We start from the raw sequence: 72089 nt of genomic DNA on the forward strand, positions 1-72089 counted from the left end.
TCTTGTTCCATTCCCGGACTAAAATGGTTCTTTTTGAGGATATGCCTTCGTCTCTTAAAGCTTGGAAATCTCGCTTCTTCTTCATAAAGTTTCCAGGACCCATTCCTTGGTCTCATGCTTGGAAACCTTCCTTACCCCCTTTGTCCGATGTTAGGGAGTTTCATCTCCATCCTTCTTTTCCTATTTATTGTGAAAAGTTGTTGAATCGTCGACTTTCTATTCCCAAGTGGCTAAAAGTCGATCTTCTATACTTGTTCGACCTAAGCCCCGTCAAGCCTGATACACAAGGCTCTTTAGGTAAAACCCCGTTTCTTTCTCGTTGATTTTAACTAACTAAATTATTTTTCTTTTCTATATAGTGGAGAGCTTTTATTCTGCTTTGATCGACGAAGAACTGTGTTTGGCGGAGGACGAAATTCACGCCAAAGAAAAAGAGCTTCTGGTTGCTATTACTCCGCCGCCTCCAATCGAAGAGCTGGCTCCTTTAGCTGAGGTACCCAGCTCTTCGGCAGTTCTTGAGGCTCCCGAAGGTCTTTCCACAGAAATTCCTGTTGCTTCTTTACCCGCTGTTGCTTCACCAGTGGCTGCTGCTATCTCATCATCCGCCCCTCTTCCTATCATTGAACTCACGTCTCCTGGTAGCTCAAGTAAATCGATAGCTGAAATTGCTACCGGCAAGCGTCCGGGGCGCAAACTTACTAGGGTTCCTCCATCAAAAAGGAGGCTTATCCTTCCTGCTGACGAACTGGTTTCAGAAGGTTTTGTTCCCGCTGACCTTCCTTTTGATGAGCCTACGTTCGCTAAACTTTACCCTTCTCTTAGTTTTCGTGCCTCACCTTTCTCCAATGCTAGTGCTTCTGGTGATGTTTCTTTCACCTTTCCATTGTTTATTCCAGCATCCAGATCTTTACCCTCCTCACCTTCTTCTTATTTAGTCTTTGCTCCTCCATCTATTCCTACTTCCTCCTTCTCTGCTGGTTCTTCTACTATTCCCGTCCTCCCCATATTGCTAGGGGGTTCCTTTGCTAACACTTGGGATAAGGTTCGTTCCATTTTTGAAGTACTTACAACTTCTGAAATAATTGATCGTTTTTCCCATAGTGAGAATCAGGTATGTTTATTAATGTCTATTTATTATTCATTGATAACTATGTCATAATCCATTATTATATCTCTAGCGATGGATAGAAAATATGGGCTTGTCTCGGCTAATGCATCTTTTACACAACGAGAACAAGTAGCTGAGATCTGAGAATGACAAGCTGAAACAACAAGTTACTGAGTTATCTTCTGCCACATTTTCCGGTGCTTCCAAGAAACAACTTGAAGTTCAAATTGAAAGTCTTCAAGCATAGTTCAAATCAGCTATGGATCTTAACCAAGAATTAATTTCCAAACTTGGCGAATTAAAAGCTAATTATGAAGTGGAATGTAACGACCCAATTTTCCCTATTTTGAGTTCCAAATGTTCATAAAAATATTTGGAAATGCTTTTAAAATATTCTATAGATTTTTAGGAATTTTTAGAGTATTTTTACGTAATTTTTGGAGGTCGTTTAGTAGGGTTACAAAAAGAAAGAAGTTTTGACAAAAAACGTTGAAGGTGAGACTCGAACCTAAGACCTCGACCCGAGCCGAACCTCAGCCGAGCCCAGCCCAACCAACCGGTCTACAGTTCTTTTGTGAATATATATGGAATGAAATATATATATATGCAGTAGTTGGAACATTTAAAATAAATCAAATAAAAAGGGGGTGGCTGGGGGATTGAAGCCGAGACCCTGGACTCTGTTAAAACACAACCAACCAACTGTGCTAGCGGACGTTTCTTATTAATGAAGGAGAAATATTCTAGTTAAGCAGTAATTAATGATTAGGGAATAAATAGGAAGAAAAATGGTTGCAGCCGAGACTCGAACCCGTGAGCGGCGCCTTAAGCAAAACGCAACCAACCAACTGTGCCAGCGGCTGTTGTTAATTAAGGAAAGAACGAATTATATTTAAGGTATAGTTAGTAGTCGAATATCCTAGTTATAAAGGGAGTTTTATTTTCTCCCGTGACCTAACTTTCTTCTCCTCTCCTCTCTCGCGTCGGCGCCGGCTCTCTCGGGCGGAAACAGAGCCGAATCTAGGGCTCGTCTCCAGCGGCCGGCGAGGACTTTTTCCGACGAGATCTCCACACCTTCGTGATCCCCTCGTCGAGAAGAACAAGTAGATACCAAGAGATCGTTGAGGAAACAACTTCTCCGAACCCTAGCAGCCCTTTCTCTTCGGTTGTAAGTCCAAGAACCCAAAGTAAGTGCTTCTCACCTGCGGTAGGAGTAGCTTTCGGGGTTTTGTTGCATTTTTGTTGTTGTGTAATGAACAAGAGCAGCCCTTCATCCTAGCATATTGTCTAGATTTCAACCTTTGCTCTAGCAATTCGGTTTGAGCTTTGGTTCAAGCCCTTTTGTTGTTTTTTTTAAGAGCACGGACAGAATTTTTGATGGTTTTCCTTGATTGTTACAGCATGCTTATTTAGATGTATTTACCTTACATTTCAAGCATGTCTAAGTAGTTATGTTTCCTTCAAGTCACGGCATGATTAAAGGATTGTTAAGATTCAAAAATAAATTAGTTTTACAAGCTTGCTATTTGGAATCTGTTGCTGCCGTGGGCCTGACCAAACTTATTTCCTATGACCATGTAGTCTTTAAATTACTGTTGAGTTTGTTTTGAATATATACAGATATATATATCAGTGGCATGTGGTTTTAGAATCTCTTGCATAATATATATATCAGAGCCGAATCTAGGGCTCGTCTCCAGCGGCCGGCGAGGACTTTTTCCGACGAGATCTCCACACCTTCGTGATCCCCTCGTCGAGAAGAACAAGTAGATACCAAGAGATCGTTGAGGAAACAACTTCTCCGAACCCTAGCAGCCCTTTCTCTTCGGTTGTAAGTCCAAGAACCCAAAGTAAGTGCTTCTCACCTGCGGTAGGAGTAGCTTTCGGGGTTTTGTTGCATTTTTGTTGTTGTGTAATGAACAAGAGCAGCCCTTCATCCTAGCATATTGTCTAGATTTCAACCTTTGCTCTAGAAATTCGGTTTGAGCTTTGGTTCAAGCCCTTTTGTTGTTTTTTTTAAGAGCACGGACAGAATTTTTGATGGTTTTCCTTGATTGTTACAGCATGCTTATTTAGATGTATTTACCTTACATTTCAAGCATGTCTAAGTAGTTATGTTTCCTTCAAGTCACGGCATGATTAAAGGATTGTTAAGATTCAAAAATAAATTAGTTTTACAAGCTTGCTATTTGGAATCTGTTGCTGCCGTGGGCCTGACCAAACTTATTTCCTATGACCATGTAGTCTTTAAATTATTGTTGAGTTTGTTTTGAATATATACAGATATATATATCAGTGGCATGTGGTTTTAGAATCTCTTGCATAATATATATATGTGAGAAGTACAAGCAAAACAAGACCAAGGTCACAAATTGATCCTGAATTCCAGAATTTAGAATCAAAGCACACTAAGTGCTTAAATAAATGCCAAGGCATTTTATTATAAGAAGTATTTAAAGATAAAAAGTATTTTACTTTTAAAGGGCATGTACCGGACACAAGGTCCAAGGGATGGGCTCCAAGATGCCCCTAGGCACAAGGCCTAGAAGTATCTTAGTAGTTTCGGGATTAGCTACCTCGATTCTTATTAAGAATGCGGGCAAAGTGGTACAATGTCGGGCCCAAGAGAAGTTGATTATTATTTTAAAGTATAAGAGTATAAGTTGGGGAACAAATGGAACAGTTTCTTTCATCTAAGTTGCAATTTTGGCAAGTTAAATCTATTGTTTCCTTTTAGAGATGCATGATTTAGTGTTAGTTGCTACTTTCATGTGGAATATGCATTTCCTGCTTTCTTTTATGCACATGCATTTCTTATCAAGTTTTTGTGAGTAGATAGCACTTACTAAGCTTTTAGCTTATAGATACTGCTTTCCTCCTACTGCAGATATAGGTAAAGATAAAGGAAAAGCTCAGGTATAAAAGAAAGGCGACAAGGTGGTGATGGTGAAGGTGTGTGATGGCTGAACTATGGAAGACTTGGGACGTTGTTGAGACTCATTTAGATTCTTTTATCTGCTAGGAAAATAAAGGAGTGTACATGTTATTTTGTTACTGCTAGATTGGAGTTATTTTGCATTGTTAAGGGTTAATTTAGATTGGTATTCTAAAAGTGTTGGAGCAGTTGGTTAGAGGTTGCTAGAGATTAGTTTTCCTTACATTACTAGTTTTGTTTTCTTCTTATCATTTAGCTGGATTAACTGTTACTGCTAAAACTGTTTCGGTTTGGAAGTACTGTGACTGTTTTTCTTTGATATCATTGAAAGTTTAATTAGATTCGTTATTCAAAATATTAGAAAAATTAGAGATTTGTTATCAGCTTGATTGCATTGCTTGATTCTGAAAATGCCTCTTAGTACTGCCGAAATGATTACCTGTCTTTGTGATTTATGTTGCTTGCTGGAACTCTTGGAATTCGGCTGGAGTTGTATTTTTTTTTCTTCTTCTCTGGGCTGCTGGAAAAGGGGACTTGGGTTGCTGTAGTGGAGGATATAAACATGCAAGAGCGGATACTTTATGTTGCCTGCTTAGTGTTAGATTGCATGCTCAATTCCAATTCTAATATGCTGTAGTAGCTATAAGTTTCATGTTGTAGGTAGCTGAATTTATTTTAGTTGCTACGAAATTTCAGTGAGATGTTTTAATTGGTGGTAGAATAATTACTACTTTCTTGCATGTATGCTAGCTGTTGACAAGTAGAGGCATTAATCTTCTATAATTCTTCTTGATAGCAATTGCCATGTATGCTTGCTATAAAGTGTAGTAAGAACTAAAATAAATGATGGAGTTTTATGCTCAGATTATTTTTCTGTAGATTTTAAATATTTCTGATATTAGAGTAAGTAACATCAGTTAAGTAGAGTTTAAGTAAGTAATAGTCACCCTCAGAGTAGAGTTATAAGAAGGGTGGTTGTTACACGGAATTGGCTGAAAAACTTAAAGTCTTGCAGCTGAAGGATGATGAAATAACTTCCTTGAACACCTCCCTCAATTCAGTTGAAACCGAGGTTTCTATCAAAGAAAACGAACTGAAGACTTCCCAAACGGCTCTGGTGGTCTACAAGGCGAACGAAGATACTTGCTACAAGGAACGAGCCACCGTCATGATTGAATCCACTGAATTCAATAGGCCGATCATGAAGTCAATCTTAGCAGCCTTTACTGCGGGAGCTAAGGGGGCGGTTCAACAATTGCGAAAGGAAAACTACTTATCTCGTGATCCCCCTCCCAACTTCCTAAATCGTCGCAAACTTATTGAGGATAGGCCTCCTGATCTATTCCCTCAGTTGACCTTAGTATGACTTTCTTTTCTTACTTAAATTCGAATCCCTGTAAAGGGGGACTGGGACTTTGTGATGACAATCTAGTGAACTTATGTAAAGTGGATCCTCTCTTTTTCATTGTTAAATCTGTCTTTCCTCATGATGATTGTTTGTTTTGTTTAAATGTATTGAACGTCACTTGACTAGCTATCATAAAATTCCAACCAACCTCTTATAATATTTTCTATTTCGACCGCTCTTATCATGACCGGATGGTATATACCAATGCTGACAAATATAGTCCGATATTTTACAGCTAATTGTATCTCGTTTGACTTAGTGCAACCCTATTGTAGTATTTTCGATATTGGTAGATTTGTTATATTCGACCAATTTATACTTATATCATCTTATGTATTATATTTTGATCAAATTTCATATGGTGGATGTTACCCGGCTTACCATTACAAACCTTTGGTCGACATATCTGAATAGCATTTATCTCGGTCGATCTACTATGACCGACCGATTCATATTCACATTTATGAATCTCGTCCGGTATCCTCTAACCAAGTCCTGTTTATCAACTAATGCCTCATACCTAACTTTTGCCCGGTCTATTATGCTCCTTTAGGCTTGTTGTTTTACGAAACAAATAATCCAAACTTACAGTACCTGACCGATTTTTCTTATATTCGTCAGACTCTCTTAAGAATTAAAATTATGTCTAGGGAAACTTTTCGCATTTTTCGAGAAAGATTACTTAACTCAACCTCTTTTTTTTGGGATTCATTCCCCTTTTTGAAATCACTCATTTATGACGATTGAAATTTCGAGTACTTTTTCTTTTCTTGTTTCTTCTACTATCTTTATTTGGGGGTTTTAGCACAAGACCGGAAGGAAAACAAGGGTTTTAAGTTCTTTTCCGCCTTTCAACTTTTCTCTTCATCTTCCTTGATTCATCTTCATTCTACTGTTCCACCATGGCTAATTCCCCTCCCGCATGCTTCCTTGCGTGTGTTTCTGATCTGACGGAGACGGAAGGGGTGGATTTGAAGGCGACTTATGGCTTTCCTTCTTATATAGGTCGTCCTACTCTGCTAGATAGTCCCCATCTTCCTCCTTTAGGGTGTATATTTATCTTCCGGGACCAAGTCTTACAAGGTTTCTGATTCCCTCTTCATCCCTTTTTTTTCTGATGTTAGTGTATACTTCAACATTCCCCTCAATCAGCCTATCCCTCAGTGTTTTTCTATTCTCATGGGTTTCATTGGAGTATCTAAGTTGCTAGACTTTCCTTTATCTCCTCGTCTTTTTCATCATTTCTTCATTCTGCGTCAGATAGATATAGGTGTTTTCAAGTTTCAATCTCGCCCTAAAGCTATTTTGTTTAACCGCATTCCCCCTCAAGGGGAATGGCGCCATAAATTTTTCTGTATACGTCTTCCTTCTCCCCCTCCCTTTCATATCCAATGGATATAAGATCTACCTCCGGTTCCTAGTACCCATAATCTCCTCAATGATCCCTCTGTTGCCTTTTCTTTATCTAAGTTGAGGGGAGCAAAATTTAGCTTGCCGCATTTAATTGTGGAGGGTTTGATGTTTCCTTTTGGTATATGCAACATTGACACTCCCTTGGATGACTCTTTTGGTATATACAGTCATTTTGCCCTATATTTATCGATTGATATATCTCCTTTATAATGGTACTTAATTCTTGTGTTTCAGCTGATGCTCTTCTTCCATCTTTCATGTACAAGAACCCTACTATGACTAAGTCCTTTGTGAATAATCTTGGAGAAGAGTGGTTGCGAGCTCGCCGGGCTAATCCTAATTCCTCTACCCTGGGCTTGCTATCTGAGGAAGAGCAACAAGCAGAAGCCATCGTAGCCATAGAAGAGGAAGAAGAACAGCCTTTCATTACCTTAATCAAAAAGCCAAGGCTTACTGAGGATGCTTCCTTTGGTGATCTTTTTGGTACTTTTGTGCAAGCTCCTCTTGTTCCAGCGCCTATTTCTCTTGAGAGAGGTAAGACACCAATGACTCCCACCCATATTATCTCTAATCCTACTCTTAGGATGATGAGACCTAGTCTATTCATCCCCTCTTCTTGTGCTATTATTTCAGCTCCCTCTGCTTCTGCTTCTGCTTCTGAGATGACCATTATCCCTTCTATATCTTCTCCACCTCTTGCATTAGCCTTGCCTCCTTTGGCTTCTGGGCTACGGGCAAAGCGAACACCCTGTCGGAGATCTTCTCCTAATGTCAGGCCCTCAGCGATTCGCGTTCCCGCGAGTGCGTCAGTATCCCTTGCATTGCCACCTTCTATTCCATTTAGTTCTTCTTCTGCTGCTCTTGTTTCTACTACTTCTTTCCCTTCCATTGCATCTTCTTCTTCCTTGCCTCCTTCCTCCGTTCCCCTGTCTTTATTTAAACAAGCTGTGGGCCTACCTTCCCAAATGGGACAAACCTCTGATCCGCCTAGTTATGGCTCCCTACAACTACAAGGCCTATTGGCCGAATTTTGGCTACAAGGCCAAGAACAACTAAGGGGCATTAGTCTTTCAAATCGTGTTGACCACCACAGTCGTCAGGCAGTCGCTGTAAGTACTCTTGATTATATGTTGTTAACTTCTTATCACTATCTTTGACTGTATCATTATTTCGTTTAGTTTCTTGCATCGAGTCTTCACATAGATCAGCTACTTATGGCTCGGAACCTGGAGAACAATAAGCTAAAAGCTTAAATAGAGATATTGAAAGCTGCTCTACCTCCCTCTCCTGATGACCTGACTCAGTTGCAAGAGAAAGTGGTTTTGCAAGATCAACAACTAATGGTATTGAGGCAGGAGTTGCAGGAATCACAACAATTATTGAAAGACAAAGAGCTGGCAAGGAGAACTTTAGAGCTACAAGTGGACCACTTACATTCTGGTCTTCGACTGGAAATTGCTTTAAAGGAGAAAGCTCTCTTAGACGCTTCTCATAAAAGCCTTGTTCTAGAGAAAGTAGAGAAGCTTCATAATGTCTGTCTTTCTGAACAAGCTCAAGACCTAGCTTCTCATGATTTCACTATCCTATAGGAACAAGAGCAAAGAAAGGCTCAAGATGTCGAGCTATCACTGCTCCAGAAGGATTGGAACAACTCAAATTGGAGAAAGATACTTTAAAATATCAAAACACTAAAATACAAGCTGATTTTCAGAGTTATAAGGAGCAAGAGAAGAACCGATGGGAAGAGTGGCGCCTGGCTTATCTAAAGTCTCTGACATTTGCTCAAGAATTTGTCCGTCGAATGGTGGGTGCTCTAAATCATTCTGTGTCAGGAATTCTCCAACAATTGAGAGAGGGCGGTTATCTACCTAAGGAACCTCCCTATTCTTTCATAAGCTGTCGCAGACTTAACAAAAAACTACCCGCAGATCTAACAGGTCCTTTTAATTAATCATGTCTATGCATCCAAAAAGATTGACAATGAAAAAACTTGCAGTGGAAAAACTGGTAATGAAAGGAACTGTAATAAAAAACTTTGTAATTAAGTGATCATGATATATGGGAAAGTTTTGATACTTACCTGTTTCTCTTTAGTGTTAATTTGAGAATGCCTCCTTTGAAATGCTTTCGGGTATTGAGCATAAGTTTTGTTCAAGAATTCCTTGCTTACTTCTTGAAGTTAAATCTTGTCTTAGCAAACTCCCTCGGAGATAATATCTTTCATGACCACATAGCTTCAATCAGTAGACTTTTCCGTAATCTCTCTATGCTTCACTCAGATAGGAATGTGCCTAGTATGCTTCACATTTCGAAAGAATGAGTAATCCCAAGTGATTTTGTATAAGGAACTGTATAAAACTCCTGAGTTCCAAGCTGGTTATAATACTCCAGGTAATTTTAAATAAAGATCTCCATGTGAACGGGCTTCCAGATAGAAAATGTGACATATGCATAGAATCCCCCCTGAATTCTGACTTCTGATTCAGTGTAAAATGTCAACCGAATTTTGTGAATAAATCCGTATAGCTTTGCATTTACCATGCCCATATAATCCTAATCGATTGGGCTTTGTGATAATTTAAAGTCTTCGGTTCCTCCCATGAAGATCCATCCGAATTACTTCATGATATTTCCCCATCGACTATATTCTGTGATAGTTTAAAGTCTCCGGTTCCTCCCATGGAGACCCGTCCGAGTTACTTCATGAAATTTCCCGATCGACTATGTCTTATGATAGTTTAAAGTCTCCGATTCCTCCCATGAAGACCCGTCCGAGTTACTTCATGAGATTTCCCGATCGACTATGTCTTATGATAGTTTAAAGTCTCCGATTCCTCCCATGAAGACCCGTCCGAGTTACTTCATGAGATTTCCCGATCGACTATGTCTTATGATAATTTAAAGTTTTCGGTTCCTCCCATGAAGACCTGTCCGAGTTACTTCATGAGATTTCCCGATCGACTATGTTCTGTGATAGTTTAAAGTCTCTGATTTCTCCCATGAAGACCCGTCCGAGTTACTTCATGAGATTTCCCGATCGACTATGTCTTATGATAGTTTAAAGTCTCCGGTTCCTCCCATGAAGACTCGTCCGAGTTACTTCATGAGATTTCCGGATCGACTATGTTTTGTGATAGTTTAAAGTCTCCGGTTTCTTCCATGAAGACCCGTCCGAGTTACTTCATGAGATTTCCCGATCGACTATGTTCTGTGATAGTTTAAAGTCTCTGGTTCCTCCCATGAAGACCCGTCCAAGTTACTTCATGAGATTTCCCGATCGACTATGTTCTATGATAGTTTAAAGTCTCCGGTTCCTCCCATGAAGACCCGTCCGAGTTACTTCATGAGATTTCCCAATCGATTATGTTCTTATACAAAATTATAATGTTTTCATTGACCTTGTAATGGTTTTAAAACTTCTAGGTTTTTCTTAGGGGAGTTGAATAGGTCTTTAGGATTCCCCACTGTTGATCGTTCGAATAGATTATAAAGGTTCTGCTGATACTTGTCAATCTGTGTGAACCACACTTATTTCTCTGGCGGTGTTTGTCTTTGCATTGCATTTGTTAAAATAGAGTACATAAACTGTAAGCATACTTGTCCTCAGTTTGCCAGGAACTTGCTTCAAATAATTACAATTTGTTTCTTCAGATGTACTATTGAGTGGTATGATCTTGTCAAGTTCGGTAAGGTTGTAAATGATTTGTACTCCAGGGATGTTCAAGAATTCTTCCCTCAGTATCCTGGAGATAATATAAACCTGATGCGAGCTTTGCCACCACTTTGTAAGGTCCTCCCTATTGTGGTGCCAACTTACTGACATCCCCGACAGGTTTAATACGCTTCCATACTAGATCTCCTACTTGGAAAAATCTGGGGATGACTCTTTTGTTATAATTTTGTCTCATGCGTTATCGATATTAGGCGAGATGAGTTGCAGTTTTATCTCTAATTTCCTCTATCAGGTCCAGCTCCATGAGTTGTCGACCTTCATTGTCTGCATCATATAATTATTTCCTATCAGATTCTACTCCCACTTCAATGGGAATTATTGCTTCTCCTCCATAAACTAATTGAAATGGAGTAATTCCTGTAGCTTCTCGAGGTGTAGTACGGTATGCCCAAAGAACGCTGGGTAACTCATCTACCCAGCTACCTCCGATATGATCCAGTTTGGTTTTTAAACCCCTTATGATTTCCCTATTGGTTACTTCTGCTTGGCCATTACTTTGTAGATAGGCTACAGAGGTGAAGGCCTGAAGAATACCATAACTTTTGTACCAGTCCAAGATTCTGCTCCCTTGAAATTGTCTTCCATTATCAGAGACTAATTTATGAGGAATGCGGAATCTACATATGACATTTTTCCACAGAAATTTAATAACTGCATCTTCGGTAATCCGGGCAAGCGGTTCTGCTTCTACCCATTTAGAAAAATAATCCACCGCTACTAATAAAAACCTTCTTTGTGCAGCTGCCATAGGAAACGGGCCAACTATGTCCATACCCCATTGATCGAAGGGACATGAGACTATAGAGGTCCTCAATAACTGTGTAGGATGATGCAAAAGATTTTGATGTTTCTGACAAGAAATACAAGTTCTTACCAACTTGTTAGCATCCTCGTGTAGAGTAGGCCAGAAATATCCTGCTAGTAAAATTTTGCGAGCCAAGGATCTTCCTCCTATATGACTACCACATGAGCCTTGATGAACCTCCTGTAAAATAAATTCTGTATCTTCTGTGCCAATACACTTGAGCAGAGGTCTAGAGAAAGCTCTTTTATATAACTGTTCTCTTACCATAGTGTATTGAACAACTCTTTTCTTAAATATCCTTGCTTGTTCTGCATTACTTGGAAGAATACCCTGCTGTAGATACAATATGATTTGAGCCCTCCAGTCGCCTTGTATTTCTGCATCAGCTTATCTTTCGATACAAGATATTAACAGAGTTTGTTCTACTGGCCGATCTAGGTTCCAAGGTACTATAGCAGAGGCCAGCTTAGCTAATTCATCTGCTACCTGATTCTCAGATCGAGGGACTTTTTGTATATTTACTTCTTGAAACTGGAACATCAACTTATCAAATGCCTCAGCATATAATTTGAGCCTGTCATTATTAATTTCAAAATTACCTGATAGTTGTTGGGCTGCTAATTGAGAGTCAGAATAGATGAGGACCCGAGCTGCTTCTATATGCCGAACAGCTTGTAATCCCGCTATCAATGCTTCATATTCTGCCTCATTGTTAGTAGCTCTATAATTCAACCTGATAGAAAGTTGGAGTCTGTCTTCCCTTGGAGATATGAGAAGAACACCAATTCCGCTACCTTGTCTGGTTGAGGAGCCATCCACATAAACCTTCCAGATATTTTCTTCCTCAGGGCCCTGAACTTCTATAATGAAATCTGCCAGAGCTTGTGCCTTGATGGCCGAGCGGGGTTGATATTGTATGTCATATTCACCAAGTTCAGTTGTCCATTTAATCAGCCTACCTGATGCCTCTGGGTTAAGTAGCACCCGTCCGAGGGTACTATTGGTAAACACAACAATTTCATGTGCTAAGAAATATGGGTGCAACCTCCGAGCAGTCAACACTAATGCATAAGCCAATTTTTCTAGTGTAGCATATCTACACTCAGCTCCTTTCAATAAATGACTAGAGAAATATACAGGTTGTTGTTCCTTTCCTTCTTGTCTAACTAATACAGAGCCTACAGCGTTTTCATTAGCTGACAAATATACCCAGAGGGTCTCTCCTACTATAGGTTTAGGGTTAGCTAATACAGGAAGAGTAGGCAAGTAATCTTTTAACTCTTGGAAGGCCTTATCACATTCCTCGTTCCACTGAAATTTGTTTGCCTTCCGGAGTATTTTAAAGAAATGGAAACTGCGATCGACCGACCTGGAAATGAACCGAGACAAGGCTGTAATCCGGCCAGTAAGTCTTTGAGCCTCCCTCATGTTACGAGGGGGATCCATGTTCTTAAGCGCCTTGACTTTGCTCGGGTTGGCTTCTATTCCTCACTCGAACACCATATATCCCAAGAATTTTCCCCCTTTTGCTCCAAATAAACATTTGCTCGGGTTCAGCTTGAGCCCATATTGACTCAATGTCTTGCAAGTCTCCTCTACATCCCTGCACAGATCAACAGCTTGAAGAGACTTAATTAAAATATCATCAACATATACTTCCATATTTCTTCTAATCTGCTTCTGGAAGACCTTATTCATATGCCTTTGATAAGTTGCTCCTGTATTTTTCAGTCTGAAGGGCATAACATTATAATAATAAGTACCCTCAGATGTTATAAAACTGACCTTTTCTTGATCCTCTTTAGCTAGGGGGACCTGATGATAGCCTTGATAAGCGTCTAGCATAGAGATGTACTCACACCAGCAGTGGAATCTACCAGTTGATCGATCCTGGGTAATGGATAATAATCTTTTGGGTAAGCCTTGTTGAGATCCCGGAAATCAATGCATACTCACCATTTGTTTCCTGGCTTAGAGACTAAAACTACATTGGCTAACCAGCTAGGAAATTGTACCTCCTTGATGTAACCAGCCTCCATGAGTCTAGTTATTTCTTCTTTGATGATTTGGTTCTGCTCCGCGCTAAAATTTCTCTTCCTTTGCATGACCGGGTGAGCATCTGGGAAGACATGTAAGGAATGCTCCATGACTGCAGTAGAAACGCCCGAGACCTCTTTGGGCGTCCAGGCAAACACATCACTATTCTTCTTCAAGCATTGCACCAATTTAGCTTTCAGAATAAGCTCAAGATCAGCCGCAATATATGTAGTAGCTTCAGGTCGACCGGTCTAAATCTGAACTTCTTCCTTTTCTTCATAAACCAGAACAGGCTGCTTCTCCTGAATGACATTGACTTCCATTCTTTGAATCTTTCGGGCAGCGTTAGCTTCAGCCTGAACGATCTCTACATAACATTTTCGGGTTGTCTTCTGATCACCCCGCACCTCCCCGACTTGGTCATCAACAGGAAATTTAATTTTCTGGCAAAAAGTAGAAACGACCGCCCTGAACTCGTTTAGGGTCGGTCGACCCAGTATCACATTATAAGAGGACGGGGCGTCTACCACCATGAAATAAGATCTCATCGTTCTCATCATAGGCTCCTCTCCTAGAGATATAGCCAACTTTATTTGACCCAGCGGTTGTACTTCGTTGCCCGTGAATCCATATAGAGGAGTGACCATCTGTTGAAGTTCACTCGGGTCGATCTGTAATTGATCAAAGGCCTTCTTGAAGATAATATTGACAGAACTACCAGTGTCAATAAAGGTACGAGAAACAGTATAATTGGCTATCATGGCCTTGATTATCAATGCATCATCATGGGGTATTTCTACCCCCTCCAGGTCTCTAGGTCCGAAACTTATCTCTGGACCAGCTGCTCGTTCCCTGCTGCATCCTATAGCATGAATCTCCAGTCTTCGTGCATGTGCTTTTCTGGCTCTGTTAGAATCTCCATCGGTGGGCCCTCCCGCGATCATATTGATATTACCCCGGGCGGCATTACTCCTATTTTCTTCTTGTCGGGTTGTCATGGCTTCAGAAGGAGCCTTTTCCGACACCTGGCTTGTACCGGTCCGGGTAGGCAATGTCTCCTGCCGAGGTTCGACCGGGCGATACTCCAATTTAAGCGGGCTCTGTTGCCTGGGGTATTGCTGCCGATAATAGTTTTGCCTCTGGTAGCGCTCCCTGTTTGCTCTTTTAATTTATTTCTTAAAACATAGCAATCTTCAGTATGGTGACTGCTAGTTTTGTGATAAGTGCACCACCTTCTTGGTGCTTCTGGCTGTATCTCCACATGTTGTACTGCTTGCGGGCGATATTTTGGATGGCGATGAGGTGGGTGAACTGCTCGAGGTCCTCTGGGTGGAGGAACAGGAGTAGGAACCTTTTCCTTAATTGGAGTAGGAGAAGAAGTAGTGCCCTCTTTTCTGCGAGCGACTTGAGCTTTCTCAAGATTAATAAACTCAGTGGCTTGTTCAATTAAGGAGTCAAAATTGGCAGGAGGATTTCTTACCAGATCTTTAAAGAAATCATTATCATTTAAACCCTGAGAGAAAGCGCTCACTAAGATTTCAGTAGTAGCATTAGGTACATCGATAGCTACCTGATTGAACCTTTTGATGTAGGCTCGGATGGACTCTTTGGATGCTTGCTTAATTGAAAACAGCCTCCAAGGAGTCTTATGATACCTTTTGTTGCTAGAAAAGTGATGTAGAAAAACTTTCTTGAAGTCCTTGAATTTTCGGATAGACTTTTCTGGCAGCCTCTTAAACCAGCGTTGTGCGGCTCCTCCGAGGGTAGTAGGAAACATCCGATATTTCACCCCATCAGAGAATTGTTGTAATAATGCTACATTCTCAAATTTCAATAGATAATCCTCTGGATCTGTGGTTCCAGTGTACTCGCCGATCTGAAGATTTTGATACCGCTTAGGAAGCGGATCATCCAGTACACTTTGAGAGAATGGGGAGATGACTTTTTTCTGGTGAGCTATCACTGGTTATCATTTTAATCTTACGCTTTTCCTTGTCTGGCGCTTCGCCAGAAGATTCTTGGAACACGGGCCTTCGACCCCCCTGCTCCATGGGAGTGCGAAGAAAGGCTCGTGGACGTCTTGTCGGAGAAACTGCAACTGGAGGAAAATATGCATGTTCCTCCTCTTCCGGCTCCTTTCCTTTCCGATGCTCAGTAGTTGAAATTGTTGGATTATGAGCTGTTGGCAGAGTAGCTCCAGTATGAGCTTGAAGTTGTTGTTGTTGTTGTTGCAAGGCTTTTTGCACATGAGAATTAATGAGGAAATCCAGATCCTCACGGCTAATGGTGAGTAGATTTGATTTTCCGGCCTCTTCCATCTTGTAGTCTCAGATTCAGGTGAAGTTCCCACAGACGGCACCAAATTTGATCCTATCTGAGAAGCTTGACAAGACGGAGAGCCGGGAAAAAAACCTACCGCTGGTGAAGAATAATGCCTGTAGAACACCGATCCGAGAAACCCAAAGCGGATCGGGAAGAATAGAGTCACCGAGTGCCCTCCTTACGCGAAGACCCGATGACGACAGAGAAATCCCACCGAAGAGAATCCAGATCCGGAGCTTCCAAGACTTCCTGCGCACAAGAGACCAGCCAACACTATCGTCAGTGACCTAAGACCGGGGTGAGAATCCTTGGCTAGGCCCTTCGACGCTCAAGTTGGTGATCTCTCTCGGTGTGGAAGAAGGAAGAAGATGAACAGTAGTTCAAAATTAGGGTTATGAATGTGCGCAATAATGTGAACTTACCTAGCCAACGGAGAGGATTCCCCTTTTATACCACTTCATATAACCTCCATAGTCATGAAGTGGACCCCGGTTTGTTATAGTTTGTTATGAGATGACGTAAGCTGCGTACTTGTAGTAAATGATTTTTAAGGAATCTTTTTTGTACCCCAGATGTACCTTCTTTGTCGTCTAGTACCTGTAAAATAGTCTGAAAGCACATTTCCCGCCAAAATATATAACACCTGTTATACAATCGTATACTGCAAATATCTTCATTAACTATTTTATTTAAAATATTTACTTCTATCCTGTTTCACAGGTCCTTTAAAGTGTTTCTTGCATTAGTCGGAGCTGGGCTTAACTAGGCTTGATCAAGTATTATTACCTCTCATGAGGCTCCTGGGGCAGTGCCCGTTCGGGCTCCTTTATGTTTTGTATTCTAGCCAGCACTGGGCTATATTTTATCAAGTATCTTTTCAGGGTATTAGTCAACCCGGCCGATATTGACTTTCCTTCTCAAAGGTATGTCTCGGTCAGTACTGGTCTATTCACTCGGAAGTATATCTCGGTCGATATTGGCCTTCCTTCCTGAAGGTATGTCTCACTCAATATTGGCCTACCTCTTTTGAGGTATATACTGATCGATATGGGTCTGCCTCCTTGGAGGTATATCCCGGCCGATATTGGCCTTCCTTCTTAAAGGCATGTTTCGCTCGATATTAGCCTACCTCCTTTGAAATATTTGCTGATCAATATGGGTCTGCCTCTTTGAAGGCATATCCCGGTCGATATTGGCCTTCCTCCTTAAAGGCATGTCTAGGTATATACTAGTCTACTCACTCGGAAGTATATCTTGACCGATATTGACCTTCCTTCCTGAAGGTATGTCTCACTCAATATTGGCCTACCTCTTTTGAGGTATACGCTGATCGATATGGGTCTGCCTCCTTGGAGGTATATCCAGGCCGATATTGGCCTTCCTTCTTAAAAGCATGTTTCGCTCGATATTGACCTACCTCCTTTGAGGTATATCTGGGCTGATATTAGTCTACTTCCTTTGAGGTATTTGCTGATCAATATGGGTATGCCTCTTTGGAGGCATATCCCGATCGATATTGGCCTTCCTCCTTGAAGGCATGTCTAGGTAGATACTAGTCTACTCACTCGGAAGTATATCTCGGTCGATATTGGCCTTCCTTCCTGAAGGTATGTCTCACTCAATATTGGCCTACCTCTTTTGAGGTATACGCTGATCGATATGAGTCTGCCTCCTTGGAGGTATATCCAGGCTGATATTGGCCTTCCTTCTTAAAGGCATGTTTCGCTCGATATTGACCTACCTCCTTTGAGGTATATCTCGGCTGATATTAGTCTACCTCCTTTGAGGTATTTGCTGATCAATATGGGTCTGCCTCTTTGGAGGCATATTCCGATCGATATTGGCCTTCCTCCTTGAAGGCATGTCTAGGTAGATACTAGTCTACTCACTCGGAAGTATATCTCGGTCGATATTGGTCTTCCTTCCTGAAGGTATGTTTCACTCAATATTGGCCTACCTCTTTTGAGGTATACGCTGATCGATATGGGTCTGCCTCCTTGGAGGTATATCCCGGCCGATATTTGTCTTTCTTCTTAAAGGCATGTTGCGCTCGATATTGGCCTACCTCCTTTGAGGTATATCTCTGTCGATATTAGCCTACCTCCTTTGAGGTATTTGTTGATCAATATGGGTCTGCCTCTTTGGAGGCATATCCCGGTCGATATTGACCTTCCTCCTTAAAGGCATGTCTAGGTAGATACTAGTCTACTCACTCGGAAGTATATCCCAGCCGACAATGACCTTCCTTCTTAAAGGCATGTTTCGCTCGATATTGGCCTACCTCCTTTGAGGTATTTCCCGACCGATATTGATCTATCTTCTCTGTTTGGTTATCTTCTTTCCCTTCCTTATTGGGGATCCACAAAACCTAACCCATATCACTAGTAGGGTAAATCTCAGGTCATCAATTTCTAAGAATCAACCTCTGGTCATTACGTCAGAGATGTCATTCATTACGTCAGAGATGTCATGCGCCCACCGTCTGCGCTATGCTATGGGGGGTAAAATAGATATCCCCAAGCTTAGAGAGGGTATAGTTCATTGCCCTTATTAATAACAGCATGATTTCCCAGTTAACTTAAGCAGTAACTATAGAGAACGAAGAGGATGGATAGAAGTCAAAGAACATATATGCCATTTAGAAACAAAATCGATAAGTAATTACCAGGGGAACCATCTACAATATAATCACCACAAAAATAAACATAACACTTAACATCGAAACCCTAACCAAATGAAGTCAAACATATTAGCATTTTGACCGCGAAATTAGAACTGAAATCTAAAATTAGCCGCTGCATGCCTGGAGCTCTGGAGGTTCAGAGGTTGGTAGCTTGGTGAGTGGGCTAGCCGGGCAATCGATGAGTTAGTAATTCAGGAGACCGGGAACTTGGTCAGATCGGCTCAACTCAACCCGTTGCCACATGGAAGCTATGTTGACTGTGTCCTGTAACACCCACATGGTCATATGTTGACCAAACCTTGATCTTGCTTTACCCCGAGCTTGCCATGGACTCTTACTTAAAACCGCCATGTCATTTGGGATGGGTCGTGTAGGTTTTTGTCACACACGACCCTTCGAACTTAAATTCTGAGGGGGCATTTGGTTCTTTCCTAGGAATAGGAATCGGAATGGGAATCATTATATTGTGGAATGGGAATGAGTATGAGCATGGATATCACTCTTAAAAGCAATGTTTGGTTAGTTGTATATCTTCTATCGGAATAAATCAAAGTTTCCTTTTTTACCCTTAAAGGAAAATAAGAGAAAAAATTGGATGTGTGAGAAAGATGAATGTGAGAGAAAAATATGATGAAAGAGAATGATGAGAGAGAAAGTATTATGAGAGAGAAAGTGTGATAAGAAAGAATGATGAGAGAGAAAGTGTGATGAGAGAAAATGAAAAAAGAGAGTGTGATTGGAGAGAGCATGATGAGAGAAAATATGATGTGAGAGAAAGTATGATAGGAGAGGATGAAGAGAGAGAAAATATAGTGAGAAAAAATGAGAGAGAGTGTGATGAGAGAGATTGAGGAGAGAGAAAGTATGGTGAGAGAAAAAGAGAACAGCGAATATGATGGGAGAGATTGAGGAGAGAGAAAGTATGATGAGAGAGAAAGTGTGTTGAGGAAAAAAGGAGTAAGTGTGATAAGAGAGATTGAGGAGAGAGAAAGTGTGATGAGAGAGAAAGTGTGATGAGAGAAAAAAGGAGGAAGTGTGATAAGAGAGATTGAGGAGAGATAAAATATGATGAGAGAGAAAGTGTGATGAGCGAGAAAGTGTGTTGAGGAAAAAAGGAGGAAGTGTGATAAGAGAGATTGAGGAGAGAGAAAGTATGATGAGAGAAAAAGTGTGATGAGAAAAAAGAGAAAAGAGAGTGTGATGGGAGAGATTGAGGAGAGAGAAAGTGTGATGAGAGAGAAAGTGTGATGAGGAACAAAAAAAGGAAGAGAGTGCGATGGAAGAGATTGAGGAGAGAGAAAGTGTAATGAGAAAAAAAAGAAGAAAAAGAGTGTGATAGGAGAGATTAAGGAGAGAGAAAGTGTGTGATAAAATGATGAGAGAGAATAAGGAGAGATAAGTGATATGAAAGAAAAAATAAATAAATATATTTTGATATTTGATATTAATGGAAAAAATTTTAGTTTTAAGTCAAGGGTATTTTTGGAATAAGCGAATATTTTGATTGATGAAAATAGGGTAATGGCTCATTGAAGGGGAGGTACATGAGAATGAGTCATTACCCAATTTCAAGGATTCATTCCCTTATTTGTATTTATATTCCTATAATCCAAACATTAACAATGGGAATCAATGATTCTCATTCCCATTCCCCACTCCTATTACCCTAAACCAAACGCCCCCTAAGAGTTCCTCAACGGAGCGTGCACTTAAATCAAATATTTTTTAAAATAGATAGGCCAAACTAATTATGAAAAAAAATAGTTTGGCCAAACTATCTATTTTTAAAAGGACAAACTAATTTTTTAAAATAGATAGGCCAAACTAGTTTCCTGGACGGAGCGCGCATTCAAATCAAATCGCTGAATCACAAGAGGGAAGTCGATGGAATCACCCCGAAGGCCGACATCACAAAAAAAAAATGACTCTCTGGAGGAGGTTTCAAGATTGGCTTTGAGACCTCAAGGTAATTCGGTAAGAACAGAGCTGTCGTTTTCATCATGGGCCGCCTCCTCCAAGTCTCAACACTGCGGTTGTCGCGCTTCAGTCTGAGGAGATTCGGGTGAGCCGTCTTTGTCTCGAGCACCTATTCATCATCTTCTCCTTTTGTGATTCTTATAATTAGGGATACACCCTATCAGAACATTACTCTTCTTCTTCAATTGTTTTTTTATTATACTTCTTGTCTAATTTTTTGACAGGACATTAACCCTAAATTTGATTGAGCTCAAAACTCGGCAACACCGATGTATCAGAGCATACTTTTCTATCATTTGGATGCTTTTATGATGCTTTTGTTGCTCAAATCTAGGAATTTTGATTATGTTGTATTCCATGATTGTGAAGAATAACACATAGAATGAACTAACTTGGAGCTTCAAAATGGGGTAATGTGTTTGTGGAATTAACAACACACTGTAATGGAATGATAAGATCATTCCAATCTAACAACACACTGCAACATCCAAGTTAAGACTGTTTTCTTAACGCAATGGTAGTCTTCTTAATTCTACTTGAATTTCTACAAAGTCATTTAGTTAGATTGATTTGTGTCTGAGCTTCAAACATCCAATGAGGCATCAAATCTGCGAGTAGAATTGCCTTGTTAAATTTTGCTGTGTTCTGCAAGGTTTAGATATATCATCACCTCTTAGATTATGATCTACATTACACTGAATCGTCTACTTAACGTTAACGTTTTCTCAGGCCATTGGGCTTGAGGGCGATGTACGTAAGCAGGAGGATGCAGCTACGGTTTTGGAAGAAGCTTTTAAGCATTTTGGAAAGCTCGATATTCTTGTAAATGGAGCAGCAGCAAATTTTCTTGCATCACCAGAGGATTTATCACCAAACAGTTTTCGAACCGGTAACTGCCTTCATATTCGATGATACTGTCCATTGCATAATCTTGGAGTAGTTTAGTTGTTTCTTTAGAACCTATATATATATATATATATAGGATGACTAAACTGCTCATACTTGCGTACCCCATTTAAATATGATGTAAAGAGGACAATCATCTAAGCTTTTAGTTCATTAGTTATGGTTTCAATGAAACTATATTTGGTAGATGCTAATCAAACAGTTATATTTTTTTGGTCTGAAGTTCCTAGTCCTTGACATTGATTCGGTTGGCACATACACTATGTGCCATGAGGCTTTGAAGTATCTAAAGAAAGGAGGACAAGGAAAGGACCTATCAGCCGGGGGACTAATTCTGAACATTAGTGCAACTTTGCACTACACAGCTTCTTGGTACCAGATCCATGTATCTGCAGCCAAGGTACGTGTTGTTAAACTTCATCTCTATATGAAATTGGTAAACACACTTCAAGCTGTTTTCTCTTGCGTAAATAGGCCGCCGTCAACAGCATCACAAGGTCATTAGCCCTAGAATAGGGCACTGATTATGATATAAGAGTCAGTGGGATTGCTCCGGGGCTGATCGGAGACACTCCTGGGATGGGGAAGCTTGGACCAGCAGAAATGCAGAATGGTGACTCTGGATTTGAGAGGCCTCTGTATAAGCTGGGAGAGACATGGGATATCACCATGGCTGCCTTATATTTGGCTTCTGATGCAGGTTTGTGTTGTGTATTACATGTATTCATCTTATCAGATCACCACCAAAGTTGTGTAGGTTGAGGCATACCTTTTACTACTTTCTGTAGGTAAATTTGTCAACGGGACTACAATGGTCGTCGATGGAGGATTGATGCTGAGCAGCCCCAGGCTCATCCCCAAGGAAGAGGTGAAAAAGTTATCGTTAGTTGGGGAGAAGAAATGGAGAAAATCAGAAAATCTCCAGTTGGTATTCCATCCAGCAAGTTGTAGTTGTGTTATTCTCATATTAATCATTAGAATAATCAGGCTAAGCACTGAATCTTGGAATATTGTTTCTTAAATCATCATATATTTCCAAGGATCTATGTTCTACATTATTATTACTGGTAACATAATGCAAACTGTGCGAGCTCAATAGCACAGCTCATTCGTTAGTGAAAAAGAAAAAGAGAAACAGAGGATTCATTGAATTTCGCATTCATTAGCAAAATGGGGAGGAATAAATTAAAATCTCCCTTGATTAGGTTGCAAGTTATTATTACATTGTCAAATCTACAACGCAATGAGCAAATCAATGGCATCTTAATGTGAGACAAGGGTTACCTTAGAACATGACCGTTTCCATTAAATTTTTCATTTTGTTCAAGATTTGGCCACAGGGTTTACACAAGATGTGAAGTCAAAATCCTACCAAATCTATTCGGAGAAGCAAAACAATGTTGATACTTGACTAAAATAACGATATAAAAAACACCAATGGGTGTGGATTATTTGTTAGCTTAGTGTCTTAAAAACCTCCTATGTTTTTCTTGGTCTCCTGCTCACTGTTGATGTTCCTCCTTTGTGTCGTTAGCAACCATGAGATTTTGATAATAAATATCTGTAAAAAAAATATATGCATTGTGATCAAGGAATCATAGTTGAATTTGAAAAAAAAAAAGGAACTCATATAGGAATGCAAAAAGGAACTATGAATAATATTATCTCACTAAACTCAAAGCTGTAGTAGAAGATTGGTTTCAGTGATGGCAGACTTCCCACAATTGCCACTCAATCCCCAACTTCTTCAGCTCAACAAGCCCACGCTCAACTGCAGAATTGGAAATGTGGAAGGATTAGTCAAGAATTCTTAAAAATGATGTAAAACTCTCATTTAGTTCATGGCAGTCAAATTAACACCCTTTGCCTCACTTATTTCTTTTGGCAATTAGGAACAGTGTTCCATCTTTTTAACTCCGCAGTATGTAATCAAATGGACCACAACTACACGAACGAGGTTGAGCAACCAGACTGAAAACCCCACTGTGTCTAGACCAAACTGGATAGTTTAAATAGCATACATAGGTGAACGAATTCCACCGGTCTCTACTCTTTTTATTCTTTGATTCATAATTTTCCTGATGCACTTAAAACAGAACAATGGCCCTGTCGATTGTACCAATCACTTGACTGTGCCAGGTCTTCAGGACCCATGATGTATGGCCCTGCCGATTGTGTTAAAAGCAAGCATTTATTATGTGCAGACTCTGTTACGGCAAGCATTTATTCATGTGCAGGCTCCAGCAACATTACACCTAACATTTAAGCCTGTGTGCTAATGACCAACTTATCTTGCATTGTAATAATTAACAAGAGATGCAAGTGAATAGTTTCCTATGGAAATTTTCTAATTAAACATTATTCAATGTTAAGTCTTACATGTCTGTGTTGCCAGACGAAGAAAGAAAAAAATAAGTTATATGGCACACGGATTACCTTCAACTGCATCATGTGATGTAGGAGAGTGGTCGCTTTGCTCGATCCAAAATTGCAGCCTTTCATCTGCAATATCTTCTTCCAAACCGTGATTCTTTGCTCTCCTCCAGAAGTATGTCAACCAAGCCTAATTTACAAAAGTATCTAAAGTGAACCAGAAGTTAAGAACCTATTTTGGATTTGTCCATATTTAAAAATTAATGAGTTGTAAAAACTGCATGTATAAAACACGTGATCCCCATCAAAAACAAGATTAAAAAAAAAACACAATTTGTTATAGGGATCACTATAAGAAAATTGGTAATATAATTCTCGCCCAAGAAATGAAAGATGTAAAAGCTGATCAAGGTTAGTTTATTGATCTTATGGTATATGACTCGTTGCCCAAGAAATGAAAGATGTAAAAGCTGATCAAGGTGTGAGTTTATTTATCTAAAGATAAATCTATCAAATAAGCTGGTTGCATTAATTTGTTCCTGTCCAGACCCAATAGAAGCTTTCAATAAGTCATCAGTAAAGCAAATCTTGCTTCTGAACATAGACGTTCATTGAGCATTTCCTGCCCAGACTACCATGAACAAAATCTTAGTGCTACAATAGTCGAATAAACATCTGAAACTTACCCTAGAGCACTAAAAAAATGGAATACAAATCCCATCTCAACAGAACTCTTGAACGAAAAAGGATGCACCTGAGTTTTCTCAAGGTGAACATAGTACCTTGAGATATTAAAGAAATCACTAAATTGATATCTCACTGGACAGGATTTAGTCCTCCATAGGGCAGATTAATACAATGAGCTTGTAACGAACTCAAATCAAACACCCATCATAAGTTTTTGAACAAAGAAAATCAATAAACCATACTGATTATCCAAAATATAACAGACAGCAGGAAAAAAAAAAGATGTTTTTTATATCAACCAGCCTACATTTTCTGTAGCATCATAGGAACATCACATTTTCTGGAAAAGGAGATTATAGTGGACAAGAAATACAGATGAAAGTGATTGAAAATTTAAAGTTTATCAGACTGCAACCAAAACCACTATGATCTTACTGGAAACTGATGGAATTTTTGCACAGAAAAAATTGAACCAAGTGAACACAAAAGTCACTAGAAGTAAAATCCACAAGTATACCTGCTTAAAATGCACATCTTCAGATTCTTCTTGATTCAATTCTGAAATGAAGAGTATAATGACTTCAATTTGAATGATAATAGTATATATGCCACTGAAAGTACAATAGACCATCTGAGTGATAAAATGGCATAATTACAAGGAAAAGAAACACAGACATAAAGAAAGAATTCGATTGAACTATTTTTATGAGCTTCATTTTTGTCCTTTTTTCTCTGCAGTCAAATGTGTAATAAAGAAGGAATACCGACCAAATGCTTCCACAGGATTTTGACCTTCAGGCAGAATCAGTGTACCTGTAAGAAAATACTTCTGTTAACCAGAAAGATAAATCTAGTAAAGCAGCATGATTGAAGAAATTGATGGTTCAGTTTTTCTTTTTAGTTATCATCAAAAGAACAAAGTAAGGATTATAATTAAGATAGTCTATATTTGCAAAACAAGGTTTAAAATTTTGAGCCTTCCTGGAGTTCTAGTCTTTGACTGGAATAATAGTTTGGATACCATATCATGCCATGTCAGTACACTTTTGATTTATTAATTTTGCACTTTTTATTATAATTAATTATTTACTTAATAATTAATTAAATTGCTAAGATATGCTTGTTCTTCATTTTATATTTGTTAATTAATTTAACTACCTTGACCTTTAGAGTTAACTATGTATGCAACCAATGAGGTTTTAATTTTTATCTTTACTCATTTGTAAACTATATATTTATTTTACTTTATAATAATCTTCTTATAATGTATTAATGCTAGAATGAGCAACAAGAAAATGAGATTTTCCCTGATCCTCTATAAACTGAGGCATGTTTCACTTCCAAATTCTGCAACATCAAAGCAATTTCAAATTTAAAGATACAAGAAACTTTCATCGTTAAGGATGTATGTTTGTTTGAAATTAGTGTACACTTTTAGGTTTCTATATAATTGTTTGAAATTTGTTGATGAACATTTGGTAAGAAATTTAATCATTAAATATCACTTTCTTTATTATATTTTAGTTGATAAAACCTAGATAAAATTCTTGGATAAAGTGAAACAATTCAAATTTTGTAGGTTTGGTTTTAATTTGGTTTCCTTTCTTTCACGCAACTACAATTTTTAGAGTGGAAGAAAAATAAAAAGACCTAATATTTTTCAAATTTTAATGTAAAGTACTATATTTTAGGCTTAAATTATATTTTAAATTTTATAATTAAATTTATTTAATTTTATAAGTGTAAAAATTCTTTAAAATATAAAAAAACATGAAATTCAACTTAAATTCTACTCGATCAAATTTGAAAATTTTTTATACCTTAAAATTAAACCCTCAAATATATAGTTTTTTTTAAAATAATCTAATACATTTATTGTAATCAGCATGTATCTTCAATCTAATTTTTTTTATTTAATCAAAGCATCATGTTGAACTCTACCTTACCTATTTCTTGGCAGTTGAACCAAAATTGAGAGAAAGACACAAATGAGAAGAAGCTCAACACAAACTTTGAATCCTAATTTTCTCATTGCTTGCTTGCACAATCTTCAACGTTGTAAAAGTTAGAACTCACACAAAAAAATCTTTGTTGATGTTAAATACTAAAGTTTATCCTATTTATTTTTTTTCATTTTAATTATTTTTAAAAAATTTATAATAACTAATTAAATTAAATTAAATTAATATATTGTGTTTTTGGGTCGACTAAAAGTCAGTTTAATATCAGGTGAAGTCTATCAAGTAGTCATGGTAATTAGGATCAAGAAGGTTCAAATTGTACTTAATTTGGATTTTTTTTTATCGATTTAAAATTGAACCAAGTTTATATTTAGGATAGTCCGGATAAATTGTGTTTAATTAGGTTAGTAATATAGGATATAATCATTTGTACATTATTATTTTATCCTTAAAAATTCAATTGTTAAAATCTCAAACTATTATGAGTCTATAAACCTGGTTAGCTTTGTAAACTCAACTAAAGTGAAAAATAAGCCAAGAAAATGGAATCTAAATACAATTTAAAGAAAATGGATCAAACATGTGATTTTAGATATTCCATTTGATTTCAAAACATGGAATTTGCCAATTTAAAGCTTGCAAATCTTATCAAAATGTGTCATTTTGATAATTGGTTTATAGAAACACATGGCTACTACAATTTTGCAATCATGTGCTAAAACAAGAAAATAGTAGCATTTAAAATTTATTCCAAGAAAAATTTGTAACGTTTTACCAATTCATCTAGTTTCATATGGTTGAATACTTCCAAAGATTCCTTTAATTGTAGGGATCATGATTGATTTAGATTGGCTTGATTATATGGATTAAGATTGATTATAATTAATGATTGATGGGCATACCATAATTATAGGATCCTCTTTCCCTCCTTATATATATAAATACCTATATGTAAGTAGATTATTTTCGTAGAAAATAGATGATCTCTTTCTCTTTTACATGGTAAGCAGATTATTTTCGTTGATTACTTTGAGGCGTTCTCTCCTACTTTCTATTCTCCTTGGCCGTCAATCAATATCGGCCAATGTATCAACTAGATGTGAAGAATGCTTTTCTTTATGGTGATTTGCACGAGACCGTGTTTATGGAGCAACTTCCAGGGTATGTTGCTAGGAGGAGAATGCTACTATGGTTTACAGATTTAAAAAGGTTATTTATGGTCTTAAGTCGCCTGGTTTGATAAATTCGATAATATAATCAGTGTTGTTAGCTTCAAAAAGTGCAAATCGGATCATTCTGTGTTTGTACGACAGAGCACGAATGTGATTATTATTCTTAGGGGGCGTTTGGTTTAGGGGAATAAGAGTGGGGAATGGGAATAACAATCATTGATTGTCATTGTTAATGTTTGGATTACATAAATGGAAATACAAATAAGGGAATGAAACCTTATAATTGGGTAATGACTCATTCTCATGTCCCCTTTAATGAGCTATTACTCTATTTTCAACAATCAAAATATTCCCTTATTCCAAAAATACCCTTGACCTAAAACTAAAATTTCCCCCTTAATATCAAATATCAAAATATATTTATTTAATTTTTCTTTCATATCACTTTCTCTCTCCTTATTCTCTCTCATCATATTTTCTCTCTCCTTATTTTATCACACTTTCTCTCTCCTCAATCTCTTTCATCACACTCTCTTCCCTCTTTTTTTTTCTCATCACACTTTCTTTCTCATCACACTTTCTTTCTCATCATACTTTCTCTCCCCTCAATCTCTCCCATCACACTCTCTTTTCTCTTTTTTTCTTATCGCACTCTCTCTCATCATGTTTTCTCTCTCCCCAATCTCTCCTATCACACTCTCTCCCTTTTTTTTCTTAACACACTTTCTCTCTCACCATACTTTCTCTCTCATCAATCTCTCCCATCACACTCGCTTCCTCTTTTTTCTCACCACACTTCCTCTCTCATCATACTTTCTCTCTCCTCAATCTTTCCCATCACACTCTCTCTCCTCATTTTTTCTCATTACACTTTCTCTCTCTTCATTGTCTCCTATCATATATTCTCTCTCATCTTCTCTCATCATGCTCTCTCCCATTACACTCTCTTTCCTCATTTTCTCTCATCACACTTTCCCTCTCTTCATTCTTTCCCATCACACTTTCTCTCTCATCATTCTCTCTCATCATATTTTTCTCTCACATCTAATTTTTTCTCTTATTTTCTTTTAAGGGTAAAAAGAAAATTTTGATTTATTCCAATAGAAAATATTCAACTAACCAAACATTGCTTTTAAGAATGATATTCATACTCATACCCATTCTCATTCCACAATACTATGATTCCCATTCCGATTCCTATTCCTAAGAAAGAACCAAACACCCCTTATTGTTTATGTTGATGACATCCTAATATCCAACAGTAATATAAGTGGGATAGAAGAAATTAAGAAGTATTTACATAAACACTTTGTGACGAGGGATATGAGACATCCTAAATATGTCTTAGGAGTTGAAATTGCTCACAATAAATCTGGAGTTTCATTATGCCAACGGAAGTATGCTAAAGATACTCAAAGAAATTGGATTTCTCGAAACAAAGCCAGTTGATACATCTATAGATATCAATTCAAGTGTTTGAGATGATACTCGAGAGTTCTTTTTGGATAAAGGCAAAATATAGACATCTACTTACCAGTAACGAGACTTGACATCTCGTTTAATGGATAAACCGAAGCAAGTTCATGGGATGCAAGTTCATGGGATGCTGCTATTAGGATTCTTAAGTATATTAAGAAATCTCCAAGAAAAGGGTCATCATTTAAGAGAAATGGGCACTAAAGATTGAAGCTTATTCTGATGCTAACTATGTTGGATCTAAGACCGACAGACAGTCTACTTCTGACTATTGCATTTATGTAGGAGAAATCTAGTAACATGGAGAAGTAAGTAACAAACTATTGTTGCTAGGTTGATTGCCGAAACCGAGTACAGAGCCATGGCTCACACTGTAACAGAGATGTATGACTGAAGAATTTTCTTGAAGAATTAGAATTCACCTACAATGAACCACTATAATGTACTGTGATAACCAAGCAACTATTCACATTGCAAGTAATCCAGTTTTTCCTGAGAGGACTAAGCATATTGAGGTTAACTGTCACTTTATTCATGAGTGTGTAATGAGTCTGAAAATTGTCACTTCATTCACATAATCATTCAACTAAGTTTTCGATGTCTTCACTAAAGCATTAGGACGAAAATGATTTTCAAAACTTTGTGGCAAGCTGAATATATTGACATATATGCTCCAACTTGAGAGTGAGTGTTGAATACTTCCAAAGATTCCCTTAATTGTAGGGATCATGATTGATTTATATTAACTTGATTATAAAGATTAGATTGATTGTAATTAATGATTGACAGACATATCATAATTATAGAATCCTCTTTCCCTCCTTATATATATAAATACCTACATGTAAGCAAATTATTTTTGTGGAAAATAAATTATCTCTTTCTCTTTTACACATATATTGATTAATATATTTAGTGTATTTACCATGAAAGATTATTGTTACAACAAGAACAACAACCAAGCCTTTATCTCACTAAGTGAGCAAAAGATTATTGTTACAACCATAAATATTTTTATAATTGCCAATTACATTGTGGAAAGAATTTCAAGGATTCATAGTTTTTGAACAAATAGTAGAGTTTGATTATAAAATTAATTTTTGTTTTAATCTTTTGCATTAGTTGACAAGTAAAATGGGTCTAAGCACATTTATGACTACTTCGGATTTATAGCATCATGTTGTCAAATATGTCAATGTCAAAGTTTTATGGTGATATTTTATACTTAGCTAATATACAAAAGCAATGGAAATGGGAACAATTAGTTATATAATATAGTTAAAGTATGCATTACCACATTTAGCGCTTGCTCGTCGTTCTTGAGCCATTATAAACAGGATCGCTTCCTCTACCTTCAAAGGAACAATGAAATAAATAAACTGGGAATCACAAAATAGGGATTATATGATGACAGCCCGTAGCATTCAGATAGCTACAAAGCATACGATTTTGCAGATTTTGTTTCTCTAAACCAAACATCACAATTATATATTCAATGTAAATTTTTCTGTAAAGGTACCATAGAGTGAGCTTCAGGTGCAAAAGTTCTATAAACTCTAGATCACATATACCAACTCCTGCATGCTTTATTGTTATTTCTTTAACCAAGGTTTCAATTTATATTACTTAGCTATGAGGTTGGTAAAAAAACCTTCAGAGAAGTCAGTTCACGCAAGCCTTTTTCAACCAAGAGCATGCTCTCAATAGTTCCTTCTCCAGAAAGATCACTTGCATTCCATGAAACCTCCTTATCCTCTTGATCACTTTTATCTGTTGAATATATAAGAGGAAATAAAAATAAAGAGAGTGAAAAGTTGTTCAACAACATTGAGTCAGTAGTGCAGAACCAAGAGATTTGACCTGATGAATACCCATCCTTGGCCTCCCTTGCCTTTTGTCCAGCAGATAACACAACTTCAAGTGGAAGAGGAGAGAAGGATGACCAAAATTCGAACTTGCTTTCCGCAATATCAGCATATATGCCTTGAAAGAAGTATCTGTTATTTATTTTCAGCCAATAGATATGGACTTGCTTGGAAAATTGTCCACATCTAAGGATAATTTTAAAGTAGATGCAATCAATGTTTGAAACCCAGATCGATCTGTCAGTTCAACTGGCCAGGAAATGAAAGCAAAACTGGTCTAATTCCATTAATGGAGAAAATGGGACTGAACCATATTTAGGCCTGGTTCAAGTGAAAAATGTCAAGAATTCACGGGGCCACAAATTCACTGCCAGCCTGATTTTGAAAACATCAGGTGCAACTAGTCTTTTGAAAATTGCCTAGCTTCTTATTTCAGGTTCGAACCTGAGTTAGACATTTAATGTAATCTTAATTTTCTTTTATGAATTTCATTTGAGAAGTCACTGTAACAGAATTATTAATAGTTTCTGTGTGAGGTCGATCCAAATTCGATAAGGTATTAAAACCTATTTATTTTAAAGGAGTTGACTTTATTATAGTGGTCTAGGTAAAGAGTCAAAGCAGAAAGCAGGTCTACAGAAGTCAAACTGATATACAGAGGATGGTTATATAATATATTTTTATTTCTACAGAAATGATATTCATCAAACAAGTTTAATCACTATTAATTCCCACAACAACTTTACCCTCTCTTTATGAAGATTCAAGTTCTTTTCTCTAAATGAATCCAAGGAGATTTGCCTCCTCTTGGACTAATTAATCTTGGATCCAATCTTTAGTGTTTCCAACCTTGGTTTCAGACGTTGCAATGCCATGCCAACAAGCAACTTGGACCCCAAGTTAGCAAGGAAAAGGAGTAATGCATTAATTTAGTCATGAGTATATTGGGAAAAGAGCTCTGATTTTCATTAATACCCCCACCAATAAGACCCTCTTTTATCAAAAAGTTCCAGCTGAGACTCCTTTTTCATGAACTTCCAAAAATACTCTAGAATATTCATCACAATACATCTTTGATGATCAGACAATCAATTGATTGCCGGAGTTGATCAAAGCACCATTTACTGATGAATAAATAATTATTTTTGATATAACAATCAAAGTTTATGGGTGGGATTCAAATCCAGAACCTCTACATTAATAAAAACACCCTTGCCACCAAGTCAGTTGGGGATAGAATATAAGGAAAATATCAAAAGAGCGCCCCTAATTATCAATTATCAGAATTGTCAAAAAGTGCCCTTTGATTTTAAAAAGTCAAAAGGGCATCCCACCATATTTTTCGTATAAAAAATATTCTCATTCAAGCATTATTGTAGCAGCCGCAAAGTAGCTATTACAACGTGTAAAAAAAAATCCATCAAAAAATCTATATAGTACTTTTATAAAAAAAATTCTTTATCAACTTGGTCAAAATTGCTTAAATTTAATCAACATTATTTCAAAATAATCAAAATCATCGTAATATTGTTCTAGAATCCATTAACTAGATGCTACAACAATGTTAGCAGCAATTAGCCGGCGACTATAACAGTTGCAATAGCCACTAAGTCTATATTCAAAGTCATACATTCAAATCATGATTTTGAGCAAGACAAATATTCATTGGATTCTATTTTATTTATAGGCTTCATTATAGCTCAATAACCTTTATAATTTTTTAAAATTATTTTCACACTCAAGAAATACATAACCGTATTTTGCTCAAATCATGGTTATGTGCAATAAAAATTATTGCTGTCTTTTATTTTTTTTTTGTTGTGGCATAATTATGCCTTAATAAGGACATTTTTATGTTTTTAAATTTTTTTACACTTTTGAAGTGTTATAGCATTTTTTTTAATCAAAATATGATTCTATGCCATACTAGTATTCTTTGTCTTTCAATTTTATTTATAAGCATTGAGACACTTTCCAAATTTTGGAATTTTGCTATAACACGAGAGGTTGTATTTTGACTTGGTAGTATAATTTTTACACTATCCCTAGTCAAAGATTGTACATAAGTGTCTTATCATTTGGAATTTATAATGATACTTGTTCCTGCCTGAAATCGCTGGAGGATGAGCCACCAATGAGGTGTCCCTGATGTTGACAAAGTCACCGATCAGCAAGAAGAGGAATGAGCCGTCCAAGATGTTCACTGATCCTGAGAAGGAGAAAAAGAGAGAAGGAAAGAGGATTAGAATGGATGTCGGGGGTGCTCCAACTCAGCCACTCCGACGCTCAAATCAATCTCCGGTGGAGGAGAAAATGGAGAGGATGAGAAGTCGATGATTAATTGAGAGTGTGTATGTGCATGTCTACTTTGACACTTAAGTCATTCTGCCTCTCGCACGTGCAAGCACATATACACTCAATTAATCATTTGTTGCTCATCTTCTCTATTTTCTCCCTCACCAAAGATTGACTTGAGCGTCGGAGTGACTGAGCCAGGTCACACCCTTGGCCTCCATTCTAACCCTCCTTCCTTCTCTCTCTTTTTCTCCTTCTCAGACTAGTGGACATCTTGGATGGCTCATTCCTCTTCTTGGTGATCGATGACTTCGTTAACATCAGGGACAACTCACCGGTGGCTCATCCTCCAATGATCTCAGGCAGGGACAATACTCATACATGGGAATAAATTCAATATATATTTTGTAGCTTACCAACATTATGCTTTGATCAAAATATAATTTTGAGTCATAAAAGTTTTTAATGACTTTCATTTTGTATTTGCATAATTTCAGCTTAATAATGATATTTCTAATGTTTTTTTACACTCTGAAGTGTAAAATTAAATTTTGGCAAAAATATAGTTCGGTGTCATAGAGGTATTTATTTACTTCCATTTTTTGTATGTAAGCATCCCTATGCTTCTCTAATGACACTACTATCATTTTGGATAAAAATGCTAAAACAACTAAGTAGCTCGCAATTGGCACAACCTACCAGACTCATGCCCTATGTTAACCACCTTGGCCATCCTCAAATATTATATGACAATGAAAATGACATTGAATGTTATGCAATAATCTAAAGATTTAGTGAGGTTGCTAGTAGACATAACTTTAATGAAAATTTAGATATATAAAAATACATAGGAAAGTAACAACAAAGGTGTAAGAGAAACATCTCGAATACCTTTAACCCATGAGTGAGGCACATTGAATATTGTGACATTGGTAGGAGAAGTTGGAAGTGTAAGAATAGAGAAAGTAGATATGTTACAAAAGAAGTACTCAGAGGGCCAAAATTTAAAACAATCTAGAATATTAAGTAAACAAGGAGTAGATGTATCGTTATAGGCCAGAGAGGATTGAAATGAAAAACTAACAACTTAATTGCAATAAGTGTGAATGCAACTTTGTGGAGTCGCAATAGCGGAGCTAGATTCAAAGTATGTGCTAATGGGCCCTCTTGAGATGTTGAATTTGATCTAGGTATATAAGTCAATGAAAGGATGACTAGGTAGGTAATTATGGAGATAGTAACAAACATCCTTGATATGCCCAAGTTTCCTACGGTAGGAAAACTTAAGTCTAATAGCCTCTCCTAAGTCACTTATCCCCTAGAGGATAATTGAACAACCAATGTAGATTTTTCTACTGAGCATTATAAGATGGAACATCCATATGTACACATCCGATAAAGGCAAAATGGATGAGCCTCATGAAACATATGTTTTCTCTAGCTCTTATTCAAGATGAGCAACTTAAAGGAATTTTGCATAAGCTTAACATAAGTTTAAGATATGGAGTGATATAAAAGATTCCACAAATATCGTAATCAACTAGTGTGGGAGATTATCTTAGACAAAGAGATATGCAAATCTCTAGCCTATGTTTGAGTCTTGTAGTGGGAGAAGCGGTTAAAGATGCTTATAAGGCTAGAATCGATGGACTGCCAGAAAAGAGCAAGTAATTGCACATTAAATTGACTCCCTTGAGGATCTAGTGGACTATGAAATCTAGATATCCTAGTAGTGAGGTACTCTAGTTGAGCTTGATTCAGTAACCAATTTTGAATAGCTGTAACTATGAAGCATAAGTATTCCAATTTAATTTCTCTACAGTAATCATCATAGAGTTAGTGAAACTAGAATGATCAGTGGTGAGAAGCATTGAGGAAATAATCAAAGAGACAATGAAATTATAAATTAAAGGTAGCTCATGATGAATGACCTGAAAACACAAAATGGGCAAAAAAAAAATTGTTGTTTGAAGGAAAATAAACAAAATCTTCTTCCTAAACTTCTGCTGTCTGAGAACAACAGGGGTAGATCCACTAGAGCAATTGGGTTAGTTGGGTGTATCCAGTTGGGTTGTCAAATCTAGTTAAGATTTAAGAAGCAGTGTTAGAAAGAAAGCAACGCCTAGTCATCAAATTCAATTAATCAACAACATCGAAGGAAGAAAAAAGTGGCGAAAGGAGGCTGCATCAAAAGAATTTAATCAGAAGATGATTGATGTCAGAGGTGTCTGGTTGAGCTGATTGATTTCTTCGAGATCATTTTCTGAACCCAAAGGCTATGGACTGGTTGACAAATAGGGAGGTGGCACTTATTTACTCCAGATCATACAGTAGCAGTAGGGAGGTGACATCGGGCTCATGCTAGTCACAACATACGTGAAGGACTGGAGGCTCCTGTGGTGTTGCGTGAGGAAGAACAAGAAGAATATCATGACTTAGGGGAGAAGATGTCACCGATGTTCAATCACAAAGAGGGAAGGTCAAGGAAAATTATTAGGTAGAGTAACAAGAGGCATGGATGACTTCGCTCTAATACCATGGAAGTGGAAAAATTATTAGGGTTAATTTCCCTTTACCTATGTTTATTGTTCATAACTATAGAATTGCAAATGAATCCATAGTGCTAAATGATATTTACATTTAGGTCTAGGTCTATCACAGTTAGCAATAATAATTTTGACCATAGCTGAAGAGTAACATTATTAAGATAAAATTCCATTGTCATACTTGTCTGATGGCAAACAAAGCATAAATCTACATTATTGCTTAGTCTATGTAAAATTTTGCAACACCTTAGTATGAATCATATTTGTTTTAAAATTACCAAGGAATGCACACAGTTATAACTCTATTCTAGTTGTTAGACCCTATTACTGGACTTTTTTATACGTTTTCTAACTTGCATCAACAGGAAATAACCTTGGTAGGTTATCTCAAGCAGAACCATTCCTTAAACTTTATGTTCTCACATGACAATGTAATACTTTTGACACTTAGATCAATAATCTAATGTTTGATTCTCATACCAGTGTACAAAATGTAGACTTTTTAGCTAGCTCTTCTGAAATGACACATTGCATGGTAAAGCCATACAGGTAAAAATATTTTCAGTTTAATTTGTTGAGCCCTGATGATAAGAAAGCTCCTATGTAGTCTGGTTAAACTAGATGTCGGTTATTTAGAATCATATCAGTCATCTTGCTTATGAATACCTTATGCTAACATTTTATTTTATCTTAGATTAAGCTATATAAAGTTAATGAATATTAACGAAAATTATAGTAAGAGGATATTATCAAAGGTAAATTACAGTCTGAAAAAGATCATATGGAAAATGAATTACCATAATTAACACATAGTTGCCAGTATCGGGCAAGCCAACACCTCTTGAGAACAACTTCCTCCTATTAAAATACATTAAAAAATGGAAAATGTGTTGTCAGAATGAAAACTTATAGGATTTCAAGAATAAACACATAACACAAACCATTAGTTCTTGTGATAATATCATCTTATGGGCCATTGTCTTAAGAGATTTAAGTTCTGATTCTGCCTCCTGAAGTTGCTCGGATGCCGATGCTGCCTCATCCCTTGCGATCTAAAAAGATATTTTATTAAATATAGTTTAATAAATTGGATCAAAGAGGGAAATCACATACACAGCCAATTATTACCTTTGCTTCAGCTCTTAGCGTAGAAATCTCTTTTGTGGCATTGCCCGTTTGTGAGGCAGCTTTCATAGCTGCCTGCAAAAGTCTAGATTTTAGTACTAAGAATAATATAATAACAAAAACAAATATCTTGTCACCTCCAACTATTTAGGGTTGGACGTAGATCTTACCTCACCATTAAATTTATGCATCATTATCATCCAACCGTACCTGTCCCAACTATTTGTGGGTAGCTACAAGAATCTTAACTCTACATTGAGTTCTATGTAAAATTATATCACTAGTGATTTATATTAATAAAATTATGTTTAGTAAATAGACTAATCTCTTTTTGGTCTCTTCAAGCCCATACAACTTCCATTCTATATATTCAACTCCTCTATTTATAAAATTTATTGGTTGTCTTTAATTATGTCCATTCCAACTTAATCTGTATTCTCATTATATCATATAGTAGAGCCACAACTACTCAAGATAGTTCATTTGATTTCATCTCCTCTCTAGATCTACTATCATAGCTTTCATTGAGTATACCTATTTTCTTCGGCTCTAAACAGCGACAGATGTCTCATCTCAATTAAATGTTCTCTATTGTTATGGAAGTCCTATATTTATGACATTCCACTAGGTCTTCTACATAGATATTTGAATCAGACCTACCTTCATATCTTCTAAGCTTCATACTCTTTTTTTTAAGATGGTTTAAGTGACTCTTACATCTAGAGAGGACACAAGCTATGATCGAGTAGATTCAAGTCTCATATTTTATTAAGGAGCATACTTGTTACATATACATAACTACTCAAGAGATTGATTTATTCATCTCCTTTGGCTCTAACTCTACTATCATATTTTTTTAGGATTATTATGTTTTCTTCGACACTATGCTACAATAGATGTCTATGGAGTTATGTCTACTATATCTATGATAGATTTCACTAAGTCTTCTACTTCAATGCTTGACTTGATTCTATTGCACTAGCACCTATTCTGTAGAGATGGCAATATCCCCCAAATCCGATATCTGACCCGAATGGAGGAGAGTATAGAGGGAATTTGTAGACCCGATTAAATAATCGGATATTCAGTATGGGTATTTTCAGGTTTGAATATGGAGACAGATGTGGTAAAATCCTATCCATCACACACACCAACACACTTCCCGCCACGGAAAAAAAATTAGTTTGTCTCTTGACTCGGTCACCAGCACATATCTCAGCTTCTTTTCTATGAGAAATCCTCATCTGATCAAAGGAGCATAGGGAGTACAAGAATTTAAGAATTTAATAAATATTCATAAACTATTTGAAATTATTTATTTATTTATTTAAAAAAAGAATTGCAGGTAGTCATAGGATGATGGGTAGAGTTTGGATACCCGATCTTCCGACGGGTATAGGGATGAGGATGAAAGTTAAATATCGGATTGGTATGGAGATGAGTATGGAGATGGGTACGGAGGATATGAAATCCAACCCAAATCCTATCCATTATCATCCATACTATTCTGCCTTCATTTTTTCATAGCTTCATACTTTATTTTTAAAAATTTTTTAATGACATTCTCATATCTAGAGTGGAGAAAAGCTATAATCCAGGAGATGCAAACTTTATATTTTAATACTAAATGGGAAACATTACCTCTTACTTCTAGTGAGTCCACAACAAGTTATAAATAAGGACTTTTAGTGGATACATCACTTCCTAGGAATGTGGATCATCTAAAATCTTGATGGGTGGCTAAGAGGAACACCTAATCCTATAGAGTGGATTACCTGAATACCTATCCTATAGCTAAGATTGATTCAATCTCTCTCTTCCTTGCATTAGCAATCATTTTCACTTGCCTCAATTTCATCAGTTGAGTTTCAAGAATCTCTTCCTTACATAACTTTATAAAAGAAATATACATGAAGAAACCTTCAAAGTTTGTTGCTCAAGAGAGGGCAAAATGATCCGACATACAAACTGAAGAAGTCCGTGTATACATGATTTGGTAAATTAATAGTATTCACCTTTAATTTAAAATATTGTTTTAAATTATTCAGAAATGCATTTACCTTGTTATTAGGACTCACCTTTATTAAGGAAGTAACTCATCACCTGATATCATCATAATGGGTGACTACTCCTGGCAAGGCCACTAGTCAATCTAGTGTAGGTGAGGCTACTTGTGCATCTCTCCTAGTGCAGGCGAGACTAGATGCACAGTCCTCGTAGCCAACCATCAATGATTTTGCTCTCTCACTCAATTTTCTTAAACCTCAACATCATAGTGGTTCATCCTCAATTAATATAATGACATTGGTGAGGATAAGGCAAATCTGATGGCCCAAAAGCTTTGGCACCTATGAGGTCATATAGTGACAACTACTACCATAGCTAATGAGAAGATAACAAATGTGTTCTGGAGATAAAGACCAAGTGTAGGCATGAGGTAAAAATGCAGCTTCATCACTCATTAGGAAACTAGAGTTTGTATTAGATGGTGAGTGGAAAGATGTTGCAAGTACTTGTAAGTGGAATATATTGCAAGCGCTGATGACTAATGAGAGTAATAGGAGATCGATAAATGACAGAATGAGAGCACTGCAAATCGTTAAAATCTGAAACCTCCCCTATTTACTTTTCTAAAAACCTAACCTTAATAGTGGCTCCAATACCATGTTAAGTGGGAAAGAAAATATTGTGTTGGTTGTTTTAATATTGGAGTATAAATAGTGTTTATATTGGACTTAACACATACCACTCCTAAAACTAAAACACTCTTTGTGAGACTAAACTCCTAACACCTATAACTATTAAATCTTACAAACTCCAAATAGTGACAAACAAATCTATGTGCCCTAAATTTATCATAATTTTCAATCTCCAAAGTTACATTTACTATAAAATGCTAATTATTTTTTTTTTAATCTTTCCTTAGTTACTTTATCATCGACAAGAATTGTCCACGATACTCAATTATCTTACTCTTTATTCTCAATTTCTAGATTACTAAAAATTGCCATATATGTTAAACTTTACTATATTGACCATTTTTTCTCAGTATTGACTACTTTATACTTATTCAAATTTCACTTTTGCACAATTGTGTCAATATCCATGTTGTCTTTCAACTAATATCAATTTGCACTTCCTTATACCACCACCTACTTTCTCTATATCTTATGCATGAATCTATAAACTTTCTAAGAATTGACCTTCTCATATTCTTATTTTCTTTATCATTAAATCCAAATGATATTCATTTTTCAACAAATATCAATTTGCACTTCCTTATACGACCACCTACTCTCCCTATATCTTATGTTTGTATCATTAAACCCTCCAAAAATTAAATTCTTCATATTCTTATTTTCTTTATCATCAAATCCATATGGCATTAATTATCAATCTCTTTATTTAAAACTATCCTTTCTATGTTCCACTTTTGAAAGTCTTACATTATGATCAATAAATTCCATCATCAAATTCTAGTAAAACTAAAAATAATTATTTTCTTCATACATTTCTAAAACATATAATGAAATTTGTTAAACATTTCTAGTATACAGCTCCACATTTTGCATGTATTTCTATCTACCTTCCTAGCACTTCAGATGCAGTACTAATGGAGTAATATTATCATTACTTGTATGCCTTTAAGTTTATGGTAAATAAAATTAAAATCATTGTAAACTTTGCATCTGATTGTTGCACCTTTTCAAAGTTCCCAATTCATTATTATTTCACAAAAATACAGAAACATAGACAGAATAAAACGAGGAGCTACTTTTTTATGACATAATAACTAGATTGTTCATCTGCTGGCTAGCTGATGTATGCAAGCAAATGCAATTTTTTTTACCTCTTATCGATGAATCCTAAACAATCATGCTTTCTCTATGTAGATGTAATGGATTGATTGGGGCTAACATTAATTTTTTGGTTATAAAGATAAGATTTCAGTCATTACCACTTCAGTCCTCTTCTATTAACCTTTTTATATATGTTTCTTGCTTCACCTTTGGCGTACAATTTAACTTTCCATATTTTCACACTGAAGTTCTCATAATACTTGAAAAATCAGTGATTATAACTCTGAGCATGACCATCACCAGAACACCTTGCCAGAAACTGATACAAATACCTCCAAAATAACAAATAGGATGTAGAATATATAATAAAAATACCTCTCTTTTTTGCAAGGCCTCTTGTTTTCTGAAAATAAAAATGATAATCCAGTTACAAAAGCTACAAAATCATTAATTAAATGCATCCAAAAATTGCTTGCCTGGCAAAGAGGCGAGATTCCACAGATAGACCCTCACCAACAGAAGCTACCTGAGATGTGCCAAAAAATTTATCCGTGCTTTATTGTTTGTTCTGACATAAATATAACCACTAAAAGGAACATGGAACCCACTTTTTTCAATCACTCAAAAACCATATATCAAATGCATCATTTCAAGAGTTTAAGTTTCTCTTGGCAACCATGTATATATATCTCCATTTCCATTTTTAAGAATGTGAATTAAACATAAATGATAAGAGTATTAGATCCTGTTCTGCAAAAGGTGAAATGAGTATTATATCCTGTGCTTCCATGGCAAGTGAGTACACAGCTGTGCTTGTGAGCAAAGTGCATAAAAAGGTCACATTCATTATTGTGATCACTAGGTCATAATTTTCTAAACTATTTGAGCTCAACCACATGAGTGTTATCCTTCCATTGAGCTCTATGCAATAATATATGATTGGTAATATTCAAATCTACACATGACTAATGTTTCTTTGATCTCCTCAACTGCTTACACATTCCGGTCCAATTGATTTAACTCTTCCAACTATAAAATCTATGGGTTGCGTTTGAACATGTTCATGATCTCAACTTATTTTCTCACTTTATCCTACACTCTCAAGTATTAATACTGTTTTATCCTTTCTAATAACTCTACACCCTCATCTTAGTATCCTCATTTCCACTGCTTTAATTTTTTTTGTACATGTAGATCATAATAGATTAATTTGAACCCCAACTCAATCTATATACTCTGAGGCACTCACAAATTTGATACAAAAGCCTCCACACTCAGCAAAGAAATCCAATAAAACAACTAAATCAAATACAATCTAAAGGGAACATAATTTTTCTTTTTTTCTTACAAATACAAACAAAATTGAAATGTTCCATTGCCACACCACAAGTGAGCCTCCATGGCCACATGAGTCACATGATATCCATGTGATAATCTCTTCAGAACTTTCTGAACGAAAATCAATAGTCCAACAAGAATACTATTTACAAGATCACGCAATAAATACTTCCATAACTACAACTTGAAAAACTACATATCATAATGAAAGTTCGTAAAGAAAACATAACTACATAAATAACTAGTAATAATAGTGATGACACACACAAAAGAAACATGAACAACAAAATATACATAAAATCCTAATAGAACTAAATATAGTAGAACCTAAAGAAAATTGAAATCCTCAAAAAGAACATGAAGTGTCTTTAAAGAAATCTCATTGTAGTAAGATCAGACCTCAACCAAAGAATCCTAAATACCCTCTTCTTGTGGCCTTGGAAATTGAGCATGCAAGCATCATCAAGTGAACATGCAATTAATATGAAAACATAAACTAAAAAAAGCTAAGAGCATGCATTGTTATAAATTGTAAATCATGCCACGTGTGACCATGGTAATGAAGTTGCATGACTGAATCCATCTATCAATGCTATCTTCTACATTTTCCTCTTTTGTGATAGAAAATGGTGTATGCATATGTTCCAAGATGTTTCTAACTACCAAAGTTAGTTTGGGCTTGCTGCATCCAACACATCACACTCGTCAATGTGGCCAACGTACAAGGAATAAAATTTCTATAATTGCTAATAGTCCAAGAAGCGTGTTGCACCACCACACGAATATAGCACAAGAAAACATGATGGTAGGCATTGGCAAGTACAAGGACAACATGCACACAACAAATAATCTTGTACTTAGGATATTTGGGTTCTTTCTCAATTCAAAAAGGGTACGAGTATTATCATCCTCCATCAAAGTTTTATGTGTCAACGGATGTTACTTTCAATGAGAAAATGCCTTACTTCACCACACCTTATCTTCAAGTGAAAATTCCATACTAGAAAATAAATGTGGGTATTTCATGCTCAACCTTTCAATACTTCCAATGTCTAAGTCAGTATATAAATCCATGTCAAAACTTATGTTTGAATCTATGCATTAAATCCCAACTCTATCATTGAGAATGAGAGGGTTAACAAGACATACTTGAAGAAGAAGATGATTGCCCTGAACTAATACAAATCCAAGAATCCAACCTAAATCTTGAGAATGAGTTTTGATATCAAGAATGCATTTTTACATAGAAAACTTTAGGAAAAAGATTATACGGAGGTCCCGCTAGGATATGGAAATAATTTAGAAGCTCATATTGTATGAAAGTCTTATATAGACTTAAGTAATCACCACGGGCATGATTTTGCAAGAGATATGATTGTAATGAGGTATAGATAAAGCCAAGGGGATCATACATTGTTTATTAAACAACCTTATTCAAGATTGTCACAACACTCTTAGTATATGTCAGAAATGATGTGACTCACTCTAAGCAGGACATCTTTGTCTCTCAACAAAAATATATTATAGATCTCCTTAAAGAAACAAACAAGACGGCATGCAAGGTAGCAAGTACTCCAATAGACTCAAATCTCAAATTTAAAATGGTAGATAAAGATGCATCAATGACCATAGTTGATAAAGAAATGTATCAATATTTGGTAGAAAAAATTATTTATTTGTCTTATACACAACTGACATAGCATACACAGTTAGTTTGATTAGACTATGTATAACTCAAAAGAAACTCATTTGCAAGTAACTCCTTAGTATTACAGTATCAAGAGGAAACCATATTCTATTTAAAAGACATAGAACAGCCAGAAATAACATATGGTAGTGCAGTCTAATGCAGAGATAATATTCCGAGCAATGGCTCATGGTGTGTGTAAATTACTTTGGTTAAAGATCATCTTAGAAGACTTGAAGATTAAGCGGGGCGGTCCAATGAGACTTTATTGTGATATAAGTCTGCGATTAGCATAGCTCTCAATCTATACAACATGATTCAAGCAAAACACATTGAAATTGGCACTCAGTGTTTCAAAGTAATGTCCCCAAGCTGTGAATGATAAACATCGATTCACCAACTTGAGGGGGAGTGTGACGTGATTTTGTAACCATATATTGGCAAAAAACATTCCTTAAATTATGGGATATGATAGCATAACTAGTGTTTTTAAAAGTCTATGTAGTTTTGTTTAGAAAAATTTGATAAGAGTTTTTATTAGAGAAGTCTATAATTATTTATAAAGAATAAGTTGTATTATCAATGTATAAAAGGGTTAGGATCCCATATATAGGAAATGATACTCTAAATCATATAACTAATGAAATATATGATCAACCACATTTATTGAATTTAAAAACAAAAAGTATAGAAGAAATGTTTTGATCTTGATGTGCTACTATTATAAAAAGATTTAATTTTTCAAATAGTAAGTGGAGGTACTATTTATGTGTTCATCTTGATGCATAGTTCATAGTTATTTAAGGCGCAAGACACCCAAAAGCGCATAGGTACTATGGGGCCTAAGGCGCATGATGCAAGGTGAGGCGCACGACTGACTGAAGTAAGGAGCTCTAAGTATAATTTTTTACAATTCAAACATATATAGAGAATTTCTGCCAGAATATTTCACTAACAAATCCATAGTCCATAAAATATTAAACAATAATATAAATATAAAATTCATAGCAAATAAATACATTATATGCATAATTCAAATTAAAGAAGAAAAAAACTTCAAATATCTAAATCATCAAAATCTTCATCATTTTCCTCAATCATATCATTACATTTGTTTTAGATTTGTATAGTTGAATCTTCATCAATTTCCTCAAGACCAATTTCTTCCTCTTCCTCAATAAGTTGACTTGTAAAAGCTCTTTTCTTAGTTCCTTTTGATGTAGTTGTCCTTACTTCTTTTGAAGAAGATGAAACTCGAGATTTGATATTGTAGGCATCTCCGCCTACTCTAGAAGCTCGTGCAACTTCACTCCAAGTTACATTGTCATCATCAAATACTAAATTATTTTCTTCATTACTGTTATCATTCAATCCCCCCTTCAACCATTCATTACCATCATCTATCTAATCCAAAGAAATAAGATGATAGTGTCATGCATATCATATCGACACCTCAAAGCCCTATTATACTTGATAAAAATTAAATCATTTAGTCTTTTTTGCTTCAACATGCTTCTTTTGGAATGAAGCTTCACACAAAACAAAAAAATATTTAAAATTTATTTTTTATAATAATTTTATTTAATATTTCCTTAAATATTTATACTTTCATGTTCAAAATCACTCTAGTTTCATTCACAAGCAGATAAACAAGTGTCACGTGCATGCTTTGTAATTAATTAAAAAGGTAATTAAAGGTATGGGTTGTGCTTTAAAAAGTTTTTTTTTTGGCATGTAGGTCTCACTCAACTCGGCAAGAAAAATTGAGCCTCAAGTGCGCTTGTCACCTCTCATAAAACGCACGCTTAAGGCGACCAAGAGCAAGAGGTTCGTCAGGCTACGCCTTGCTCCTAGGCGTAGTTAGACGAGCACCTTTAATAACTATAGCATAGTTGATTATGAATAAAGAGATCATCGTGTGACTGTGTGGAACATGCCATACTAATGGCCAGGTAAACCCATTTGAGGCTTGCCAATTTAATGGAATCAAAGCGTGAGAGCAGATTCTATTTTGTTCTAGTTTGAAGAAAAAAAAGCCTTTCCTATGGATTTTAAAAGATCAAATTATTTTAGCCAGATGCTTTGATAATGAATCTGAAATTTCCTTCTCAGTGCTTATGATTTTGCTAAATGTTGCAGAGTTTTAGTGAATATACTACAATTCCACGTTGGTTTTGATATATCAACATATTTAGAGAGTCTCATAGCATAGGTAGTGTTGGAATTGAAATTATTAGATTTCCATTTCTAATTAAATCTTTTATATTGTTTTCCAACTCAAGATATGAAGCATGAGAGTGAGACCATCATAAGCCCAACTTATGGTGGTTTGGCACCACCATAACTCGTGGTCATGAAGACATTACAAATCAAGGTCATAGAGTTGGTAGCACTAGATGTAGTGGAGTGACTACTTGGTGAGGTGTATGTAAAACTAGAACTGTTGCACGAAGCAAAGTTCTAGTTGTTGGTTTGTCTAAGGTGCCAATTGAGGCCAAATAATTTTCTAATCTCTTTCCAATTACTGAGATTGCTTCAACAGTTGAAATAGATTTGTATAAAGCAGACTAAAGATGATCAATTTTGTAGATTCATGGTATTAGTGAGAAAGTTGTGGTCTTTTACGGGAGAGCTTGAAAGTTGCGGTCTTTTATGGAAGAGCTGGATACAAACTAAAGGAACATAACTGGCATGACAATGTGGATGGAGTTTTTGATGTGTTGGGTTATCTAGGGTATGATAAGGTTTGTTTTGCCACATACCTTTTTCAGGAGATGGTGTCGGTGTTCATCAATTTTATTTTTCCCGACAAATTTTATTTTTCAGGATGTGATTCTAGGAAGCAGAAGAATAAAGGGAAATACGACCTTGCAGCTCAACGTAACTTGAACCTGAATTGTCAACAGTGTAGTAATATATAGGTTTACAAAGCTTCTTTTTATGAAGGACTCACTTGCTAAGTGCATTTTGTCTCTCAACTTGTGCAAAAAAGGAAAAGTAATTTGTCTTCTTAACAAATTAGCTAAGATCCTAAGTAGTTCATATGTTTAATTTTTTCATAAACATCCATTTGAAATGAAACTGAGCTTCCTTTTTTAAAAAAAAAGAAAAAGGTATTGAAGAGAAACAACCAACTCAATTAAAAGCCATCAACTTTTTGCTTCTAAATCTGATTCAAAGTCTACAATTCCACTTGCATAGGTATAACAAGATTTATACTATTTCATTACCAAAAAAGGAACGTGACAGAGGTGATGCTAAAATGGACCTTATTTGCCAATTAGAAAAAAAAACAATCCAATTCAACTAAATCAAGTTCATGGTTGAGCTGTTATGGGGAATAATCAAATATATATCTTGGTTTAAACATAAAGCAAGATTAACAGCCAATATCACGTCAATAGAGGGGCCACCTTTGCTGTTTCAAATGGAAATCAGAGATATTTCCATAAATTGAACCCAAGCTATTTTTGCAGGGATGAACATCTTAACAAAATATTAATCAAACAAGTCTCTTATATTTTATCAATTCAACTAATATAAGGCATGTGTTTCTTTTGAAAAAATGGAACAAGTTCCCTCTAGGCTTAAGGCAAATGGCATTGTTGAAAATCCAAGGCATATCTAAAAACAGATTGTCAGATGTTACAGATGACACACAAAACTAAAAATCTAAAATATCAAGATAAAATCTGTCAACAAAAAATAAGAACCTGTTTCTCAACTTGTCCAGCTTTTGACTCTGCTTCATCGTATATATCTTCTTCTGCAAGCTGAAGATGGGAATACAAAAATCAGCATGAGGAAAATGAATAAAAAAAACTGAGAATATTAGTCACACCAAACAAATCATCATTGTCTATTAGTGTTAGTCGTAACTATTTGGGGTCATCCAGTCACACAAAACACCAGATCCAAAAAAATACCAAAGATTGTGTTATTCTCTCACCTTTTCAGTATTATTCTCATTTTCATCCTGTAGACTCTCAATCTGAGACCAAAAAGAAGATGAATTAAATTGGAAATATATATATTAAATTACAAAAAAAAACACATTGATGATACATTATTTTTTTTTATTAATAGATAAATTTTGTTGGAAGTTCTACAGATTTACCCCAAGAGTTTGATACATGCATCTAAAAATTAATAATTCTGAAGATGGTTACCTCATCTTGGGATTTGGATGATGATTGAGCACTGCTTGGCTGTCTCATACTTAGATGACCCAAGTCAATAGACATCCTAAACACAAACATAGGCCAAGAATCAGATTGACTCAAAAGCTATGCAACAACCAAAAGTAATATCAATCTAAACATATGATGCATAGGTCGATATATTTAGATGTCTTAGATAATGGTTCAAACTTCAAATTCAACGAAAAGAAAATGAAAATGGCCGTAAAACTATTCTACTTACACAATAAGAAAAACATTGCATACATATCTTAATGTATAATGTATGTGGCTTCCTGGTTTTCACTTACAAGAATTTGTGGAGATTTGGAATTTTTGTACAAAATTTAGGTTAGATTTAATTTTCTTGATTACAAATAGAAATGAAGCAAAAGAAGATATTTACTATTTTATAATTTAGACTATGAGCATATATATATATATATATATAATTTCTTTTTATCAAGGATCGGGCATATATATTGAAAATAAGAATTGTAATTATCTGGTTCAAGCTGGTTTGAACCAAATAAAGCTTGGTTTGGTTCCATAGCTTTTCTAAGGGATTCAGATCAGTTCCCGCTATGTAAAAACCACAAAGATAAACTCCGTTTGTTTGGTTTAGTTCCATTTGAACAGAATGTAAATCCATATCAATAAGGGTGGAAATTAAATGTTATCTAAATAGATGATAGTTAATCAAGAGAATGAAGTGAATCCAAAGAGTGATGAATTGAGAAAATTTCAATGTCAATTGAAAATAAATTAGACACTCATTGTGTCCAAAGTTTCATCGTATATCATGTTGACAAATGTAGCAAATTGATGAATTGTTCTAACATTCGTAACAGAAAAATCAGTAAATCCCATAAAATCCAATATTCAGCAATGATTGGATAGTTTTAGTTGTTTATCTTTGTTGTTTGCAATCCATAATCAACAAAGCAATTAACCATAATAATAACATGGAGGAATATAATAAGTAGCAAGTTAAAAGTTAACATATAAAAAGAAGCAAACTTTGCATAATCAAACGTTACACTTTGTCTCTTCGAACAGAAAGTGAAGCTGCCTCTGATCTTTGACTGTTACTGAGAGAGTCGGATGATGCCGCTGAAGTAAGAGGTCTCTGTGATGACCTAATGGATGGGATAATTGTAACTGGCTTTGAACCCACAGCCAATCGACCGACTGGCGTAGGACGAACAGGAGTTTGGTCGGCGAGGTAGCGACTTATCTAAAACGAAACAGAAGTGCAATCATTTCTCAATTTCTCACAAATCATTCCCTCGTGATGGAAATTACCAAGTAGACTTCAGATCACAAGTAAAAAAGATGCATTGTAATGACTAACGGTTGATATGATTAGACATTGTACGAAATATTTTAACGAAACAGAGACAATAGCGCGAAATGTACTGCAGGAGACGGGGACCGGGCTGCGCGGCGAGGGGTGGAGAGTTCGATAGGAGGGCCAGAGAGGAGGTCGTCCTCCTCGTCCTCTTCCTCATCATCGTCCGCGTGCTGGTGCGCCATGACGCGGGCGAGACGCTGGGCGGCGGCACGAGCGGCGTTGTTCTGCGCGCGGCGGAAGGTGCCAACACCTGCGGAGCCTGAGCGGACATGACGTTGCTGCTGGTTGAGTTGGCTAGGGTAGACGGGCGACATGGACGTCGGCGACGTCCTTTCTCCCGAGGGGCTCGAGATGCTCTGCTGACGCCCGTACGCGGGGCTCCCCGCCGCCCTGTAGCGCTCCATCTCGATCGCCTCCGGCAATCTCTAGGGTTTCACCTCACTCCGGCTCCTGGATTGAAAGGGTCGTGGGAGGGAGGGAGAGGTGTGCGGTGGGCGTGGAGAGAGCGCAACGGTTGCAACGAAAGAGACGGGGCGATGATGGTTCGTTCCTTGACGCGAGAGTAGAACAAAAAGATGGGAAAACGAAAGGTACTCAACGGGTAGGATCTCGAGTCGTCCTCCTACTCAAACTAGCTCCCCTTAACGGTCCCGTATTAAGTTTGAGCGTGGGCCCCGCTAAACCAAAGTTGGTATATTAGTTTGCGCGAGAGTCGTCCCGTGTCTCTGCTCACAATCGATTATGTTCGTGAAGACAGTCATCTTGTCCCGGACAATCATGACAATTGTATCGTGATTAGTATTACATGATATTTTTTCTACAGTAAAAAATCGGCCTACGAATTGGGTCATTTAAATCAGTGTTTGATTTAGATATCCATCATTCGTAAAATCGTGTTCCCTTCGGATCTCTTCCCTCAAATGGATCTAATGATTAACATATAAAATATTATCATCATGAGGTTTGAAATTTGAATCTCGATAAAATCGAGTAAATATCTCCTGTATGTACTAGTTACTATTCCAAAAATTAGTAGTCGTCCGTGATTTACCTCCTCCGTGTTGGCCTTGAGACAGGTTGCCGGGGGCGCTGGGGGCGAGCCCTTGGACAGATTGACGGGGACGTTGGGGGGCGAACGTATTCACTTTTGCCATCGTGTTCCTTTCGGATCTAATCTTCTAGGATGGATCTAGTGACTAGCACATGAGATGTTATCACCATGAAGTATGAGATTTGAATCTCGGTAAAATCGAGATAAATACCTCTCTTATGTGTTAGTCACTATTCCAAAGGCTAGTAGCCACCGATGATTTACCTCCGTGTTGGCCCTATGACGGATTGGCGGGAGCGCTGGGGGCGAGCGTATTCTCCTTTTGCCGCCGTGTTCCCTTGGGATCTAGTGGCTAGTACATGTGTTATCATAATAAGATTTAGGGTTCGAATCTTGACATAGTTCAGGTAAATATCTTTCTTATATACTAATCACTATTCTCAAGGCTAGTAGTCGTTTGTGATTTACCTCCTCTGTGTTGGCCATGAATGAGTTGGCGGGAGCATTGGGGGCAAGTGTATTCGTTTTTTTGTCACCGTGATATTTTATTTTCAATCAAATTAAAATTAGTTAATTTAGGTTGGACTATTAATTTACCTCGCCAAAAAATTTAATAGGTTGGATTAAAATTTAAGCAACTCCTTTTGAGATGGATCTAGGTGTGACCGATCCACTTAGGCTATGACTCGTGCAGGTTTATCCTTGTTGGGCTCAAGTTGGCATATGGGTTGATAGTGTCAACCCACCTTATCACGTATTGACCAATTTGACAGTACTAATGAACACCCCATTTAATATGAATCACCTAAAATACTTTTGCATTATCTAATCAGGTGATCATGTAGAAGCTAACAACCAAGTTTGACAGTACTAACGAACGCCCCATTTAATATGAACCACCTAAAATACTTTTACATTATCTAATCAGTTGATCATGTAGAAGCTAACAACCAAGTTTGACAGTACTAATGAACACCCCATTTAATACGAACCACCTAAAATACTTTTGCATTATCTAATTAGTTGATCATGTAGAAGCTAACAACCAACTTCCAAATATGTATTAGATAGTTGCTAGGTTTTACAAAATATGGAAGCTACATGATAATTTCTACCGTATGTAGAAGTTAATGCTAGTTTCTACACGGTAGATCGTGATTAAGGATGATAACAGGACGGATTTAGGTTGGGTTTGATCAATCCCAGAACCCGTCCCAGCTAGAAAAAATGGACTCGAACCTAGACTCATCCCATCTAATTTTTCAACCCGCCTCACCCTGACCCTGACCACTGTCAAAATCCAACGGGTCCATTGCAGATTAGACTCGCCACTCGCTAAACTAAAAAAAATAAAGATGCAAGTCAACAATAAGTTATTATTATTGTATATTTTATAATTTATATTATATAATATAAATATAAAATATAAATATTACTATATAATATATACGAGGTGGGTTTAGGGCGGGTTCATTGAAACTCATAATCTGCCCCGAGTCGGCTTCTAAACCTGGTCAACGGGTTTAGACTCGTTCCGTAACCTGTTTGACCAGGTTTAAACCGACCCCGAATGGAACAGATTTAATATGGGGTTAGGTTTAAATCTAACTCATTATCATTTCTAATCGTGATAACATAATATTTATTTGAAATATAATGAGTGTCATAAAATATGTAATAATTATTTTACTCATTGAAATATTATTTTAATTAAATTATCATTTAGAAAACTAAAATTCAAATGTTATAAAATTATAGAACCTAGCTTTTACATAGTATAAAAGTTACATACTATCTTCTACAATATATAGAAATTATGTGCTAACTTTATAAGATCGATCGTGATTAAATAATATTCATTTAAAATGTAATAAGTATTGAGTCTTCAACGGTTATTTTACTCATTTAAATATTATGTTAATCATGTTACCACTTAAAAAAAATTAGTAAAATCAAATACTATATAGTCACTATAGTAGAAATTAGTAACCAACTTATATAGGTTATAGGAAAAATATATTAACTTCTACGTGCCGATGAAATAATATAAAAATATTTTGAACCATTCAAATTAAATAGGACGCCAATTTAATTTTAATTAGGAATAAGATGATGGACGCTTTTTTATTTTTGCTCAATTTTTAAATAGAATATTAATCATCAAAAGTGAATTTTAGAAATTAAAATTTTTTATGATAAATAAAATAATTAATTTTTATGCTGACAAATAATTTTATTTCTTTATAATCGAGAACCGATTTTTTTATTTAAATAATGGTCACCAAATTGCTAAAAACGAATTAATTTGATTTAATTATGTCCAAATACACGCTCATTGAGATTTTCTTGCCTGATGTTTTTCGAATCCGCCGCCGTAGTTCGCCAGCTACGAGGTTCGTCTGATCTGGTCGTCGTCGCCTCCTCACACGCGGCTTTCTTCAAGGCCGGCGCCCTTACCGTCTCCGCCTTCAACCATCTCGTCCACGGGTACGCGCGGTGCGAGGGCGTCGGTGATGCTCGCAGATTGTTCGACGAAATGCCCCAGCGGAACGTCGTTTCCTGGACCTCCTTGATGGCCGGCTACGTCCATGCCTCCCAGCCCCACGGCGCCGTATCCCTCTTCTCCGACATGATGGTATCCGGCGCCCGTCCTAATGCCTTCACTTTCGCGACTGCTCTCAACGCCTGCTCGCACCTCTCTGACATTGAGTCGGGTCGAGCGATCCACGCCCGGAGCGAGACCTGCGGGAGTCGGTCGGATGTCTTCGTCGCCTCTGCCCTTGTCAACATGTACGGGAAGTCCAACCATGTCGACGATGCTCGTATGGTATTCGACGAAATGGTCGAGCGGAACGCAGTCACTTGGGGTTCGATGATTTCAGCCTACGCCCAAAATGCGCGCGGGCATCAGGCGATTGCTCTGTTCGGCGAGTTCCTTGGAGCGAGCTCTTGTGCGCACTTGCTGCCCAACCACTTCATGCTATCCAGCGTCATTAGCGCTTGCGCCAGCACCGGAAAACTTGGCCTGGGGAGGACTGCGCATGCTTCGGTTCTCCGGCGAGGATATGCTTCAAATGAGGTTATCTTGAATGGATTGATCGATATGTACTCAAAATGCGGATGCATTGATCTTGCACGTAAGGTGTTTGATTGCATTGATCGTCCTTCTTTGATTCCATGCACCGCCATGATAGTCGCCTCTGCAAAGTACGGACTTGGGGATCACGCACTGCAACTGTTTGACGAAATGCTTGCTCGAGGTATTGAGCCCAACAGCATCACTCTTCTTGGCGTACTCCATGCTTGCAACCATTGTGGCCTTGTGGACACTGGCCTTCTGCACCTGAACTCGATGAGAGACAAGTATGGCATAACGCCAATAGCAAGTCACTATGCTAGTGTGGTTGATATGCTTGGTCGTGCAGGCCGTCTCGATGAAGCCTATGAATTGTCCAATCAAATTAAGGCCAAAGGCGATGATGCTCTGATGTTGTGGAGCTCCCTGCTCTCAGCTTGCAGGACGCACCAGCGCCTGGACATAGCAGTTGAGGCAGGGAAGAGGCTTGCAGAGTTCAACAGAGATGTGGCTGGTGCATATGTGGCAATGTCAAATGCATATGTTGCAGCAGGGAAGATGGATGGTGCAACAAGGATTTGGACAGAGATGCACAGGCGAGGGATCAAAAAGGATCCTGCTTGTAGCTGGGTTGAGATCAAGGATGTGGTTTATGTGTTCCGTACAGGAGATGTGTCGTCGGCCAGCGTGAGGCAGGATGAGGTGATGGAGCTGTTGAAGGAGCTGGAAGTGAGAATGAGGGAGAGAGGATATGTTGGCAGAGGAAATGGGTGGGAATTAGATTTCGAAGAGGAAGGGAAAGGCGTAATGGTTGGAGTGCACAGTGAGAGACTGGCTCTTGGGTTTGGGCTGGTAGTCACACCTAAAGGGATGACCATCAGGGTGATGAAGAACTTGAGGATGTGCAGGGACTGCCATGAGGCATTTAAACTGGTCAGTGACATTGTTGAGAGGGAGATTGTGGTGAGGGACCTGAATAGGTTCCACCTATTCAGGAATGGGTCATGCACTTGTCGGGACTACTGGTGATTGCATCGATTCGATGGTGGTGGTCTCTCTCAAATCTCACATTTCAGAGATGCAACAGTGCCAAGAAGGTAGGATGCAACAGTATCTTTTGGCCATGAATGAAACTGATGCTGGCTGACACTTGGTATTCCCCTAAAGATGTTACCTGGATGGAGAAATATGATTCCATTGAAAATTTGTCTTGAATGAGGGGCACGGATTCACTCGCTATTGATGATTTCTGATGCTATTTTTTCAGTGAAAATTTTGAACAAGAATCAAGAGGCCAGTGAGGCAATAGTACATTGTGTAATGATCCAGCTGAGTCCCAATTGTTGGACTACATCTGCGTGACAAGGATGATACAACTAAGTGCAGGTGCTGGATAGCTACGATAAGATTTACTGGTTAAAGTGCATGATGAAACTGAATGCAGTTGTTAAAGTTGAGTCAAGATGATATATTAACATACCGATTAGCAAAGATCAAACGGTTGATTGCAACGTTTCGTTTCTTCAAATCTACGATACTGATGAATGCTGGGAGTTGATCTCTGCACCTAGTCTTTACCGATGGAGCTAGTTAGCAAAGACTTCAGTATGTTAGATTGATGCTACAGCCCATTGCGCCATGGCATTAATTGTTCGGTGAGTGCAATTGCTGAACTACTGGTGATTGTTATGGTGAATGATAACTTGATTAGCATCTTGTTTATACAAAGTTTGGTAGAATAGCTGCGAGAGTTCTGATTTATCTGCCTTAACATCTTTCGCCGCAATGGTTTGTTACTTAGTTTATCTCCCGTTTGTTGTGGATGAGTTACCTTCCGTTTGTTGTGGATGAGATATCACAGTCCCAAACTGCTCCCAACCTCACGCAATTGTCCAATAATTAGATGCTTTTTCGATATTAAAAGATACTGTTTCTTTAATTTTGTTTAAAAAGAAAGTGATTTGGGACCAGTTATTACCAGTGTGGACCGAAAACAACACAGCAAAGTGCAACATTGCGTAAGAATCTACAAGTAGATTACCGAATCAGATTTCAGACTTTTCAGTTAAATTGGGTGGCCAAACCTATTGATTTAGCAAGCATCATTTTGTTTAGTTAAGTTTTTCTTTCTACTATTTCTTTTTCATCAAATTATCTCAATGAGTGTGAATATTATTAAGTTTGATTCGAGCTGACTCATTTATAAACAACCTAACCCAAGCTCGATCAATCGAGTGCGTGATTTGAACATCCTAAACCTCGATTGTGGAAGCTAGCATTTACTATTAGGGGAGCACACCAAACCCTTACCAACCATGCACTAACTACCTTATAATTAAAGGTTCGACAAAGATACATCACCTGTTAACCACCGTATCACTGATCTCAACTTAAACAAAAATGTTTGGCAGTGTACAGTAAAGACATATGCCCTTAAACAAACCTTCTTTAGTTCCATCTACCAACCAAACGTCGAGAAGTCTTCTCCCCGTGTTGATTTTACTTTGCCCCACGAATTCACATTATTTGCAAAGAGGCATCCAACAAATTTCGAGGGCTAATTATGAAAAAAATATAAAAAAAAGAAGAGCAAAGTGGAAATAGCTCCATAATTTATAAAGCCATGCATTGGCCCTCGTCCAAGTTCCAATCCCAACTCGCAAGCCTTCGGCTGCTCCTCAATGGCGATTAGAGGCACAACGGTCGCCTTCCTCCTCCTCCTCGTCGTCCTGGTCGCCGGCAGGGCGAGCGGGACTCCCCTCGGGTGGATCCCGTCGCTGGCGGGGTGCGGCGGGACGATCGCGGAGTGCCTGGCGGCGGGGGAGGAGCTGGACCTGGCGACGGAGGTGAGCCGGCGGATGCTGGCGACGTCGAGCTACATCAGCTACGGCGCGCTGAACCCGGGCACGACGCCCTGCTCGGTGTCCGGGGCGTCGTACTACAACTGCCGCCCGGGAGCGCAGGCCAACCCCTACACCCGCAGCTGCTCCGCCATCAACCAGTGCCGCGGTTGATGACGGACGGACGGCCATGGTCCGTCAGGTGAAGAGTTCCGATGTCGTGCCGCGCGCTTTTTTGTTTTTTTTTTCCGTTGGGTGTTTTGGTCGAACAGTTGGCGTGCTGTGTTACTGCCGCTGTAAAAAATAAATATATATATTGTCTATTAAATCAAATTAAGTCACTATAATCTTGTTCTTAATTCTTCATTAAAAACAATAAGCATTAACTTGTCTTCTAAAATCCCCTGCTTTTCCAGTCCAATTTAGTCAAATGTGATTCGATCAATCTATTCGTTTTGAAGTATTAAAAATAAACTTTAATCATATTTAATATTTATATTTATTCACTCTAATTATAGAGATTCAAATCTGTAATAATAAAAACAAAATCTCGGAATCGGGTCACATCGGTCACTCAATCGAGCATATTTTTAATTTTGATTATGACATTTATTAGGAAAGTTATTTTATTTTATTTTGTTGATGAGGACGAAAAAAGAAAAGGCCAATTCACAATGACATGTCAACGGCCGCAATAGTGGATGAGCAAATCCATCATGTGTCAGTTTCCCCTTCCCATCCTTTGTCGGCGTCATTTTGTAACATTACCAAAAAAAAAAAAAACATTAAGAAAAAAATTGTTATATAATTATAATTATGATTTCGTATTTCATAGCTATTATTTTGTATACATTATCTATATGATAAATAAATTATCTATATTATAATTGATATATATTATATGGATTAAAATATTCATATCAATATTCTTATCTAAAATATATAATTTATAATAAAAAATTAAAATTTGAATATTTATTTTTCACTTTCTCATATCTCATTTTTCTTATTTCTTCTCTCTCCTATATTTAAGGAATAGAATTAATTTCCTAAATTTAAAAAAAAATACTATTTATAAATACATCCACATCAATTATCCTATCAAATATTTTATTCTAAATTTTGAATAAGATGATTAAAACATCTTTACATCAACTATCTATTCATTTCCTAAATTTAATATTTATGACTACTTCTCTAAATTTAACAAATGATTTCTATTCCCTAAATATTATAAAGAAGAGAGAAAAAAAATTAAAGAAGTTGATATATTGTGTAATGAAAGGTAGATTTTTAAATTTAATAAAATATTTTTTTTTACCCTAAACAAAATGATATAGAAAAAATACTTTAAATTTAGAGAATAGATATGTTACATGATATAATAATTTTTTAGTAATGTTATTAATATTTATAAGAGTTTAAGTGTTTTTATAATATAATTCTGATCAATGTTAATAGAGATAAAATGTTCATATTATAGCAGTTGTGAAGTAGAGTTGTTATAATATAATTTATTTAATTAAAGTTGAAATATATGAACCTGTAATTTCTATAATAACGTCAAAATGAAAATATTTTTGAAAAATAAATATATAATGGTGAAATAAGACGCTCAATTATTCTAATAATAAAGGGCGTCTTTTTTTTTTACTCAATTTGTTTAAAATAACATATTATTTAAAATACATGCATTTCATATTATACATAGAAATAAATAATAAAAGCATTTTTCTTTATGCTTGCATGTAAAAGAAAATGTATTTAATAAAGTCGGAATTGACGAACAATCAATAATGATCTGTCTCAAAATAGAAGAGATGAAAAATTGAGAATAATGGTACTATCACTGGTTATCTATTAGTCTATAGATTTCGTTCGGATTTGTAACATAAATTATGTCAGTGCTGAGTCAGGGAAGGTGTCTCTAATATTGGTCCTCTGATGTTTAAATCAGTCACCGACGATAAAGTAGAAGGCGGAGCAATAAGGAGACGGTAGCACAAATAGTGAATATCGCGTGTATTGCATATCTCCATCGATGCTTGGACCCCCTTTATATAGAGTTTTTGTAGCACGCGTGCATGCTCCTCAAGGCGAGCACGCTTCCCAAAGTTTTCCCTAAAAAGATGTGTTAGTAAAGTGTCCCTAACATAGTACCTTAACGGGTCGAGCATATCTCTGAACAAGGGTGAATCCAGTGGGGGCGGCATCGACGGTCGCCCCTCCTTGCCGACGGTGGAACTCTTAATATTATGGGGTTCCACTAGTGGAGATGGAGGATACCACTCCTTATTTATCGTGATCGTCCTTCCATACTTGAATTCTTGGATCCGTCACTGTCTTTGAAGTGACAGTGGAAGCTTCCATCGTACGATTTTTTGACTATCCATGTCCGGTGTCGACGGCACCAACTCTCAAAAGGATGTCGATGGATATCAGAGGGAGTGTACTGCCAGGCCGAGCGGGTTGACCGCTCGACCGAAATTTCGCCGCTCTGGTATGCCCCGTTCGGTCGGGCAGAACCTCACATTCCTCAGTGTGTGTCCACTCGACTGAAGGTCCACTTTGCCACTACGGGAGACCTGTTGTCAGGTCGAGCGGGCTAACCGCTTGATCGAAGTTGAGCTCTGTCCATATCAAGTTCTGCTGTCTGGTTGAACGGAATAGCCGCTCGGCTCGGCTTTTGCACATCGTCTCCTCCATTGAGCGTCGGTTGTTTGACTTCTCCCCATATCAAAAGAGACGGTGGATCGAGACCTTCTTCCTTCGATCGGGATATGATCGCTCGATCGACCATAAATATTTAAGTGTTGACCATTTTAATTTTAACCTTCACCGTAACTATAAAATGGAACTCTTCATCGTCATCACATCAAATAATATTTAGACTCGCTTGGGATGATGGCACAATTCAAAGGAGCACAATGAGGTTTCAAAGAGCCCCTATAGTGTAGTGGGGCAGTGTAGTCCTGTAGTCTCTTAAGACTTAGTCGACTACCATATATTATAAGATATTTTTTTCAATGAATAATAAATTTGGGAGGTTAGGATGTTAAGTCTTTTCTTATAAGCACTTTTAAATTTACTCATATAATCGATAAAATTTTTTTATAGAACTAAATTTGAAGGATTGAATACATAGTGTATAATTAAAAAAAAAAATCTAAAGAGTTTTTTTCCTAAAAAAAAGAAAGTCAATAATAGGACAAAAATTAAAAGAAAAGGTACCGACCGATAGCTTGTGCCATTGTCGCTAATCTGTCTGGTTCCTCTGTAGCTTTAATTAATTGTTGGTGGAGCTTCAAGTGCCAGAAGAAAGTCAATAACTATGAAAGGATACCATCAAGAGAATTCGATGTTTCTTCGCGAGGATGAAAATAAAAATTGTAAAAAAAAATGCTAGGACGCAACTTTTCACTTGTTTGTTTTGTAAAAAAATGATAAATTATTTTCTTTTGTATCTAATGGGTAGATGGATTTACAAATTCATCCGTGGATATTTTTTTTAATCTGTCTAAATCGGATGGAAAGTAATTTTCTTCTTTCCAAATATAATTATATTATCATTCTGTTCACTGTAGGAAGTATGAGTAAATTTTAGTAGTGTTAATGAGCTATTAAATTATATTATAAATACCTTTAAATTATAGTAGTGTTAAAAAAAAAAACTTCCTTTTTTGTTTCCTCCCTGTCAAGGAAAGGAATCGCCCTCCACTGATCCGCTCCACTCCAAATGGCGAAGCTACAACCAAGCGCCGGCGCCGTCGTCTTTCTTGCCTTCCTCCTAAGCGCTTCTCTCCTCGCCCCCGCATCCGCCGGCGGGGCTCCTGGCGCGTTTCCCCTCGGCTGGATCTCCGGTTGCCGTGGCTCCATCGCGGACTGCCTCGCCGGCGACGAGTTCGACGTCGGATCAGAGGTGAGCCGCCGGATCCTGTCCACCTCTGGATATATAAGCTACGGCGCCCTCAGGCGCGACACCACCCCGTGCTCCCGCCGCGGTGCCTCCTACTACAACTGCCGCCCCGGCGCCCAGGCCAACCCCTACTCGCGCAGCTGCTCCACCATCAGCCAGTGCCGTGGATGAAGGGGGAAATCCTAGATCTCTGCTCCGTTCTGGGAAAGAGGGGTTTTTGTGGAAAAAAACTGACGAATTTGGTATGTAGTAGTTGGTCGTTGTGTTTGATTTTTAAAATATTTCTTATTCTTGCCGGTATGAACTGATGCTATTGCTGTATTAACGGTGTAAAAATCATTTTCTGTTAAAATTCAGTTTCCTTTCCTTCTATGCGCTCCAACTATTTCGCTTCCTCTAGATTTATTTGGTTAATTTCTTGCTGCTTCTAGCTATGAAACTCCACTGTTTATGTTGAAGTTCACCTTGATCTTCTAATGGTTAGTGGGTTTTGTGCAAAGTTGAAGTTCACCTGGAAGAGATGAGAGAAAAGGAATTGGGATAATTGAAGCAAACCTATTCCTCACCTTGGTTGATTTGTTTATGCATCTCTAATTATTGGTAGCACATTGAGCTTGGTAAGGGTAATGGGAGTGAATTATTGGCATTTAAGAAGAAGCCATTGATATTGTTGATCCCCTCTCTGATCTTTAATATAATGACCAAGATTTCCTTGTAGCCATTAGGAACCACAAGGAAATTTAAAGAATGAGAAAAGCAAAGATAAAGGCAAGGGGACATGGCATTGAAAAGTTAGTTGCATAAGTTATTATTGAATTGTTTGTGACTGTACGATAGCTTTAATAGTGGGGCAGATACAATTACTTGAAGTACTTGTTCTGTGCAACTTGACATGGCGTGTAATGAGAGTTTATATAGTGCCCATGACTTGTGTTTAGAGAGATTAAAAGCTGTGACTTTGAATTTTTTTAAGTTCCAAAACTTCAAATTTTTACCTCGTAAAGTTCAATAATTGTGTTTTACTTGGAGCTTTTAAGTAATATTGGCAACCATCTTCACTGCATGTGTTATCAAAGGAGATTCTGAGCAGGCTTTTGTTTTAATTCTTGTTGAGTTGCAGCTTGTTAGTATTTATCTCACTGTTGTAGCTTTTCATTTGCGTGTTTGACAAAATCAGGGATTTGAAATTAAGGACCTTATCAAAGATGTTAAAGAGTAGGATACTGCAATTTTAGTTTGACTTGCTACTAGTCAGAGTAGCTTCTTTGTTCAGTGAGAATATGCCTTGTTATGGTTTTCCTTTTAAAAAGAACAGAAAAGTTATGATACAGCTATCTTTGCTGTTGGTGGTGACTACTGATCCAAGAAAAATCAATGGTATAACTATGAAGTTTAATGCTTGGTGATTCTTGTTCCTGTTTCTTTTTTTTTACTATAAATATGGACTCAGTTCATTTGCCCATCAATCTTCACCTATACTTTCAAATTCTATTGTACTCGAAGAGGAAATACTTGTTTGTTCATTGCCTTGGTTTTCAAGTTCATTTCTATGAGAACAAAGCACAGCTTGATTTGCCCTATTCAATGGAGGATGAGAAGGGTCCATTCCACAGAGGTCTTTCACTTTGGGCAAAAATCAAAACACTCTGTATTCTTTCAAATTTATCCTTTTAATCCATCTAACGAGTATGCCTAAGCAGACTCGTATACCAGTTTCAATCGAAATTACTGTATTAGTCGTGGTAAAAATATATACTATTATTTCCAAAACTTGGGGGAATGGAACCTAGAAAAATTATGAATGGGAAATTGAATTTGTATATCTTTATTAAAGAAATAAACTGACGAGAATTTGAAGCAAAGAATGGTCACGAGATAAAAGAAGAACTCAAAATAAGCTGAATGTGACGACAGAACTATTTATTGGGAGCGTAGACTTAGAGCGTGGCCAGAATACCTAAAGGAGATGAACAACAACAAAGGTTCCTAGAATTTTCACTTAAAAAAAATAATAATTTCAGTTAGTCTCATTGACTATTTTTAGGATGATCGGTCTGATCCCACGAAAATTTTTCACCGATTATCAGGATAAATCAGGAAGCGCACGCGGCGGCCAGTCCAGAAGCCCAGCATCCTTTATTTATGCCCCTCATTTAGAGGAAAAATTTCGAATCGCAGGTATCTGGTGACAACCTGAATATTCTATTGCGACACCATAACTCCGGGGACCTAGAATTTTCGCTTAAATAATTTAGCAAGGAGGTTAATCCAATAGAAATTATACTGTAAAAAATTAAATGAACAAGAACAATCAAACTAATACTTAGATTTCTAATACTTAGATTTTGTTTAAAAATTTTGTTCCTATTTATGGGGTATAATTCTTTTGTGATCACTGTTAAATGCACCATTATATTTTTTACTTTCTTGATAATTTTTAAAAAGGAGAGAAACCTTATGTCATGGAATGCTAGTCTTTGAATATTCTTTTTTATTCCTTTTTATAGCCTTCCTCGACCGTTTCTTTTTCTGAACTATTCTATTGTGTATTATAACCATTAGGTCATCCAATTATTATCGTCCGACCTTTTTCGTATCAATGATTCTCTTCTATTTTTTTTTGTTATAACACCAATTAATTAAATGCAGTTTTAATATCAATGTTCAGTTGACTCAACTAAAAATAGAAACATTTAGTTCATTAATTAATAAATGATCGACTCAGTCACTATTAATTGATTAGATGATGTTATCAGTCAATTAACTCCAAACTTAATCCAAAATAGAATTATTTTATTTATGATTTCTTTGAGCAAATTAAATTGTCAACTCAACTATCAATTAATTGACACATGTTTTCTTCAGCCCGACTAATCCCGAGAATGATCGACCCTAAAATTCATCTAAATTGAAATCAATCGAGTTTTACCTTGCTTTGAAATCATCTCTTTCGTGAACTCAAGTCATCAGCTTGCTCGACATGTCATCTTTACGTCTTCACCAACCTAATTCGCCTCTTCCGACTCAGCTGCCCCTAATATTTAAAAAAAAAATCATTCCTTTTCTATATCTCCGGATGATTTTTGTAATTCAAGTTTACAAATTCGAAGATCTTATGAGCTTTTACTGAAAGAGGCATGTAAAGTAATTGCTGCAAATTATATAGAACATTGTTCGAGCACATCCTGCTGCAATATTCAACCTGATATTAAAAATAACATCCTGGTTAGATAACCAAGCCTTTGTAAGTAACCACTATTATCTCACATCACAAAACACTTTGCACGCATCCTCACCATTCATATACGCACATTAAAAGTAGCTTGGAACAAACAACATATCATAAACAACAGGATCCAGGATTCAAGCGGATGGAACGTGAAGCGCCGCACACTCTCCGTCCATGCACCTTCCACCCGGCCAGAAGGCCTCCGAGCCAATGCCCAGTTTAAAAAGGCAAAAGCTTCTCGTACGGGTGGCTGGTTCTTGTGGTCTGCCAGAAAGAATAGCAAATGGAGGAAGCCCCCAAAAATGGGCGCGCTGATAGGAAACTATTTGGGAGGCTTTTTCCTGCTCAGGATCTCGTGTTCTTTCAGGCGTTGCTGGAACCTTGCTAGCCGGGCCTGGAGGCTGACCAGCCCAGCAGCCTTGCGTGAAAGAACAAAGTTAAGCTGAGTCACGTAGTTGTCAATAAAACTACCTGGTTGATCGATTTCAGCCAACAAATTCATTTCCTGAAATGAAAATCAAACCGAGTTAGAGCAACAGATATACGTGAACAAATATGAAACTGCCTCTCTGGAAAGCATTGTCAATGCAGCTTATTGTGGCCATACGAATAAGCCAGATATAAAGTATAAAAAACGTTGAATGTTTAGTGAGTTCTATTTGTATAGGACAATGAAACATCCAAGCCAAAGAAGCAAAGAAAGCATAGTCACCAAGTCAATTCATGCGATGTGCTCATAATCACATGTTATTCAAATACTTGCATCACTTAAAAAAACTAGTACAAGAAATCATGCAAGACTACCTGTATCCTATAAGTATAAATATTGAAGGAATAAGGACTTGGTTTTATAGGTAGATGTTTAGTATTTAAATCATGGTCAAGTGAAGGTTAAAGATCTGAGGTCATATAACCTATCAGTTTTTACAATGCTTAAGCTTTTTCAAATTAATACTAGCCACTGAAAATGGCATTTTGTAGGGTACCAAATAGTGATGAACACTATTTTCTCTATACTCATCATAATATGCCTATGGATGATGCTTGACAAAAGAGAGTATGGACAATGGTTCGTATTTGTAGCGAATTGCAGGACTATTCTTCAAGTTAATTATAATTACTCCATTTTGTTTATTGTCAACTCCTTTTCTTATCCACTTAGGACCAACTTATCCATTTAGGACCAACCCATTTAGGGATGCTTGCTTATTAACATATAAAATGTTCATGAAGCATTTCAATAAATTTGAAAAGACAGGTCCAAAGGAGGTAGCTCCAATATCTAGTCAATCTGTGTTTGCCACCAGATATGCAATATAAACAGCCAACACAAAACCAAAAGGTTAAAAACAAACACACACAAAATATATGTGTGCACCAACCGGATAGCATCATTCACTGTTTTGATGCTGAAATTTTGTTTATCTTTCTGCACCTGAGAGTCAAGATAATTTCTAGTTAAGCGAAAAAAATGATTTCAAATGGTGAAGTATGATGCTGAAATTTTGTTTATGTTTCTGCACTTGAAAGTTAAGATAATTTCTAGTTAAGTGAAAAAAATGGTTTCAAATACTGAACTTACTTCACGGACTATCTCCATTGTATTCTCAATTTCCTTCCTATGAGCTGCTATAAGAGCATCCTCTTCCTGGAAGTCACAACAACATTTAAGGACTTCAGAGGGGACAAACCAGCAATAATCAGCAAAATTTATAGACATATAACTTATACCTCAAGTAGTGCATCTATTTCATCTTCATGGTATGAAACTTCCTGATCATACTTTTTTGATGGGATGTCAGAAGAAGAATCAAATACCTGTTGCTGCTTATGACTAGAAGATAACAGCTGAGGTCCACTCTCTTTTCTAGACCAGTTGTTCTGTCTCTCAACCTTCTCTTCTTTTGGTAATTTTCTACGAGGTGGGGAAACCTTTGGTACTTTATCTTCAACTTGGATGTCAACTGAATTCTGAATAGAATATGGTTTATTGCCACAACCAACATTCTTACTTTTCATCTCAGCTCTTTCACTATCAAGCAAACCTGGAATTTGCACTTTCTCTTCCCTTCCACCATGGAAGTAATTCATTGTTCCAAGAGAATTTCTATCAAGCTCAGAAGAGCTTTGAAAAAGATTGTCTACATTACCCTTCGGCAGTTCCACTACATTCGAACCTTGATTTTGCTCAGCAAGATCATCAACTTCAACTGTAAATTGCGATGAAGTTGCTGATTCCTTGCCCGAAGGAACCAATGGTGCAGGAGCCTGATCTTTTCTAGGATTGCCACTCTTGGAAAGACTTTTAACCCTGCTCTGCCAAAAGCTCAAATTATAAATGGCTACAATAATTTATCCATACTTTATAAGACACACCTCCATACCTATCAGCATATCTCAATGTGTTAAGAGTATGTTCACACGAACCCGCATTAGGGGAAATGCATGAAATCATAACAGTCCTTGAATTGCCAACAAAAGAATCACGAAGCACCTCGGTCAATTTGCTCCCTCTAAAAGGGATATGTAGTTGATCATTGTCCAAGGCACGTATGCATTCCTTTAATGCCAAAAGGCTCTTGTTTATTTCTGCTCCTTCAATTCTAAAGAATGTAAAAAAAAACTAATATAACAATCCAATTAAAGTGATGGATCCAAATTCTCAAACATATACAGAAACAAACAAAAAATGGACCACTGACCTTGTTTGGCGATCGTTATCTGTTGTATCAGCACCTCGCTCACTCCCAGCAAGATCAATAAAAGAGATCTTTCCAACCACCTTGACACCTCGCAAATCATTATTTTCTTTTTGTCGTCTGTTATCTTCTGTTTCTTTATGCTTCTTAATAGCTAGCTGCAAAATAGCATGGGATCTCGATGACTCCTCATTAGCTCCAGTTGTACCAGTGCTTCTTGCACCATTCCCTTTCTCAATAAATTCCTTAACCATCAGAACATCTGTGACCTCAAATTCCTGTAGTCCAACAATGCAAACTTGTTGCTTTCCATCTTCTCTCATGCAAAGCTTCCTGCCAACATTGTCAAAATGAATTGCAATGCTATCACTAATCTAAGAACAAATAGCTTTTGGAATGGGGATCAGGAAGACATCAGAATACTTTCTTTCGTATAGCATAGGAGGTTTTTTTTTCTTTCAAAAATGTGTATTGATTAGTTAGGATAAAAGCATGTTATTGCCAAATGTATGGCAGTATCACATAACTCCATGTATTCATTCTAATAACTTCACAAGAAATTAGTTTTGATGTGGTTAATTATAAAGCTTATCATACTACACTACTTCTACACTGTGTTTCCCAAGAGGGATACAGCAAAAGAGCTTAATTATTATACTTCTACGCCATGTTTCCCAAGAGGGGTAGAAAATGAGGAGGAAGACATGCCAAAAGGGAGAAAAATGATAATGATTCCCTCATGTAGTCTTCTCCAGAGGGAAAGAGACGGGGAAAAAAAGAGAAAGAATCATTATCTTATTAAATTCTCTTTTAAAACAACAAGTTTTATCTCACTAAGTGGGGTAGGCTAAAATTCTCTTTTAAAAGCTAAAGAAAATGCTAAATTAAATGGTGATAACTATTTTTTTATTTAAATATAGCTAATTGCTATCTGTCAGCTCCATTTGTGCAGAAACATTTTTGATTGATTCAGAGAGAATTAGTTCTCCCAGTTAAGCAACAAATAATTGCCCTTAAAATGTATCTCCCTTTATTTACATACTCTTATGTCAATTAGAGCATGGGTCTCTTTAATTTTATTCATTTTATTTGGTTTAAATTATAAGGATATGGCATCTAAGTTGACTTTAATTAATATTAGTTGAGATATCATGTCATAACAGTTGAACAACAACTTAGTAGGATATGATATATCTTATGAATGAATAGATACAATGCTTGATAATATAAATATAAGTTTGTAAATGAAATGAGGTGATGGATATCAATAAATACCTAGAAAAACAAACCACCATGCCATAGACAATGGTATCAAAATCTAATATTATTTTAGAAATTTGTCGTTACCACCTTTAACTTTGATCAATGATTATAACACAGCACCATTTGAAATAACACCTTCGCTATCACAACATGGAATGTGGCAAGTAAACACAAAGTAGGCTATTTAGAAAATAACCACTATAGAGACAAATAAAATAAGTTCATGTCAGAGTATTACAATCCAACCTTCTATCACAAAGAAGATCAAAGAGCTTTCCACCATATATCTCAAAGTAACTAAGCCATAGTTTGAACTTTTGATTGTGGTAAAAAGGTTGTTTTAACAAGCGAACAATATCTTCTGCAGCTCGGAGAGGCAGAGGTTGCATGGTATATGTCTTCCCACTACCTAAACAAATATAAACCAAGTGGAATATTTAGCCCATGGATAGCAGTTCTAGAATTAGTACCAAGTTAGGTCCATTCATTTTATCCACAAGATAAGAAAGTATATAATTTGAACAGGAACAATTAATTGAAAGAAGTGAAAGTCAGGTTAAATAATCTCTGAAAGATGCTCATGTAACATACGATTTGTGAAGTCGGCAAGCTATCTTGACCTCTACTTCAGAATTAGGGTTGCCTATCATATTATAGCTAAAGAACCAGCTCCACATATGACTTAAGCAGCTGAAACCTACATAAATTATCCCATAAACTTTCTTATCCAACCCTTAAGGCATCTTAAAGACTCAGTTTGATACGAACATTCATAATGAAGGTAGGGAATATTTCATCAGTACTATATTGTTTAATTTAACAGAAAATTATTAAATCTAAATTTGAAGGGCATAAAATATTGTATTCACTCAACATCCTGGTAAAAGGGGGAAAACACTACAAAGATAAATTGCCATGTAAGGTTTAAGAGTAGTTTCAAAGAGCAGATGGTCAGTCCACTGCATTACGGTTGGTATTACAAAAATAAATAAAAGTAAATATATTGAAAAAAAAACTAGCTAACATAATATGCTAATTGATCCAATTCATATTTACATATAGAAAAGTATATGTCAATCAAACAATGTAACATATATAATATAACAATGTAGAATAGGTAATATTTATTAGAAGCACACATAATTAAATAGCTAAACTATTAAATAAATGTTTAAAATTAACACTTCTAAGTGACAAGTTATGTTCTACCTCATCACAAACTTAATTTGGTCTTTCACAATAATAAGAGTTAGCCTTCTTTAGTGAAAATGTTTTTTCTTTTCATCACATAGATAGCTCATCAATCCCACATAGGCACCAGCTGGCCTGCCTAGGTACCCATACCACTTAAAGGGACCATATATCGCATGTGGTCCCTTGTCTAAAATGCCTACAATAAAACACAAGTATCTCTCCTTGAAGAGATAAGTCGAAGGATAGATTCAGAACGTGAAACAAATCAAAGGATGAATCATCTATTCTTGTTTCCTTCATCAAATGAAAATGATCGACACACATTTAAAGCGATGAATTTAAGCTTCCTTCTTTCTTAACTCATCTGCCCAAAATCAGACGAAAAACACCATGCTTCTTAACTCATCCACACAAAATCATATGGAAAACAAATTAACACTTGTTAATTAAACAAAATGATCCATCTTCCTCATTTCCATTCATTCAAGGATACTACTCAAAGAGAATAATTTTCTTGGAATCCCTCCCCTTCACCTTTCCATCTTTTTCTATCTTCATTCCATATTACTATCTCTTCCTTCCCTCCACCTTTCCATCTTTTTATATATTCATTCTTTCAAATTACTATCTCTCCAAGAGAAATAAGGCCTAAAATTAATGAAGAAAGATCAGCAAGATAAGACAAAGAGACTGAAACAGCCAGTAAATTATTGCGGGTAAAAGATGATAGATCCAGGTCATCATATTTCTAAAGATACCTGTTTGACCATAAGCAAAGCAGGTTGCTTTTGTTCGCTCGAAGATGATGGGTATAATTGGCTCAACTGTTGCACGGTATACCTGCATGAAGATATTTAAGGAAAATAATTATCAGAAACAGCTTAAAAATACTCTAATGCTATAGAAGGGGTTAACTTGTTGATGATTTGATACATGAGTGCACAAATATAATGAGAATGAAAAAAGAGAGAGCTAATTCACTTACCTCATCATTAGTAACATGCTCATCTAAAACAGCATCGAAACAGAACTCATGTCTCTCCACATATGCAGTCAAATCAACCTACCACATTAAAACAGACATGAAAAGTTGGATGATGGCAAAATAACCAAGTAACCTTATAACAACTATAGGTGTTTACTATTTGGTCTTGCCAACCACATTTTCAGTCATGCATTTAGAACAAGTTCAACAACAACATTTCTCACAGACAGATAACTGTTTAACTAGAGCCAAACTGTCAAATTTTCTGCAGTAAAGCAATACCTTAAGCTTAGGCTCATGGACAGTTAAGCAAGCATTGTCATTTACAGTGACAATATCATCCTCTTTTCGGGATCTCTCCTTCTTGTTCAGAGGCCTTTTACGTACCTAAAATAAATGATGAGAAATGGGAGGAAAAAAAATTAACTGGACATCTAATGCGGTATAAAATTATAAAAACTAACAAATATTTTCATATCATAAATATTTAAGCTGATAACGAGTATCTATGTGTTTTTAACCTGTGAGCAAAATTTTAGGAGAAATTAAAAAAAAAAATAGAAGGGGGACTACTGCACTCCAACATATAAATTCTCATCTGGAAGGAATTTAGCATGTGCATAAACGTGATGCTTTTAAATTTTAAGAATGTTTTATGTTCTTCCAATTGTATTTAGTAAATGTTTTTACGTCATTTCTCCATTTTGATCAAGCACTTTTTAAACAAAGTCAGGTCCCATGGATCTGCTTCTTTCACCACTTCATTTCTCTTTCAATATGAACCGGGGCTAAGAAGCTTTGAGGAACAAAAGCAGACTATCACTTAGACAGGTAAAACTGTAATATCCATCTTCCTGAATGATTACACTGACAAAAACCACATAGACTATCATCACATCATTAGAAATATTCCATTTATTCTCAGATGGCATGCATGGCACAAATTCTTCTGAAAACAACATCAATAAATTTTGGTGTTCGTACACTAACATTGCCAATATTCACAATCACAAGATATGCAAAATTAAAATCTTATTGATTTGATTAGATAATCAATCTCATAGAATCAAAATATTAATGAATTTTTCAACCCTGCTTACAAGTTACTACCAATTAGAGAAGTTAGTTATGTAACTATGGGTTAACTAGATAAGTATGATTAGCAAGTTTGCTATCTATAGAATAATCAGGTAACAACTGATTATGTTAATGTCATACTGCATATTTAGCTATCGATGATGTAATCATGATGAAGAGTCTTCATACAAACTATAAGGGTTAAAGATTCAACCCTGGGGAATGGTGCAGCAATAAGGCACCTTCTCAGTTTCCCGACATCTAAGAATCGAGTCTCAGTCGACGAATTAACGGATGAATTTATGTTAATGGACGATTGACCTAAGAACGTGAGCGCTTTCTGATTTATTCTAATGGCTAGTGGAAAACTTTTGTTGGGCCGATCACCCCAAAATTAGTTTGCATAAACTGATACCGAGCGCCGATTAAAAAAAAATCAACCCATTTTGAAGTTGCAGCCAGAGACCAGATCGATACACTTCCAGAACACTATTACTCTGTTTTGGTTGTGTTAGAAATTATAAATGAGAAATTAAAAGGTTTAAGTGCCTTTTGGATAGTTAAAAGGTGACATCTTATGAAGAGGTAGTGTGCCTTTTAGGAAAGGATACGATCTACATCATCCAATTCAAAATGGATGGATGAGATCTAATTGAACCAAGAGGTTCTTATACCCCTTCATTTAGTATAAATAAAGTCCCTCACATCCTCATTTCGCTCACTCAATGCCTTCCAAGCAAAACAAGCATTACATTCCATACTTGCATTGGAGAGTTCGAGAAGCCTTCTTCGGTTCGGAGGTCTTGCGATTTGCAGTACTGCTATCGCAAGATAAAGTCATTGTATCTTGAGAGACGATTGCCGTGTTCCGTGAGCACCGTGTGCGGGGCAAATTCGTCTTAAAGAGATAGAGTCTAACTCTAGCCTCGACTCAACCAAAACGGTAGTATACCGTCATTCTGCCCACGCTCAGATTGCACCAATACAAAGATCCCAACAGGTTGGGTGTCGGTCACTTCGAGAATGATGAAGTAGAGGAGGCATACAACACGGAGGAAGAGACCGACAAGGGAACAGAGGAAGAGGAGGAAGAAGGGGGCAAGGCTGACGAAGAAGGGGACAAGGCTGAGGAAGAGGCGTACCTCCAAGAAGTTTCGTTGCGGGGAGCCCTAGCTTCGCACCCTGCTTCATCACTCACAGAGGAGCGTCAAGAACCGTATCTTCAATCGTGGATTGCTTTCTGGAGATCTCGTGCCTTCTTGCATGTCGACAGAGATAAGATATGTGGCACATTAAGCTATAGACAATGAAATCAAGGCGACGAAGCTTCAAAATAAATTATCCGTGGACACTGTTTCTTTCTTTTTTTTATTGAGTTCCACCCAAGACAAAAGATAGGGATAAGATGTTATTTGTGGCCATATATCCAGTGTCGCTAGAGAAATAACAGATAGGTATCTATCTGAATTTCCTTAGCCAAACAATGTTATTTTAGTTTTAAAGAATAAAAGAAAAAAAAATAGCCCTAATAAAATGAGTCGATACCTGAATCTACTTTGCTGCAAGGCTTAATGA

General features: G+C 36.8%; 4 protein-coding genes, 1 long non-coding RNA gene and 2 pseudogenes across 8 annotated transcripts; 5 read left to right on the top strand and 2 right to left on the bottom strand.

The window, feature by feature from the left end:
- Window positions 1-2235: 2235 nt before the first annotated feature.
- On the top strand, window positions 2236-4398 carry LOC121982025. 2 transcript variants are annotated; one of them, XR_006111985.1, is made up of 2 exons: window positions 2236-2295; window positions 2784-3257. It is a non-coding gene; the product is annotated as an uncharacterized LOC121982025 (long non-coding RNA). The 2 variants fall into 2 exon arrangements; XR_006111986.1 differs by lacking the exon at window positions 2784-3257 and adding an exon at window positions 3996-4398 and having other exon boundaries at window positions 2242-2295.
- Window positions 4399-20417: 16019 nt separating this feature from the next.
- LOC121980074 lies at window positions 20418-22326 on the top strand (annotated as a pseudogene).
- A 199-nt stretch (window positions 22327-22525) lies between these two features.
- Window positions 22526-49774, bottom strand: LOC121982026 (coiled-coil domain-containing protein SCD2-like). Of its 3 annotated transcripts, none has more exons than XM_042534876.1 (18): window positions 49250-49774; window positions 48871-49067; window positions 47822-47897; window positions 47602-47643; window positions 47366-47425; window positions 41104-41153; window positions 41003-41030; window positions 36831-36902; window positions 36644-36754; window positions 36500-36560; window positions 30857-30979; window positions 30648-30766; window positions 30291-30348; window positions 25156-25200; window positions 24905-24945; window positions 23764-23890; window positions 23003-23098; window positions 22526-22888 (listed from the first exon to the last, which is right to left on the bottom strand). In XM_042534876.1, exons 1-17 carry the CDS (start codon window positions 49586-49588, stop codon window positions 23028-23030), a joined length of 1620 nt encoding a protein of 539 aa, XP_042390810.1. In that variant the 5' UTR covers window positions 49589-49774; the 3' UTR covers window positions 22526-22888; window positions 23003-23027. The 3 variants fall into 3 exon arrangements, with proteins under 3 accessions (XP_042390810.1, XP_042390811.1, XP_042390812.1); XM_042534877.1 differs by having other exon boundaries at window positions 22998-23098; XM_042534878.1 differs by lacking the exons at window positions 22526-22888; window positions 23003-23098 and having other exon boundaries at window positions 23778-23907.
- Window positions 49775-52538: 2764 nt separating this feature from the next.
- Window positions 52539-55082, top strand: LOC121982027 (pentatricopeptide repeat-containing protein At4g15720-like). The gene has a single exon (XM_042534879.1). It carries the CDS (start codon window positions 52589-52591, stop codon window positions 54338-54340), a length of 1752 nt encoding a protein of 583 aa, XP_042390813.1. The 5' UTR covers window positions 52539-52588; the 3' UTR covers window positions 54341-55082.
- An 883-nt stretch (window positions 55083-55965) lies between these two features.
- LOC121983292 (rapid alkalinization factor-like) lies at window positions 55966-56510 on the top strand. Its single transcript, XM_042536233.1, has one exon. It carries the CDS (start codon window positions 55993-55995, stop codon window positions 56323-56325), a length of 333 nt encoding a protein of 110 aa, XP_042392167.1. The 5' UTR covers window positions 55966-55992; the 3' UTR covers window positions 56326-56510.
- Window positions 56511-59821: 3311 nt separating this feature from the next.
- LOC121983293 (rapid alkalinization factor-like) lies at window positions 59822-60437 on the top strand. Its single transcript, XM_042536234.1, has one exon. The coding sequence runs from the start codon at window positions 59888-59890 to the stop codon at window positions 60236-60238; it is 351 nt and encodes a 116-aa protein (XP_042392168.1). The 5' UTR covers window positions 59822-59887; the 3' UTR covers window positions 60239-60437.
- A 2770-nt stretch (window positions 60438-63207) lies between these two features.
- LOC121982028 overlaps window positions 63208-72089 on the bottom strand; it is a 10692-nt pseudogene continuing 1810 nt past the window's right edge.

The sequence above is a fragment of the Zingiber officinale genome, chromosome 5A, assembly GCF_018446385.1.
Source record: "Zingiber officinale cultivar Zhangliang chromosome 5A, Zo_v1.1, whole genome shotgun sequence".
NCBI classification, from domain to species: Eukaryota; Viridiplantae; Streptophyta; class Magnoliopsida; order Zingiberales; family Zingiberaceae; genus Zingiber; species Zingiber officinale.

What these genes read in the sequence shown, in the direction of transcription:
- LOC121983293 (XM_042536234.1), top strand. Translation starts at nt 59,888, where the DNA reads ATGGCGAAGCTACAACCAAGCGCCGGCGCCGTCGTCTTTCTTGCCTTC.
- LOC121982026 (XM_042534876.1), bottom strand. Translation starts at nt 49,588, where the DNA reads ATGGAGCGCTACAGGGCGGCGGGGAGCCCCGCGTACGGGCGTCAGCAG. An exon ending in GAATCTCGCCTCTTTGCCAG is followed by an intron (nt 41,031 to 41,103) that starts GCAAGCAATTTT and finishes TTTTATTTTCAG; the next exon opens with AAAACAAGAGGCCTTGCAAA. An exon ending in TATTATCACAAGAACTAATG is followed by an intron (nt 36,561 to 36,643) that starts GTTTGTGTTATG and finishes GTATTTTAATAG; the next exon opens with GAGGAAGTTGTTCTCAAGAG.
- LOC121982027 (XM_042534879.1), top strand. Translation starts at nt 52,589, where the DNA reads ATGTTTTTCGAATCCGCCGCCGTAGTTCGCCAGCTACGAGGTTCGTCT.
- LOC121983292 (XM_042536233.1), top strand. Translation starts at nt 55,993, where the DNA reads ATGGCGATTAGAGGCACAACGGTCGCCTTCCTCCTCCTCCTCGTCGTC.